At 43.1% G+C, this 70,525-nt stretch overlaps 9 protein-coding genes across 9 annotated transcripts in view; 2 read left to right on the top strand and 7 right to left on the bottom strand.

Moving 5' to 3' along the window:
- Positions 1-5,299, top strand: part of LOC114583101 (serine protease 27-like) — a 10,869-nt gene extending 5,570 nt beyond the window's left edge. Inside the window, exons 4-6 of the mRNA XM_077918206.1 lie at positions 314-591; positions 2,032-2,213; positions 3,847-5,299. Of these exons, the coding sequence (XP_077774332.1) occupies positions 314-591; positions 2,032-2,213; positions 3,847-4,131 (745 nt within the window). The 3' untranslated portion in view covers positions 4,132-5,299. The remainder of the gene's footprint in view (positions 1-313; positions 592-2,031; positions 2,214-3,846) is intronic.
- A 1,634-nt stretch (positions 5,300-6,933) lies between these two features.
- On the bottom strand, positions 6,934-7,899 carry LOC114583102 (olfactory receptor 10AG1-like). The gene has a single exon (XM_077918203.1). It carries the CDS (start codon positions 7,897-7,899, stop codon positions 6,934-6,936), a length of 966 nt encoding a protein of 321 aa, XP_077774329.1.
- A 5,112-nt stretch (positions 7,900-13,011) lies between these two features.
- On the bottom strand, positions 13,012-13,971 carry LOC114583103 (olfactory receptor 10AG1-like). Its single transcript, XM_028704450.2, has one exon. The coding sequence runs from the start codon at positions 13,969-13,971 to the stop codon at positions 13,012-13,014; it is 960 nt and encodes a 319-aa protein (XP_028560283.2).
- Positions 13,972-19,789: 5,818 nt separating this feature from the next.
- On the bottom strand, positions 19,790-20,749 carry LOC144325323 (olfactory receptor 10AG1-like). Its single transcript, XM_077918202.1, has one exon. It carries the CDS (start codon positions 20,747-20,749, stop codon positions 19,790-19,792), a length of 960 nt encoding a protein of 319 aa, XP_077774328.1.
- Positions 20,750-26,583: 5,834 nt separating this feature from the next.
- Positions 26,584-27,543, bottom strand: LOC144325322 (olfactory receptor 10AG1-like). Its single transcript, XM_077918201.1, has one exon. The coding sequence runs from the start codon at positions 27,541-27,543 to the stop codon at positions 26,584-26,586; it is 960 nt and encodes a 319-aa protein (XP_077774327.1).
- Positions 27,544-32,607: 5,064 nt separating this feature from the next.
- On the bottom strand, positions 32,608-33,567 carry LOC114583104 (olfactory receptor 10AG1-like). Its single transcript, XM_028704451.2, has one exon. It carries the CDS (start codon positions 33,565-33,567, stop codon positions 32,608-32,610), a length of 960 nt encoding a protein of 319 aa, XP_028560284.2.
- Positions 33,568-38,363: 4,796 nt separating this feature from the next.
- Positions 38,364-39,299, bottom strand: LOC114582344 (olfactory receptor 10A7-like). The gene has a single exon (XM_028703291.2). The coding sequence runs from the start codon at positions 39,297-39,299 to the stop codon at positions 38,364-38,366; it is 936 nt and encodes a 311-aa protein (XP_028559124.2).
- Positions 39,300-44,424: 5,125 nt separating this feature from the next.
- On the bottom strand, positions 44,425-53,183 carry LOC114583105 (vomeronasal type-2 receptor 26-like). The gene is made up of 4 exons (XM_077918200.1): positions 52,883-53,183; positions 51,845-51,954; positions 46,166-46,229; positions 44,425-45,323 (listed from the first exon to the last, which is right to left on the bottom strand). Exons 1-4 carry the CDS (start codon positions 53,181-53,183, stop codon positions 44,425-44,427), a joined length of 1,374 nt encoding a protein of 457 aa, XP_077774326.1.
- A 3,170-nt stretch (positions 53,184-56,353) lies between these two features.
- Positions 56,354-62,812, top strand: LOC114583106 (erythroblast NAD(P)(+)--arginine ADP-ribosyltransferase-like). The gene is made up of 4 exons (XM_077918328.1): positions 56,354-56,569; positions 58,206-58,914; positions 59,725-59,760; positions 62,419-62,812. Exons 1-4 carry the CDS (start codon positions 56,498-56,500, stop codon positions 62,430-62,432), a joined length of 831 nt encoding a protein of 276 aa, XP_077774454.1. The 5' UTR covers positions 56,354-56,497; the 3' UTR covers positions 62,433-62,812.
- Positions 62,813-70,525: the final 7,713 nt, after the last annotated feature.

Raw genomic sequence — 70,525 nt, 5'->3', positions numbered from 1 at the left:
GGGCGATATATAAATAAACAAATAAGCAATTGTTCCATTTTCACATTTATTTGCAAGTAAATCTCACTGAAACAACTGGGACTTAGTTCTGAGTCAACTTGACTGGGATCAAGCAGGCATAAATGTTTTCCAGCATATAAAGTGTTTTACTATTATTAATCCATCCTAGCCTCACAACCACATGTGAGATGGATTAGGACAAACAGTAGTGCCTTTCCAAAGGCTTAACTAAGTAACCTCTTAACTGAGGAAGGCATCAAGCTCAGGCCTTCTCCCTGCAGATGGCACTGATTTTTCTTGACTCCCACCACAGGTCGCTGAATCCATTTCGGTACCGAATTCACCTGGGAGAATATGAGCTCCCCAAACCAGCACACACCATGGTCCCAGCTGCTGTCAGCCAGATCATAGTGCACCCGTATTATGCTGGAGATGGGCTCAGCGCCGACATTGCACTGGTACGGCTGGAGGAGCCGGTGAATTTCTCTCGGACCATTTTGCCCATCTGCCTGCCCAATGCTTCAGACCCTGATGCTTTCCCTGTGGGGATGTCGTGCTGGGTCACTGGCTGGGGTGACCTCTACCCAGAAGGTAAGCATGAATCTGCTCATTCCGGGGTGTATTTATAGGAGATGGTGTTGCTTCAGGGGTTGGCTGGTGGTGGAGGATTATGGGATGGAACAGAGCGGGGAGTGCAGGATGTGTTAGGAACTAGTTTTGAAATAGGAAACTGGATGAACAAAATGTAATAGTCTCAATTGTAAAATCATAACCAAGAAGGTGGAACTAGGGGCCAGGACACCTATTCCTTTTGGCCCTTGGATATTGACAAATGGCTTTTTGTAAGGGGGAGGGACGATTTCACATATAGGGAATCTCAAGTACAGGTGACAAATGTTGTCCTCCAGGGTCAGATATGCACTCATGGTTTTTAATGTTAAGGAAGGGTTAAGGAATTGTTTTGATAACGTAGATGGACACATGACGTCCTACTTTTTACATTCATAATGCATTACAGTGGTACCTCAGGTTAAGTACTTAATTCGTTCCGGAGGTCTGTTCTTAACCTGAAACTGTTCTTAACCTGAAGCACCACTTTAGCTAATGGGGCCTCCCACTGCTGCCGTGCTGCCGGAGCACGCTTTCTGTTCTCATCCTGAAGCAAAGTTCTTAACCTGAAGCACTATTTCTGGGTTAGCGGAGTCTGTAACCTGAAGCGTATGTAACCTGAAGCGTATGTAACCTGAGGTACCATTGTATTGCCTCGTCTTTTTTATTGCTCACTCTTTAATCGTTTTATGCTGCTATATCAGAGGGTGGAGCAGAGCAACCAGCAGCAAGGAAAGAAGCAGTGTTTTAGAAAATAGTGTGGACGGGTATTACTTGCATTTGACCCCCCGAAAAGGGAAGAAACATTTTAATTAACAAGGATGCCCTAGAACAACAAATCTCATATCGTTCTAATAGGGGGGAATAACATTAAACAGGCCAGTGTAGATCCAGCCCAGGTATCTCTGCCTGGCTCTCAGGACCCTCCCCAGCCACATGCCCTCTGGAGCCACAGCCTTCACCTGCCCTGCATTGCACCTTCCTTGAGTGTTATTGCCTGGCTGGAATATGTTCTCAGACTTTGTGAATGCTTCTTACTTGCCTGAGTGGAGGATAGAGAGGGATGGGTCAGTTTGAAGAAGCTAGCCTGCCGTACAAAGGGAAAATTCAGCTTTGAACCCTCTGCCCACTTTTGCATGTGTTCCCACTCACCATCTTGGAGGTGGCCTCAGAGGGAATGTGGCCCTTGCGGGGAACAGTATTCCCCACCTTGGGGTTCAGGGAGTCCTTCTGGTCAAACTCTTATATGTACTGAATCATTTAAGAACTCCTTGGAGAAGTGATGTCTCACTTGGATTGTATCCAAGGGTGATCAGCTGGACAGAGCTGTGCTCCAAATCAGGTAAGGAAGGACGTCAGCAACACACCTAATCTGGAAGTACTGTTGAGTATATGCCCAACATCTCACTTTTCTCCTACCAGCCCCTTTCCTCACTCGGATTCTGCAGGAGCTGGAGGTGCCAATCCTAGACGTTGACAAGTGTGACCAAATGTACCACAATGACTCCAGTTCTGATACTGACACTGTGCCAAAGGGCTACAAGCTGATCTATGATGACATGATCTGCGCTGGGTACCCAGAAGGAAAGAAGGACTCCTGCCAGGTAAGATTTGTGGAACAGGCAATGGATCAAGGGCAGAAGATCCCATATTTGTGTATTTTGATGGTGGGTTTGTGTGTAAAAGAATGCTGTTAGTATGTGTTATGTTTGCTTTCAGATCACCCCTCATTAAGCCAGTCCTTATTTATTTAAAGAATTGAGACCTCATCCTTTAGCCAAGTAGTAGGACAGTCCCCGCTCTCAGGATTAGAACCCAAAAGACTTAACACACAAGGAAGAAGGGATGGGGAGGGTGGAGGGGAACTCTATCAGATCTGGGAAGAGAGCAGGAAGACAATGTTAAGGCCAAGAGGACAGGGCTGCCCAGTTCTTCTTTCAGACAGGCAACTTGATGGCAGTTGGAATACTCTTATTTCTGGCCAGGCTGAGCTGACATTGCATTTCTTTTTTCTTTTAAATCCCATTTATTACATGTGTAGCCAATCCCTTCTTCCAGAAAGTTCATGCAGGCCTTGCCTCCTTTGTCAGTTTCATCTGCACAAGACACCTGTCAGTTCAGGGGAGGGAGGAGAAGGAGGCAACTTGCCCAGGGTCAGCCAGGTAGCTGCAATGCTGAGCAGATCTTTGAACTTGAGTTGCCCTAGATAAATTCCAGCACACTAGCTCCACTGCAACACATTGGCTTTTATGCTTCAAATGACACCATTATTAATAATTTCCACCCCTCCTTTTCATTTTTTAGGATTAGTGTGCACTCACCCATCTTTGTTGTGGTAGGTTTTCATTACTAAGCTGCAAGACAGGCTGGAGCTGATCCCCTTACAGTAATTAAGAAGCAGTAGGTTTTCTGTGCTGCCCTTGCAGGCCCAAGCAATACAGTAAAGTAGGGAGGGGACAAGTAGCCAACAGCCCAAAGCCAGATGTTGAGATAAATGAATGCCACAACTTTTTATTGGTTACAGAGAAATAAGTTTGGCATAAACATGAGGTAAGGATCTGTTAACTGCGCAGCTCAAGTGCTGGTCAACGTGCCATCCATTTGACAGTGAGGGGTTGCCCTCAGGTGCTGTGGAGGATGATATCCTGTCACTAATGTTGAAGCAAGATTCAACTGCAAGTCCAGTTGGTTTCTGTAATGGAATGGGCACAAGGTGTCATCTTGTCCTTCACCTCAGGTTAAAAATGTAGTTAGAACTGTAGAGTCGGAAGAGACCTCAAGGGTCATCAAGTTCCACCTCCTGCAATGCAGAAGTCTCAATTGAAGCATCCATGACAGATGCCCGTCCAATCTCTACTTAGAAACCTCCAAGGAAGGAGTCCACAACCTCCCAGAGGGAGACCATTCCACTATCAAACAGCTCTTACTGTCAGAAAGTTCTTTTCCTGCTGTCTAATAGGAATTTCCATTCTTGTAACTTGAAGCTATTGGTTTGAGCCCCACCCTCCAGAGCAGGTGAAAACAAGCTTGCTCCCTCTTCCATGTGGCAGCCCTTTAGATATTTGAAAATGGCTATCATATCTTCTCTCGGTCTCCTCTTCCCCAGGCTAAACATACTCAGCTCCTTCAACCATTCCTCATAAGGCTCCTCATATGTGCAGCCCTGGCTTAGCATATTTGAATGCTCGATTTTCTTCACTTGAGTGTCCCCATTTCCTAATGTCTTTCTCCTTCCAGGGTGACTCTGGGGGCCCTCTGTCCTGCAAGCTGAATGACACTTGGTTCCTGGCTGGAGTGGTGAGCTTTGGGTTGGGTTGTTCGCAGCCCAACCGTCCTGGAGTCCATACCCGGGTCACCTCCTACATGGACTGGATTCAACGCACCATGGAAAAGAACACCCCCTCCAGTGGTGGTGCCCGTCTCTCAAGTGCCAACCCTGCTCTCCTCTTAACTCTCCTTCTCCTGGGCCCTTTTGCCCTGCTGAGGCACTGCTGTTCCGCTATCAGCTGGAGGTGCAATTAAAAATGGAGGTTCCACACGGCACTTAATATCATATTATATTCTCCCACTTAAACATTGCATTGCCTGGGCCCAAAGGCAAGCCCGTAAGGATGCTCACTCACCCCCATTCAGTATCTGTTCTTAAGAGGACACACTTAATATTGCAGCCTGGTATTGATTTATCTAAATAATTAAAACCATCTGCCCTACTCCTTTCCCATGCAAAACCCACTCTTTTAATGATAGATCAGAACAAATGGCAATTTGGGTTAAACATGAATTGCTGTTTGCTCCAATTAAGTACCAAAGAGTGGCTTTACCCAGGAGGAAACAGTGGGACAAAAGGAAGTGTTGATAAGCTCTGAGATGGGAAACATGTAAAAGCTACACAACACCTATTTTAGCATTATACTCAATGATATTTTTCTAGAAAAAGAGGTGCTGGAACTCACCATGAACACCTCTCTTGTTCTCTTATAATGGCGCCCACCTGAGAGGTGCCAAAACTGAGTTCTGTCTGGGGGAAAAAGAGCCCTGATTAAAACTGCCGGGAGAGTTCTACAGATCTAGACTGAAGGGCTGGATATAAATTTTATAATAAAATAAATCTACTCCATTTCCCCCTTGCCACTATAGTCATGAAAATAGGAAAAAAGGGAAGGGTTTGCACCCTAAAATAAGCTTTTGGGCAGCACAAATGAACACGAAGCTTTGGTGTCTGTTTGTATGGCAATACATTATGTATTATTATTATTAGTAGTAGTAGTAGTAGTAGTCGTCAATGATGATGATGATGATAGCAAGTGATACATTTCCACACAACAGACACCCCAGCATTGTGATTAATCCTATGCTTCTTCTCCAGCTCCTCCAATGATGTCCCTTATGTCAATCCATGCAGGCATAGCTATGAATGAATAAGAAGCAGGGAGATTTGAGCCCTTAAATGAGCTTTGAGCCACTAAACAGGTTTGCAAATTTGTAAGAGGACTGGAAAATACACTCGCCTACATGGGACCTGCAACGAAGCCAAAAAGGAATGAGGAGTGATGGAGCAGGGATGACTCTTCACTTCTTGTTACACAACAACAGCCGTGCCTGAGTCTATAAAAGGACTCCTGAAAGTGTCATCTTCCTTTTAGAAAAAATGTATGTTTATTAATTGTTGAAAATGCAACTGTAAAAAGCCAATGAGATGTACAAATAAAAGCCAATGATGATGATAATAGCAACTGATATGTTTCCACACAACAGACACCCCAGCATTGTGGTTAACCCTATGCTTCTTCTCCAGTTCCCCCAATTGTCCCTTATGCCAATTCATTCATATTTATATGAATGAATAAGAAGCGGGGAGATTTGAGCCCTGTTTATCCAGAAGGACCTGAGATGCAATGGGGGAGAGTGTGCAAGGCAACATTCTGCCCCAGACAGGTTCAGGATGCAACAGAACAAGGCAGGTTAGACTGTCTATGACATTAGTGCCTCACATCAAATAGAACTAATCTGCACAAAGGACTCTGTGAACAGAATGCAGAGGTGCTGTATGTACTTTTGGAACCCAAGGAAATCTTTAATAAAAACAATTAAACACAAAACAAGGCAGTTTAGGAATCTGGAGGGAATGAGGATACAGCCGGGTTCAATTTTTGCTCACGTGAGAAATAAAGGTGGTAGGTTTGAGAATGCAAAAGAGAGGAACTCAGCCAGGACCTTATCTTATGAAAGGATGTCCTTACTTGCAAGATAAGCTCCTTTCTCTTCTCTACGCTGAGCCAAGCTGAACTAATCGGAACAGAGTCTACAGTCATTTTCATTAATTCGGAGGAGACTCAAGGAATTCCACAATGCAGCCCAGTGCTCTCAGGAAGATCAGCTGATGATCAGAGAATGGCTTCTTAATCAGATAAACTGGTTTACAACGCCCCCTTGTGCTCAAAATGATTTTGGCACATTTTGAAAACTTGTTACTCTAGGACTTGTCCACACTTGCGTTATTTCAGCATCTAAGAGGTTTTCCGCTTGTCCCATGCTTTAATTTCTCCCACCACTGAGTTAGAAAAAGTGTTAGGGCTTAGCCACACTTACCTTTTGCTCCACTACGCAGATGGGGCCGCCTCTTCCCTCTCTGCAAGGCCCACTGAGGCGCTTTGGTGCATTCCTTTGAGATCACCAGGGTGCCTTCTTCTCAAAGGGACGCAACCCTTGGAGATCTGATGAGGGGCAATGGCTTTTGCTGGGTTGCAATATTAAAGCTTTCTGCCTCCACCCATTGTATGTGTAAATAAATCCACACCTTTATTGCTTTATTTAATTATTGCATCTACAGTCGTACCTTGGAAGTTGAACTGAATCCATTCCGGAAGTCTGTTTGACTTTCAAAATGTTCGGAAACCAAAGTGTGGCTTCTGACTGGCTGCAGGAAGCTCCTGCAGCCAATCAGAAGCCGCGGAAGCCCTGTTGGGTGTTCAGCTTCCAAAAGAACGCTCGAAAACCGGAACACTCACTTCCGAGTTTCACTCGTTCGGGAGCCAATTTGTTTGGGAGCCAAGGCGTTCAACTTCCAAGGTATATCTTATTTATACTTATTGGGGCAAGGCTGGGAAACCTGTTGCCCTGCAGATGCAGCTGTACTGAAAAAGTAAAAGAAGAAAGCTATAACTGAGAAGCTAAGATGAGTGGGAAATGTTGTAAAATTGCATTTAAGAGTTTTCGCACACCTCCTGGGTGTGAAAACTCCAAAGGGGTCATGACCAAAAAGATTATATAACAAATATAATATCTGCCAGTTTTAGATAGACTGCAAGATATTCAGCTGATTTCTCAGCCGATCTCCATGCCTACTTTGAACTGCCATTTGCTGTTAAAGATCCTTTGGAGGGCAGCCTGCACCTCCCTATTCCTCAGAGTGTAGATGAGAGGGTTGCAAAGGGGAATGATGACCGTGTAGAAAAGAGAGAGGAACTTGTCAATCTTCACAGAGTCAGGGGTCTTGGGGAGGAAGTACACAAGTGTTGCAGAGCCATAGAAGAGACAGACCACTGTTACGTGAGATGAACAGGTGGAAAAGGCCTTCTGGCGTCCTGTGGCTGATGGCATGCGCAGTATAGCCCTGGTGATGTACACATAGGAAGCCAGGATGACTACAAATGGTCCCACAACAAAGACCACATCCTCAATATAGCTCGTCAACTCATTGGCATAGAGATCCGCACATGCCAGACTGAGTACTGGTGGGATGTCGCAGAAGAAGTGGTCCATCTCATTGGAACCGCAGAAAGGCAGGGAAAAGATGAGTCCAATTTGCACCAGTTGCATTGGGAGACTGAGGGCAAATGAGCCAATCACCAGCCCCACCCGGACTTTATGGCTCATGATTGTCATGTAGCGGAGAGGCAGGCAAATGGCAAGATAGCGGTCATAGGCCATGGCCGCCAGTAGGAAGCACTCGGTCCCACCCAGAAAAAGCAGGAAAAACATCTGTGAGGCACAGGCTGGAATGGAAATGGAGCGCTGCCCAGTGGCCAGACTGGCCATCATCTTGGGAAGAGTGACAGAGGTGTAACACAACTCTAGCCCCGATAAGCTTCTCAGAAAAAAGTACATTGGAGTTTGAAGGGCAGGGTCCCATGTTGTCACTGCCATGATCAGACCGTTGCCTAGTAGGATAGTCAGATAGACAGTCAAGAAGGTGAAGAAGAGGAGGGCAGGGTACTTATGGTATCCCAGCAAGACAAACTCAGTCACAGCGCTCTGGTTCCCCCAGTGTCTGGCCAGGTCAACATCCATCTACAGAAGAACAGAGGCAAGAAATGTATGCTGGAAGGCTGCCGTATCCTGAAATGAGATGAAGATCTCACTCTGTCCAGGCTGTCTGTCATGCAAACACAGACAAACACATATGCTTGCCTAGAGTATGCCACTAGCTGAATCTGACATGCCCTGGTGTCCTTCAGAGTCTCTCTTTACCCTGATGTGTCAAAAACCAATATAAAATGGCTTTAGGATTGCCTGAGCCTTATCACTTGGATGCAAACCCTATCCTAAAATATACCAACAACTTATAGCTGCTACCACTTACTGAATTAATAGAGCAGTAGGATCTTAATATTTTTGATATTATAGGAAGACCATGGCCAAGTACTGAGACCTCACTCTGCCCAACCTGTCTTTCCTTTTTGAGGTGGTAAGAATATAGGAGGTTCAACCTTCCATAAACTCCAGTGTCCGCAATTTAATGGCCGGATGACACTTCTGGCTTCAGGATGTTTTCTAGTAGCAAGTGCTTGTATTTTAGAAAGAAGAAGAAGAAAGGCACATCTACTCACACCTGTGCCCTTCTTTGCTGACAGCTCAATTTAAATGAAAGAATTATGCCAGGGATGGGATGGAAAGAAACCACTCTCACATGATTAATTACTTCAACTGCTCTCAATTCTTCCCATTCCAATGCACTTGGTTTTCTCCCATAAGAATGAACGATTCACAGGACAGTTGCATTTCTCACTGGCAAAGATGACCTCTAGATTCAGGGACCTGGATCTAGCTCTAGGTGTTCTTAATTTGGGATGACTTATGATGGATTGTGGGAAGAATCCTAAGATGGGGTGACTATAATTCTAACAAGAAAGGGGGTGAGTGATGCTCATACCGAATGTTTCAGCTGGCAATGCAACACAACCAGCCCTTTAAAAAACTATCCTATTTTTTATTTATTGAAATCAGGAATGGGAACCCTGTGGCTAGAGATGGGTAAAACTGTCAAATTTTGTTTCTCACAGTTTCATTTTTCCAATCTTAAGTTCAGTTCTTATCTATCATATCTATCTATCTATCTATCTATCTATCTATCATCTATCTATCTATCTCATGAAAACTCATCAGCATTTCTTATGAAAACTCATCAGTTCTTATCTATCTGTCTGTCTGTCCGTCCGTCCGTCTGTCTATCTATCTATCTAATCTATCTATATCTATCTATCTATCTATCTATCTATCTATCTATCTATCTATCTCTATCTATCATCTATCTATCTATCTATCATCTATCTATCATCTATCTATCTATCTATCATCTATCTATCTATCTATCTATCTATCTATCTATCATCTATCTATCTATCTATATCATCTATCATCTATCTATCTATCATCTATCTATCATCTATCTATCATCTATATCTATCTATCTATCTATCTATCTATCTATCTATCTATCATCTATCTATCTATCTATCATCTATCTATCTATCTATCATCTATCTATCATCTATATCTATCTATCTATCTATCTATCTATCATCTATCTATCTATCTATCTATCTATCTATCTATCTATCTATCATCTATCTATCTATCTATCTATCTATCTATCTATCTATCATCTATCTATCTATCATCTATCTATCTATCTATCATCTATCTATCATCTATATCTATCTATCTATCTATCTATCTATCTATCTATCTATCTATCTATCTATCATCTATCTATCATCTATCTATCTATCTATCATCTATCTATCTATCTATCATCTATCTATCTATCATCTATCTATCTATCTATCTATCTATCTATCTATCTATCATCTATCTATCTATCTATCTATCTATCTATCTATCATCTATCATCTATCTATCTATCTATCTATCTATCTATCTATCTATCTATCATCATCTATCTATCTATCATCTATCTATCATCTATCTATCTATCTATCTATCTATCTATCTATCTATCATCTATCTATCTATCTATCTATCATCTATCTATCTATCTATCTATCTAATCATCTCATGAAAACTCATCAGCATTTAAGGGGAATTTTCACCAAACATGCACATTTTGTATTCAATTTTGCCTGATATACACTTCTTCAAAGCTATTAGGTGTAATGGAATATAATTTTGTATGCTGGTTTCACTAATATATGGATTATTATGTACACTTTACCCCAGTATATAGATTTTTGTATGTATTACTTTGGTAGAGGACCACCTTGCAAAATTTGGAGAAGTGTGAATTTTGAAGGATAACTGTTTTGGCTCATGTATTGTTTGAGAAAGTGAGAATCATGTAGGTTTGCCCATAAATACAAACTGAATTGAATTCTGTCTCCCACCTCCACCACCCACATCCCTTCCTGTGGCCCTTCAGATTTTGTTGGGCATCACATCAGCCCTAGCCAGCATGGGCAATGGTCAGAAATGTTGAGAGCTGGTGTCCAACAAGATATGGGGAGCCACGGGTTCCCCATCCCTAGGTTAGATGCCACAAGACAGGACTTCTCTGATAACATACAGAGTTGGTTCACCCAGTGAAAGTGATTGACAGTAGGTTCGCAAAGATAACAGGCAGCTTTTTTTCACTCAAAATTAACTGATCTTGCTGGCAAAGTTTTAACTGATGAAATTGAGTGACAGGCTGAAGTTGCCAGAATGCCTTGAATCCCACCCACAAAACAGTGAAAGTGTCCTAAATCCCCAAACTCCCTAGAAGTAATCACTTCAGCTTACCTCCTCACAATGCAAGGGTAATTCGGATCCTGAAAAGCTGAATACTTTCAAAAGTGATCATATGCCAATGAGCAACATAAATTGTTTCAGGTAATCATTCGTCAGTGATGTGACTGCTTCACCTTTTCTGCAAAGCTCTCCTCCGCATTTCAACTTGTAACTCAGCTAAAATTCAGGTCCACCATCTACTATCCTAGGCTACATTTTCTATATCCACATCCATTATTCTTACCAACCTGATTTGGGTTATCTTCCCTAGAGGTCTGTTCCCTAACTAACTCAACTGAATTGGCACAGGGAAGGAAGAACATTTACCTGCTTTGCAGCTGAGGTGCCGCTGTGCTAAGCACTGGGTTAATTTCTCCTGCAAGAACCAGGGCAGGAAGCCTCTACCTGTGTCCTTGCCTAGCAACCACACTTTCCCAAGGTATATATAGAGTTGCCATTCATGTGCAGGATGGAAGAGGAAGGTGGCTGTGGGGAGTCCCATAGGAGCAAATGTGCTAATCATGCTAAACATTGGAACTACAGTTTGTGTTGAGAACATGTAGGGATGTAAAAATCCTAGGTGTTTGGTCACATGGTCCACAGGCTCCTCTAGCAGAATCACTATTCTGCGCCAACTTAGCATGAATCATAGTGTGATCATAGGGCTGGCTCTGTTGTTATGGAGAGTGGATGTCCCACCCAGGCCTCAAACGTGATGTTAAGATATTGGAAATGTGAATATCCCCAGAGGATTCCTGGCAGAATTGTTATAAGACAGGGGTTGCATGTGCCCTGTACTGGTCCCAGGTATGGTGGAGGTAGGGATCAGGGAGAAATTCATTTGAATGTGCCCAGTTCACACTTCCTGAACCAATACATGAACTGCAGCACTGCTACCCTTCAAAATTCACACTTCTCTGAATTTTGCAATGCAGTTCTCCATCAACAACAAAATATTAAAAACAGCAACAAAAGATGCATTTTAGGGGAGTGTGTGCATATATAGTGCATATAATCTAGTGCATATAATTGTCAGCATTTCACTCTGTTGCTGGATATGTGGTGGTTACATCACATGTCTGTGTTTACTTTCCAGGCTTGGAAAGTGTGAGAAAGGAAGTCAGTCTTATCTCTTCCACTCTATTGTATTTTTGTCTTCTCTCTATCTCTCAGAGAAGAAAGGAGAGAGTTGCCATGATTGCTTTGTCCTGTATATATTGCTTAATAAATACTTAGAATGCACATACCAAAGCTCCACTTTGTTTCTGCTATACTCTGCTGAGTGAGCATGCACATAGTCTTCTGTTATGTGTCACTGGTGCGTGCCGGGGCTGAAGATTTATGGACGTCCCAGGCTGTGCTGTGTTAGGAAGATGCCCAAAGAGGTTTGTCTCATCCCGGGGGCTGCGTGTACCCCTCGGGCGTGTTCCGACATTCATATGCATATATGGTGCATATAATGCACAAAAATGCAGATTAGAGGAAATTGCTTGAAATATGTGTGAATTAGACAAAACCTCTTACAAAAATACATATATCAGAAATAAGCTGAAATATGTGTATGAATTTTCACTGGAATTTCTAAACAAAGAAATTGCCAACTGACGTTGAAATTGAAATTGATTGGAAAAAGAAGAAACTGAGAGAAACTGAAATTGACAGATTTATACATCCACAGTGTGTGTAAGCATTCTCGGCAATCCCTTATTCCTCACCTTTGATATGGGACCCCACAACAGTTTTCTAAACATGTAGTAGGCCAGATAGTTGGGTTCACACACTTATATTGGGAAGGGAGTTTCCCAGTGCCCTCTACCTTTTCCAAAGCCCCGTCCCCAAATGTGCTATAGCCATATAGGGTAGTTATATCAGCATGATGTAGGGAGGAACCTCTGAACATCCTAGTGCAAATCCAAAATTAGTTTAATCAAAAAATCATTTATTCAGGGGGGCAGAGCAGTAGACAAAAGGAGCCAGGCATGTAGGTAAGTAAGAGTTCCCTGAAAATTTAGTTTTGGTTTTCTTCTTATAAAGAACACCCTTTTTGGTTGTAATAATCGTTAGTCCTTCTCAGAGGAGACACAATGAAATTAATGGAAATCATAGAATCATAGAGTTGGAATAGACCACAAGGGCCATCGAGTCCAACCCCCTGCCAAGCAGGAAACACCATCAGAGCACTCCTGACATATGGTTGTCAAGCCTCTGCTTAAAGACCTCCAAAGAAGGAGACTCCACCACACTCCTTATGACTTGGGTCTACTGATCTCAATGAGTCTACTCGTAGTAGGACTTAGTTGGATACACCCAGGGAGACTTACAGGATCCCCTAAAAGGCAGTTTGAGTTTTGGGAGATAGGGATTATTTTAAAGGTTTAAGAAATGGATGAAAGTTGATTACCCTGTGCCCACCTCAAAAGCTCTTTTCCTACACAACAGTTTCGTGAGGGCAACCTTCACTTCCCTGTTCCTGAGAGTGTAGATGAGGGGATTGCAAAGGGGGATGATGACCGTGTAGAAAAGAGAGAGGAACTTGTCAACTTTCAGGGAGTCCTCTGTCTGTGGGTGCAAGTACACAAGCATCCCTGAGCCATAGAAGAGACTGACCACAATCAGGTGGGACGAGCAAGTGGAGAAGGCCTTCTGGCGCCCTATGCCTGATGGCATGCGCAGGATGGTTCTGGTGATGTGGGCATAGGAGGTCACTATGAGGAAAAAGGGGAGCACCACCACAAGGATGTTCTCTGCATACACAGCCAACTCGTTGGCATACAGGTCGGCACATGCCAGGCGAAGTATGGGTGGGATGTCGCAGAAGAAGTGGTCAATCTCATTGGGCCCACAAAAAGGCAAGGAGAAGACAAACCCAATTTGCAACAAGTGCACCACAAGGCTGATGGCAAAGGAACTGACCACCATCCCCAAACACACCTTATGGCTCATGATGGTCATGTAATGGAGAGGCTGGCAGATGGCAAGATAGCGGTCGTAGGCCATGGCCACTAGCAGCAGGCATTCTGTGACACCCAGGAAGAGCATAAAGAACATTTGTGCAGCGCAGGCTATCAGTGAGATAGAGAGGTCCCCTAAGATAAGATTGGCCATCATTTTAGGAAGGGTGACTGAAGTGTAGCAGATCTCCAACCCTGAGAGGCTGCGCAAGAAGAAGTACATGGGGGTATGGAGAGCAGGGTCCAGCGTTGTCACCACCACAATAAGGCCATTGCCCAATAATATGACCAGGTAGATGGCCAGGAAGGCAGAAAAAAGGAGGACAGGGTATCCTTGGTATCCCAGCAAGATGAATTCCTTCACTGTGCTTTGGTTCTTCCAGCGTCTGGCCTGCTCAGCATCCATCTGCAGAGGCAAGTGAGGCATTTGTGAGTCTCAGGTCCAGTTTCTGGATCAGGATGAGGAGGACAGTGGTGGGTGACAAAGGGTAAAAGTGCCTGTCTCCTCCCACTAGAGACTGGATAGAGATCATTTGTCCTTTGCAGGGACAATTTATTGAGGAGAGGAGAAATAATCCAACAACCAAGGGCAAAACAATCAATTTACCCAAGAGTAAATGGAAAAGTCGACCAGAGGCAGACTTTGGTAATATTTCACAGCATGGTGCCCTTTGCAAGGCCAAAATCTGGTGCCCCAAAATGGATCTTCTCAATTATGGATCTCAATTTTGAGCACTCTTAGTTCTGTTCCCTGTGTGTGTGTGTCTGTGTGTGTGTGTGTATGTGTGGTGGGGGAAACTGCCAAAATCACCATAAATCTGACGCTGTAGGTGTGATTGAACCCAATGGAGCTTACTCCTGAGTAGACATTTATGATTGCATTGTGAGTGTGCGGCAGGGGGAATAGAAGAAATACAAAAAAGGGGGAGAGAAGAACAAAAACAGAGAGGATGAGTGAAACAGAAAAAGAAGATGGATATATGTGATTGAAGAAAGATTAAAAGTAGCTCATGCAATTGTTGCGGATTAGGGTTCAAGGTGATCCAGAGAAGGGTGGTGAGGTGCAAAAGAGGACAGGGCTTCTGCCTCTGCATGTTTGACACTTATTTATTAATTATTTCAAATTCTAACTCATCCTTCCTCCCCAAAGAGAGCCCAGGGTAACTCACAAAAATAAAAATGTTGTGTAACAGAATTCAAAGCAGCATTATAATCTATGGTCAGCTTCATAAAATTATTAGTCACAAGCCTGGATAATTTAATTTTTTTCCTTACACGTTTCCTGAATGTAGGTTAAAAGGGGGAATGTCTGATTTCCCTGCATTCCCCCAGTGTCTGGCCAGGTCAACATCCATCTACAGAAGAACAGAGGCAAGATATGTATGCTGGGAGGCTGCCGTATCCTGAAATGAGACGAAGATCTCACTCTGTCCAGGCTGTCTGTCATGCAAACACAGACCAACACATATGCATGCCACTAGCTGAATCTGACATGCCCTGGTGTCCTTCAGAGTCTCTCTTTACCCTGATGTGTCAAAAACCAATATAAAATGGCTTTAGGATTGCCTGAGCCTTATCACTTGGATGCAAACCCTATCCTAAAATATACCAACAACTTATAGCTGCTACCACTTACTGAATTAATAGAGCAGTAGGATCTTAATATTTTTGATATTATAGGAAGACCATGGCCAAGTACTGAGACCTCACTCTGCCCAACCTGTCTTTCTTTTTGAGGTGGTAAGAATATAGGAGGTTCAACCTTCCATAAACTCCAGTGTCTGCAATTTAATGGCCGGATGACACTTTGGGCTTCAGGATGTTTTCTAGTAGCAAGTGCTTGTATTTTAGAAAGAAGAAGAAGAAAGGCACATCTACTCACACCTGTGCCCTTCTTTGCTGACAGCTCAATTTAAATGAAAGAATTATGCCAGGGATGGGATGGAAAGAAACCACTCTCACATGATTAATTACTTCAACTGCTCTCAATTCTTCCCATTCCAATGCACTTGGTTTTCTCCCATAAGAATGAACGATTCACAGGACAGTTGCATTTCTCACTGGCAAAGATGACCTCTAGATTCAGGGACCTGGATGTAGCTCTAGGTGTTCTTAATTTGGGATGACTGATGATGGATTGTGGGAAGAATCCTAAGATGGGGTGACTATAATTCTAACAAGAAAGGGGGTGAGTGATGCTCATACCGAATGTTTCAGCTGGCAATGCAACACAACCAGCCCTTTAAAAAACTATCCTATTTTTTTATTTATTGAAATCAGGAATGGGAACCCTGTGGCTAGAGATGGGTAAAACTGTCAAATTTTGTTTCTCACAGTTTCATTTTTCCAATCTTAAGTTCAGTTCTTATCTATCATATCTATCTATCTATCTATCTATCATCTATCTATCATCTATCTATCTCATGAAAACTCATCAGCATTTCTTATGAAAACTCATCAGTTCTTATCTATCTGTCTGTCTGTCCGTCCGTCCGTCTGTCTATCTATCTATCTAATCTATCTATATCTATCTATCTATCTATCTATCTATCTATCATCTATCTATCTATCTCTATCTATCATCTATCTATCTATCTATCATCTATCTATCTATCATCTATCTATCTATCTATCTATCATCTATCTATCTATCTATCTATCATCTATCTATCTATCTATCTATCATCTATCTATCTAATCTATCTATCTATCTATCTATCTATCTATCTATCTATCATCTATCTATCTATCTATCTATCTATCTATATCATCTATCATCTATCTATCTATCTATCATCTATCTATCTATCTATCTATCATCTATATCTATCTATCTATCTATCTATCTATCTATCTATCTATCTATCTATCTATCATCTATCTATCTATCTATCTATCTATCTATCTATCTATCTATATCATCTATCTATCTATCTATCATCTATCTATCATCTATATCTATCTATCTATCTATCTATCTATCTATCTATCTATCTATCTATCTATCTATCATCTATCTATCTATCTATCTATCATCTATCTATCTATCATCTATCTATCTATCTATCATCTATCTATCTATCTATCTATCTATCTATCTATCTATCTATCTATCTATCTATCATCTATCTATCATCTATCTATCATCTATCTATCTATCTCATGAAAACTCATCAGCATTTAAGGGGAATTTTCACCAAACATGCACATTTTGTATTCAATTTTGCCTGATATACACTTCTTCAAAGCTATTAGGTGTAGTGGAATATAATTTGGTATGCTGGTTTCACTAATATATGGATTATTATGTACACTTTACCCCAGTATATAGATTTTTGTATGTATTACTTTGGTAGAGGACCACCTTGCAAAATTTGGAGAAGTGTGAATTTTGAAGGATAACTGTTTTGGCTCATGTATTGTTTGAGAAAGTGAGAATCATGTAGGTTTGCCCATAAATACAAACTGAATTGAATTCTGTCTCCCACCTCCACCACCCACATCCCTTCCTGTGGCCCTTCAGATTTTGTTGGGCATCACATCAGCCCCAGCCAGCATGGGCAATGGTCAGAAATGTTGAGAACTGGTGTCCAACAAGATATGGAGAGCCGCAGGTTCCCCATCCCTAGGTTAGATGCCACAAGACAGGACTTCTCTGATAACATACAGAGTTGGTTCACCCAGTGAAAGTGATTGACAGTAGGTTTGTAAAGATAAGAGGCAGCTCTTCTTCACTCAAAATTAACTGATCTTGCTGGCAAAGTTTTAACTGATGAAATTGAGTGACAGGCTGAAATTGCCAGAATGCCTTGAATCCCACCCACAAAACAGTGAAAGTGTCCTAAATTCCCAAACTCCCTAGAAGTAATCATTTCACCTTACCTCCTCACAATGCAAGGGTAATTCGGATCCTGAAGAGCTGAATACATTCAAAAGTGATCATATGTCAATGAGCAACATAAATTGTTTCAGGTAATCATTCGTCAGTGATGTGGCTGCTTCACCTTTTCTGCAAAGCTCTCCTCCGCATTTCAACTTGTAACTCAACTAAAATTCAGGTCCACTATCTACTATCCTAGGCTACATTTTCTATTTCCACATCCATTATTCTTACCAACCTGGTTTGGGTTATCTTCCCTAGAGGTCTGTTCCCTAACTAACTCAACTGAATTGGCACAGGGAAGGAAGAACATTTACCTGCTTTGCAGCTGAGGTGCCGCTGTGCTAAGCACTGGGTTAGTTTCTCTTGCAAGAACCAGGGCAGGAAGCCTTTACCTGTGTCCTTGCCTAGCAACCACACTTTCCCAAGGTATATATAGAGTTGCCATTCATGTGCAGGATGGAAGAAGAAGGTGGCTGTGGGGAGTCCCATAGGAGCAAATGTGCTAATCATGCTAAACATTGGAAATACAGTTTGTGTTGAGAACATGTAGGGATGTAAAAATCCTAGGCGTTTGGTCCCATGGTCCACAGGCTCCTCTAGCAGAATCACTATTCTGCGCCAACTTAGCATGAATCATAGTGTGATCATAGGGCTGGCTCTGTTGTTAAGGAGAGTGGATGTCCCACCCAGGCCTCAAATGTGATGTTAAGATATTGGAAATGTGAATATCCCCAGAGTATTCCTGGCAGAATTGTTATAAGACAGGGGTTGCATGTGCCCTGAACTGGTCCCAGGTATGGTGGAGGTAGGGATCAGGGAGAAATTCATTTGAATGTGCCCAGTTCACACTTCCTGAACCAATACATGAACTGCAGCACTGCTACCCTTCAAAATTCACACTTCTCTGAATTTTGCAATGCAGTTCTCTAACAGCAACAAAAGATTAAAAAGTGCATTTTAGGGGAGTGTGTGCATATATAGTGCATATAATTGTAAGCATTTCACTCCTCTGTTGCTGGATATGTGATGGTTACATCACATGTCTGTGTTTACTTTCCAGGCTTGGAAAATGTGAGAACGGAAGTCAGTCCTATCTCTTCCGCTCTATTGTACTTGGAGAAGAAAGGAGAGAGTTGCCATGATTGCTTTGTCCTGTATATATTACTTAATAAATACTTAGAATGCACACACCAAAGTTCCACTTCGTTTCTGCTATACTCTGCTGAGTGAGCATGCACATAGTCTTCTGATATGTGTCACTGCTGTGTGCCGGGGCTGAAGATTTATGGACGTCCCAGGCTGTGCTGTGTTAGGAAGATGCCCAAAGAGGTTTGTCTCATCCCGGGGGCTGCGTGTACCCCTCGGGCGTGTTCTGACATTCATATGCATATATGGTGCATATAATGCACAAAAATGCAGATTAGAGGAAATTGCTTGAAATATGTGTGAATTAGACAAAACCTCTTACAAAAATACATATATCAGAAATAAGCTGAAATATGTGTATGAATTTTCACTGGAATTTCTAAACAAAGAAATTGCCAACTGACGTTGAAATTGAAATTGATTGGAAAAAGAAGAAACTGAGAGAAACTGAAATTGACAGATTTATACATCCACAGTGTGTGTAAGCATTCTCGGCAATCCCTTATTCCTCACCTTTGATATGGGACCCCACAACAGTTTTCTAAACATGTAGTAGGCCAGATAGTTGGGTTCACACACTTATATTGGGAAGGGAGTTTCCCAGTGCCCTCTACCTTTTCCAAAGCCCCGTCCCCAAATGTGCTATAGCCATATAGGGTAGTTATATCAGCATGATGTAGGGAGGAACCTCTGAACATCCTAGTGCAAATCCAAAATTAGTTTAATCAAAAAATCATTTATTCAGGGGAGCAGAGCAGTAGACAAAAGGAGCCAGGCATGTAGGTAAGTAAGAGTTCCCTGAAAATTTAGTTTTGGTTTTCTTCTTATAAAGAACACCCTTTTTGGTTGTAATAATCGTTAGTCCTTCTCAGAGGAGACACAATGAAATTAATGGAAATCATAGAATCATAGAGTTGGAATAGACCACAAGGGCCATCGAGTCCAACCCCCTGCCAAGCAGGAAACACCATCAGAGCACTCCTGACATATGGTTGTCAAGCCTCTGCTTAAAGACCTCCAAAGAAGGAGACTCCACCACACTCCTTATGACTTGGGTCTACTGATCTCAATGAGTCTACTCATAGTAGGACTTAGTTGGATACACCCAGGGAGACTTACAGGATCCCCTAAAAGGCAGTTTGAGTTTTGGGAGATAGGGATTATTTTAAAGGTTTAAGAAATGGATGAAAGTTGATTACCCTGTGCCCACCTCAAAAGCTCTTTTCCTACACAACAGTTTCGTGAGGGCAACCTTCACTTCCCTGTTCCTGAGAGTGTAGATGAGGGGATTGCAAAGGGGGATGATGACCGTGTAGAAAAGAGAGAGGAACTTGTCAACTTTCAGGGAGTCCTCTGTCTGTGGGTGCAAGTACACAAGCATCCCTGAGCCATAGAAGAGACTGACCACAATCAGGTGGGACGAGCAAGTGGAGAAGGCCTTCTGGCGCCCTATGCCTGATGGCATGCGCAGGATGGTTCTGGTGATGTGGGCATAGGAGGTCACTATGAGGAAAAAGGGGAGCACCACCACAAGGATGTTCTCTGCATACACAGCCAACTCGTTGGCATACAGGTCGGCACATGCCAGGCGAAGTATGGGTGGGATGTCGCAGAAGAAGTGGTCAATCTCATTGGGCCCACAAAAAGGCAAGGAGAAGACAAACCCAATTTGCAATAAGTGCACCACAAGGCTGATGGCAAAGGAACTGACCACCATCCCCAAACACACCTTATGGCTCATGATGGTCATGTAATGGAGAGGCTGGCAGATGGCAAGATAGCGGTCGTAGGCCATGGCCACTAGCAGCAGGCATTCTGTGACACCCAGGAAGAGCATAAAGAACATTTGTGCAGCGCAGGCTATCAGTGAGATAGAGAGGTCCCCTAAGATAAGATTGGCCATCATTTTAGGAAGGGTGACTGAAGTGTAGCAGATCTCCAACCCTGAGAGGCTGCGCAAGAAGAAGTACATGGGGGTATGGAGAGCAGGGTCCAGCGTTGTCACCACCACAATAAGGCCATTGCCCAATAATATGACCAGGTAGATGGCCAGGAAGGCAGAAAAAAGGAGGACAGGGTATCCTTGGTATCCCAGCAAGATGAATTCCTTCACTGTGCTTTGGTTCTTCCAGCGTCTGGCCTGCTCAGCATCCATCTGCAGAGGCAAGTGAGGCATTTGTGAGTCTCAGGTCCAGTTTCTGGATCAGGATGAGGAGGACAGTGGTGGGTGACAAAGGGTAAAAGTGCCTGTCTCCTCCCACTAGAGACTGGATAGAGATCATTTGTCCTTTGCAGGGACAATTTATTGAGGAGAGGAGAAATAATCCAACAACCAAGGGCAAAACAATCAATTTACCCAAGAGTAAATGGAAAAGTCGACCAGAGGCAGACTTTGGTAATATTTCACAGCATGGTGCCCTTTGCAAGGCCAAAATCTGGTGCCCCAAAATGGATCTTCTCAATTATGGATCTCAATTTTGAGCACTCTTAGTTCTGTTCCCTGTGTGTGTGTGTCTGTGTGTGTGTGTGTATGTGTGGTGGGGGAAACTGCCAAAATCACCATAAATCTGACGCTGTAGGTGTGATTGAACCCAATGGAGCTTACTCCTGAGTAGACATTTATGATTGCATTGTGAGTGTGCGGCAGGGGGAATAGAAGAAATACAAAAAAGGGGGAGAGAAGAACAAAAACAGAGAGGATGAGTGAAACAGAAAAAGAAGATGGATATATGTGATTGAAGAAAGATTAAAAGTAGCTCATGCAATTGTTGCGGATTAGGGTTCAAGGTGATCCAGAGAAGGGTGGTGAGGTGCAAAAGAGGACAGGGCTTCTGCCTCTGCATGTTTGACACTTATTTATTAATTATTTCAAATTCTAACTCATCCTTCCTCCCCAAAGAGAGCCCAGGGTAACTCACAAAAATAAAAATGTTGTGTAACAGAATTCAAAGCAGCATTATAATCTATGGTCAGCTTCATAAAATTATTAGTCACAAGCCTGGATAATTTAATTTTTTTCCTTACACGTTTCCTGAATGTAGGTTAAAAGGGGGAATGTCTGATTTCCCTGCATTCCCCCAGTGTCTGGCCAGGTCAACATCCATCTACAGAAGAACAGAGGCAAGATATGTATGCTGGGAGGCTGCCGTATCCTGAAATGAGACGAAGATCTCACTCTGTCCAGGCTGTCTGTCATGCAAACACAGACCAACACATATGCATGCCACTAGCTGAATCTGACATGCCCTGGTGTCCTTCAGAGTCTCTCTTTACCCTGATGTGTCAAAAACCAATATAAAATGGCTTTAGGATTGCCTGAGCCTTATCACTTGGATGCAAACCCTATCCTAAAATATACCAACAACTTATAGCTGCTACCACTTACTGAATTAATAGAGCAGTAGGATCTTAATATTTTTGATATTATAGGAAGACCATGGCCAAGTACTGAGACCTCACTCTGCCCAACCTGTCTTTCTTTTTGAGGTGGTAAGAATATAGGAGGTTCAACCTTCCATAAACTCCAGTGTCTGCAATTTAATGGCCGGATGACACTTTGGGCTTCAGGATGTTTTCTAGTAGCAAGTGCTTGTATTTTAGAAAGAAGAAGAAGAAAGGCACATCTACTCACACCTGTGCCCTTCTTTGCTGACAGCTCAATTTAAATGAAAGAATTATGCCAGGGATGGGATGGAAAGAAACCACTCTCACATGATTAATTACTTCAACTGCTCTCAATTCTTCCCATTCCAATGCACTTGGTTTTCTCCCATAAGAATGAACGATTCACAGGACAGTTGCATTTCTCACTGGCAAAGATGACCTCTAGATTCAGGGACCTGGATGTAGCTCTAGGTGTTCTTAATTTGGGATGACTGATGATGGATTGTGGGAAGAATCCTAAGATGGGGTGACTATAATTCTAACAAGAAAGGGGGTGAGTGATGCTCATACCGAATGTTTCAGCTGGCAATGCAACACAACCAGCCCTTTAAAAAACTATCCTATTTTTTTATTTATTGAAATCAGGAATGGGAACCCTGTGGCTAGAGATGGGTAAAACTGTCAAATTTTGTTTCTCACAGTTTCATTTTTCCAATCTTAAGTTCAGTTCTTATCTATCATATCTATCTATCTATCTATCTATCATCTATCTATCATCTATCTATCTCATGAAAACTCATCAGCATTTCTTATGAAAACTCATCAGTTCTTATCTATCTGTCTGTCTGTCCGTCCGTCCGTCTGTCTATCTATCTATCTAATCTATCTATATCTATCTATCTATCTATCTATCTATCTATCTATCTATCATCTATCTATCTATCTCTATCTATCATCTATCTATCTATCTATCATCTATCTATCTATCATCTATCTATCTATCTATCTATCATCTATCTATCTATCTATCTATCTATCATCTATCTATCTATCTATCTATCATCTATCTATCTAATCTATCTATCTATCTATCTATCTATCTATCTATCTATCATCTATCTATCTATCTATCTATCTATCTATCTATATCATCTATCATCTATCTATCTATCTATCATCTATCTATCTATCTATCTATCATCTATATCTATCTATCTATCTATCTATCTATCTATCTATCTATCTATCTATCTATCATCTATCTATCTATCTATCTATCTATCTATCTATCTATCTATCTATATCATCTATCTATCTATCTATCATCTATCTATCATCTATATCTATCTATCTATCTATCTATCTATCTATCTATCTATCTATCTATCTATCTATCTATCATCTATCTATCTATCTATCTATCTATCATCTATCTATCTATCATCTATCTATCTATCTATCATCTATCTATCTATCTATCTATCTATCTATCTATCTATCTATCATCTATCTATCATCTATCTATCATCTATCTATCTATCTCATGAAAACTCATCAGCATTTAAGGGGAATTTTCACCAAACATGCACATTTTGTATTCAATTTTGCCTGATATACACTTCTTCAAAGCTATTAGGTGTAGTGGAATATAATTTGGTATGCTGGTTTCACTAATATATGGATTATTATGTACACTTTACCCCAGTATATAGATTTTTGTATGTATTACTTTGGTAGAGGACCACCTTGCAAAATTTGGAGAAGTGTGAATTTTGAAGGATAACTGTTTTGGCTCATGTATTGTTTGAGAAAGTGAGAATCATGTAGGTTTGCCCATAAATACAAACTGAATTGAATTCTGTCTCCCACCTCCACCACCCACATCCCTTCCTGTGGCCCTTCAGATTTTGTTGGGCATCACATCAGCCCCAGCCAGCATGGGCAATGGTCAGAAATGTTGAGAACTGGTGTCCAACAAGATATGGAGAGCCGCAGGTTCCCCATCCCTAGGTTAGATGCCACAAGACAGGACTTCTCTGATAACATACAGAGTTGGTTCACCCAGTGAAAGTGATTGACAGTAGGTTTGTAAAGATAAGAGGCAGCTCTTCTTCACTCAAAATTAACTGATCTTGCTGGCAAAGTTTTAACTGATGAAATTGAGTGACAGGCTGAAATTGCCAGAATGCCTTGAATCCCACCCACAAAACAGTGAAAGTGTCCTAAATTCCCAAACTCCCTAGAAGTAATCATTTCACCTTACCTCCTCACAATGCAAGGGTAATTCGGATCCTGAAGAGCTGAATACATTCAAAAGTGATCATATGTCAATGAGCAACATAAATTGTTTCAGGTAATCATTCGTCAGTGATGTGGCTGCTTCACCTTTTCTGCAAAGCTCTCCTCCGCATTTCAACTTGTAACTCAACTAAAATTCAGGTCCACTATCTACTATCCTAGGCTACATTTTCTATTTCCACATCCATTATTCTTACCAACCTGGTTTGGGTTATCTTCCCTAGAGGTCTGTTCCCTAACTAACTCAACTGAATTGGCACAGGGAAGGAAGAACATTTACCTGCTTTGCAGCTGAGGTGCCGCTGTGCTAAGCACTGGGTTAGTTTCTCTTGCAAGAACCAGGGCAGGAAGCCTTTACCTGTGTCCTTGCCTAGCAACCACACTTTCCCAAGGTATATATAGAGTTGCCATTCATGTGCAGGATGGAAGAAGAAGGTGGCTGTGGGGAGTCCCATAGGAGCAAATGTGCTAATCATGCTAAACATTGGAAATACAGTTTGTGTTGAGAACATGTAGGGATGTAAAAATCCTAGGCGTTTGGTCCCATGGTCCACAGGCTCCTCTAGCAGAATCACTATTCTGCGCCAACTTAGCATGAATCATAGTGTGATCATAGGGCTGGCTCTGTTGTTAAGGAGAGTGGATGTCCCACCCAGGCCTCAAATGTGATGTTAAGATATTGGAAATGTGAATATCCCCAGAGTATTCCTGGCAGAATTGTTATAAGACAGGGGTTGCATGTGCCCTGAACTGGTCCCAGGTATGGTGGAGGTAGGGATCAGGGAGAAATTCATTTGAATGTGCCCAGTTCACACTTCCTGAACCAATACATGAACTGCAGCACTGCTACCCTTCAAAATTCACACTTCTCTGAATTTTGCAATGCAGTTCTCTAACAGCAACAAAAGATTAAAAAGTGCATTTTAGGGGAGTGTGTGCATATATAGTGCATATAATTGTAAGCATTTCACTCCTCTGTTGCTGGATATGTGATGGTTACATCACATGTCTGTGTTTACTTTCCAGGCTTGGAAAATGTGAGAACGGAAGTCAGTCCTATCTCTTCCGCTCTATTGTACTTGGAGAAGAAAGGAGAGAGTTGCCATGATTGCTTTGTCCTGTATATATTACTTAATAAATACTTAGAATGCACACACCAAAGTTCCACTTCGTTTCTGCTATACTCTGCTGAGTGAGCATGCACATAGTCTTCTGATATGTGTCACTGCTGTGTGCCGGGGCTGAAGATTTATGGACGTCCCAGGCTGTGCTGTGTTAGGAAGATGCCCAAAGAGGTTTGTCTCATCCCGGGGGCTGCGTGTACCCCTCGGGCGTGTTCTGACATTCATATGCATATATGGTGCATATAATGCACAAAAATGCAGATTAGAGGAAATTGCTTGAAATATGTGTGAATTAGACAAAACCTCTTACAAAAATACATATATCAGAAATAAGCTGAAATATGTGTATGAATTTTCACTGGAATTTCTAAACAAAGAAATTGCCAACTGACGTTGAAATTGAAATTGATTGGAAAAAGAAGAAACTGAGAGAAACTGAAATTGACAGATTTATACATCCACAGTGTGTGTAAGCATTCTCGGCAATCCCTTATTCCTCACCTTTGATATGGGACCCCACAACAGTTTTCTAAACATGTAGTAGGCCAGATAGTTGGGTTCACACACTTATATTGGGAAGGGAGTTTCCCAGTGCCCTCTACCTTTTCCAAAGCCCCGTCCCCAAATGTGCTATAGCCATATAGGGTAGTTATATCAGCATGATGTAGGGAGGAACCTCTGAACATCCTAGTGCAAATCCAAAATTAGTTTAATCAAAAAATCATTTATTCAGGGGAGCAGAGCAGTAGACAAAAGGAGCCAGGCATGTAGGTAAGTAAGAGTTCCCTGAAAATTTAGTTTTGGTTTTCTTCTTATAAAGAACACCCTTTTTGGTTGTAATAATCGTTAGTCCTTCTCAGAGGAGACACAATGAAATTAATGGAAATCATAGAATCATAGAGTTGGAATAGACCACAAGGGCCATCGAGTCCAACCCCCTGCCAAGCAGGAAACACCATCAGAGCACTCCTGACATATGGTTGTCAAGCCTCTGCTTAAAGACCTCCAAAGAAGGAGACTCCACCACACTCCTTATGACTTGGGTCTACTGATCTCAATGAGTCTACTCATAGTAGGACTTAGTTGGATACACCCAGGGAGACTTACAGGATCCCCTAAAAGGCAGTTTGAGTTTTGGGAGATAGGGATTATTTTAAAGGTTTAAGAAATGGATGAAAGTTGATTACCCTGTGCCCACCTCAAAAGCTCTTTTCCTACACAACAGTTTCGTGAGGGCAACCTTCACTTCCCTGTTCCTGAGAGTGTAGATGAGGGGATTGCAAAGGGGGATGATGACCGTGTAGAAAAGAGAGAGGAACTTGTCAACTTTCAGGGAGTCCTCTGTCTGTGGGTGCAAGTACACAAGCATCCCTGAGCCATAGAAGAGACTGACCACAATCAGGTGGGACGAGCAAGTGGAGAAGGCCTTCTGGCGCCCTATGCCTGATGGCATGCGCAGGATGGTTCTGGTGATGTGGGCATAGGAGGTCACTATGAGGAAAAAGGGGAGCACCACCACAAGGATGTTCTCTGCATACACAGCCAACTCGTTGGCATACAGGTCGGCACATGCCAGGCGAAGTATGGGTGGGATGTCGCAGAAGAAGTGGTCAATCTCATTGGGCCCACAAAAAGGCAAGGAGAAGACAAACCCAATTTGCAATAAGTGCACCACAAGGCTGATGGCAAAGGAACTGACCACCATCCCCAAACACACCTTATGGCTCATGATGGTCATGTAATGGAGAGGCTGGCAGATGGCAAGATAGCGGTCGTAGGCCATGGCCACTAGCAGCAGGCATTCTGTGACACCCAGGAAGAGCATAAAGAACATTTGTGCAGCGCAGGCTATCAGTGAGATAGAGAGGTCCCCTAAGATAAGATTGGCCATCATTTTAGGAAGGGTGACTGAAGTGTAGCAGATCTCCAACCCTGAGAGGCTGCGCAAGAAGAAGTACATGGGGGTATGGAGAGCAGGGTCCAGCGTTGTCACCACCACAATAAGGCCATTGCCCAATAATATGACCAGGTAGATGGCCAGGAAGGCAGAAAAAAGGAGGACAGGGTATCCTTGGTATCCCAGCAAGATGAATTCCTTCACTGTGCTTTGGTTCTTCCAGCGTCTGGCCTGCTCAGCATCCATCTGCAGAGGCAAGTGAGGCATTTGTGAGTCTCAGGTCCAGTTTCTGGATCAGGATGAGGAGGACAGTGGTGGGTGACAAAGGGTAAAAGTGCCTGTCTCCTCCCACTAGAGACTGGATAGAGATCATTTGTCCTTTGCAGGGACAATTTATTGAGGAGAGGAGAAATAATCCAACAACCAAGGGCAAAACAATCAATTTACCCAAGAGTAAATGGAAAAGTCGACCAGAGGCAGACTTTGGTAATATTTCACAGCATGGTGCCCTTTGCAAGGCCAAAATCTGGTGCCCCAAAATGGATCTTCTCAATTATGGATCTCAATTTTGAGCACTCTTAGTTCTGTTCCCTGTGTGTGTGTGTCTGTGTGTGTGTGTGTGTATGTGTGGTGGGGGAAACTGCCAAAATCACCATAAATCTGACGCTGTAGGTGTGATTGAACCCAATGGAGCTTACTCCTGAGTAGACATTTATGATTGCATTGTGAGTGTGCGGCAGGGGGAATAGAAGAAATACAAAAAAGGGGGAGAGAAGAACAAAAACAGAGAGGATGAGTGAAACAGAAAAAGAAGATGGATATATGTGATTGAAGAAAGATTAAAAGTAGCTCATGCAATTGTTGCGGATTAGGGTTCAAGGTGATCCAGAGAAGGGTGGTGAGGTGCAAAAGAGGACAGGGCTTCTGCCTCTGCATGTTTGACACTTATTTATTAATTATTTCAAATTCTAACTCATCCTTCCTCCCCAAAGAGAGCCCAGGGTAACTCACAAAAATAAAAATGTTGTGTAACAGAATTCAAAGCAGCATTATAATCTATGGTCAGCTTCATAAAATTATTAGTCACAAGCCTGGATAATTTAATTTTTTTCCTTACACGTTTCCTGAATGTAGGTTAAAAGGGGGAATGTCTGATTTCCCTGCATTCCCCCAGTGTCTGGCCAGGTCAACATCCATCTACAGAAGAACAGAGGCAAGATATGTATGCTGGGAGGCTGCCGTATCCTGAAATGAGATGAAGATCTCACTCTGTCCAGGCTGTCTGTCATGCAAACACAGACCAACACATATGCATGCCACTAGCTGAATCTGACATGCCCTGGTGTCCTTCAGAGTCTCTCTTTACCCTGATGTGTCAAAAACCAATATAAAATGGCTTTAGGATTGCCTGAGCCTTATCACTTGGATGCAAACCCTATCCTAAAATATACCAACAACTTATAGCTGCTACCACTTACTGAATTAATAGAGCAGTAGGATCTTAATATTTTTGATATTATAGGAAGACCATGGCCAAGTACTGAGACCTCACTCTGCCCAACCTGTCTTTCTTTTTGAGGTGGTAAGAATATAGGAGGTTCAACCTTCCATAAACTCCAGTGTCCACAATTTAATGGCCGGATGACACTTTTGGCTTCAGGATGTTTTCTAGTAGCAAGTGCTTGTATTTTAGAAAGAAGAAGAAGAAAGGCACATCTACTCACACCTGTGCCCTTCTTTGCTGACAGCTCAATTTAAATGAAATAATTATGTCAGGGATGGGATGGAAAGAAACCACTCTCACATGATTAATTACTTCAACTGATCTCAATTCTTCCCATTCCAATGCACTTGGTTTTCTCCCATAAGAATGAACGATTCACAGGACAGTTGCATTTCTCACTGGCAAAGATGACCTCTAGATTCAGGGACCTGGATCTAGCTCTAGGTGTTCTTAATTTGGGATGACTTATGATGGATTGTGGGAAGAATCCTAAGATGGGGTGACTATAATTCTAACAAGAAAGGGGGTGAGTGATGCTCATACCGAATGTTTCAGCTGGCAATGCAACACAACCAGCCCTTTAAAAAACTATCCTATTTTTTTATTTATTGAAATCAGGAATGGGAACCCTGTGGCTAGAGATGGGTAAAACTGTCAAATTTTGTTTCTCACAGTTTCATTTTTCCAATCTTAAGTTCAGTTCTTATCTATCTATCATCTATCTATCTATCTATCTATCATCTATCTATCTATCTATCTATCATCTATCTATCTATCTATCTATCTATCTATCTATCTATCTATCTATCATCTATATCTATCTATCATCTATCTATCATCTATCTATCTATCTATCTATCTATCTATCTATCATCTATCTATCATCTATCTATCTATCTCATGAAAACTCATCAGCATTTAAGGGGAATTTTCACCAAACATGCACATTTTGTATTCAATTTTGCCTGATATACACTTCTTCAAAGCTATTAGGTGTAGTGGAATATAATTTGGTATGCTGGTTTCACTAATATATGGATTATTATGTACACTTTACCCCAGTATATAGATTTTTGTATGTATTACTTTGGTAGAGGACCACCTTGCAAAATTTGGAGAAGTGTGAATTTTGAAGGATAACTGTTTTGGCTCATGTATTGTTTGAGAAAGTGAGAATCATGTAGGTTTGCCCATAAATACAAACTGAATTGAATTCTGTCTCCCACCTCCACCACCCACATCCCTTCCTGTGGCCCTTCAGATTTTGTTGGGCATCACATCAGCCCCAGCCAGCATGGGCAATGGTCAGAAATGTTGAGAACTGGTGTCCAACAAGATATGGAGAGCCGCAGGTTCCCCATCCCTAGGTTAGATGCCACAAGACAGGACTTCTCTGATAACATACAGAGTTGGTTCACCCAGTGAAAGTGATTGACAGTAGGTTTGTAAAGATAAGAGGCAGCTCTTCTTCACTCAAAATTAACTGATCTTGCTGGCAAAGTTTTAACTGATGAAATTGAGTGACAGGCTGAAATTGCCAGAATGCCTTGAATCCCACCCACAAAACAGTGAAAGTGTCCTAAATTCCCAAACTCCCTAGAAGTAATCATTTCACCTTACCTCCTCACAATGCAAGGGTAATTCGGATCCTGAAGAGCTGAATACATTCAAAAGTGATCATATGTCAATGAGCAACATAAATTGTTTCAGGTAATCATTCGTCAGTGATGTGGCTGCTTCACCTTTTCTGCAAAGCTCTCCTCCGCATTTCAACTTGTAACTCAACTAAAATTCAGGTCCACTATCTACTATCCTAGGCTACATTTTCTATTTCCACATCCATTATTCTTACCAACCTGGTTTGGGTTATCTTCCCTAGAGGTCTGTTCCCTAACTAACCCAACTGAATTGGCACAGGGAAGGAAGAACATTTACCTGCTTTGCAGCTGAGGTGCCGCTGTGCTAAGCACTGGGTTAGTTTCTCTTGCAAGAACCAGGGCAGGAAGCCTTTACCTGTGTCCTTGCCTAGCAACCACACTTTCCCAAGGTATATATAGAGTTGCCATTCATGTGCAGGATGGAAGAAGAAGGTGGCTGTGGGGAGTCCCATAGGAGCAAATGTGCTAATCATGCTAAACATTGGAAATACAGTTTGTGTTGAGAACATGTAGGGATGTAAAAATCCTAGGCGTTTGGTCCCATGGTCCACAGGCTCCTCTAGCAGAATCACTATTCTGCACCAACTTAGCATGAATCATAGTGTGATCATAGGGCTGGCTCTGTTGTTAAGGAGTGTGGATGTCCCACCCAGGCCTCAAACGTGATGTTAAGATATTGGAAATGTGAATATCCCCAGAGGATTCCTGGCAGAATTGTTATAAGACAGGGGTTGCATGTGTCCTGTACTGGTCCCAGGTATGGTGGAGGTAGGGATCAGGCAGAAATTCATTTGAATGTGCCCAGTTCACACTTCCTGAACCAATACATGAACTGCAGCACTGCTACCCTTCAAAATCCGCACTTCTCTGAATTTTGCAATGCAGTTCTCCATCAACAACAAAATATTAAAAAGTGCATTTTAGGGGAGTGTGTGCATATATAGTGCATATAATTGTAAGCATTTCACTCCTCTGTAGCTGGATATGTGATGGTTACATCACATGTCTGTGTTTACTTTCCAGGCTTGGAAAGTGTGAGAACGGAAGTCAGTCTTATCTCTTCCGCTCTATTGTACTTGGAGAAGAAAGGAGAGAGTTGCCATGATTGCTTTGTCCTGTATATATTACTTAATGCATTCTTAGAAGGCACACACCAAAGCTTCACTTCGTTTCTGCTATACTCTGCTGAGTGAGCATGCACATAGTCTTCTGATATGTGTCACTGCTGTGTGCCGGGGCTGAAGATTTATGGATGTCCCAGGCTGCGCTGCATTAGGAAGATGCCCGGAGAGGTTTGTCTCATCCCGGGGGCTGTGTGTACCCCCCGGGCGTGTTCCGACATTAATATGCATATATGGTGCGTATAATCCACAAAAATGCAGATTAGAGGAAATTGCTTGAAATATGTGTGAATTAGACAAAACCTCTTACAAAAATACATATATCAGAAATAAGCTGAAATATGTGTATGAATTTTCACTGGAATTTCTAAACAAAGAAATTGCCAACTGACGTTGAAATTGAAATTGATTGGAAAAAGAGGAAACTGAGAGAAACTGAAATTGACAGATTTATACATCCACAGTGTGTGTGAGCATTTTCAGCAAGCCCTTATTCTTCGCCTTTGATATGGGACCCCACAACAGTTTTCTAAACATGTAGTAGGCCAGATAGTTGGGTTCACACACTTATATTGGGATGGGAGTTTCCCAGTGCCCTCTACCTTTTTCAAAGCCCCATCCCCAAATGTGCTATAGCCATATAGGGTAGTTATATCAGCATGATGTAGGGAGGAACCTCTGAACATCCTTGTGCAAATCCAAAATTAGTTTAATCAAAAAATCATTTATTCAGGGGAGCAGAGCAGAAGACAAAAGGAGCCAGCCATGTAGGTAAATAAGAGTTCCCTGAAACTTTAGTTATACGTTCTGGTTTTCTTATAAAGAACAACACCCTTTTTTGTTGTCATAATTGTTAGTCCTTCTCAGAGGAGACACAATGAAATTAATGGAAATGACTTGGGTCTACTGATCTCAATGAGTGTACTCGTAGTAGGACTTAGTTGGATACACCCAGGGAGACTTGCAGGATCCCCTAAAATGGGAGATAGGGATTATTTTAAAGGTTTAAGAAATGGATGAAAGTTGATTACCCTGTGCCCACCTCAAAAGCTCTTTTCTTACACAACAGTTTCGTGAGGGCAACCTTCACTTCCCTGTTCCTGAGAGTGTAGATGAGGGGATTGCAAAGGGGGACGATGACCGTGTAGAAAAGAGAGAGGAACTTGTCAACTTTGAGGGAGTCCTCTGTCTGTGGGTGCAAGTACACAAGCATCCCTGACCCATAGAAGAGACTGACCACAATCAGGTGGGACGAGCAAGTGGAGAAGGCCTTCTGGCGTCCTGTGCCTGATGGCATGCGCAGGATGTTTCTGGTGATGTGGGCATAGGAGGCCACTATGAGGGAAAAGGGGAGCACCACCATGAGGATGTTCTCTGCATACACAGCCAACTCGTTGGCATACAGGTCGGCACATGCCAGGCGAAGTATGGGTGGGATGTCGCAGAAGAAGTGGTCAATCTCATTGGGCCCACAAAAAGGCAAGGAGAAGACAAACCCAATTTGCAACAAGTGCACCACGAGGCTGATGGCAAAGGAACTGACCACCATCCCCACCCGCACCTTATGGCTCATGATGGTCATGTAATGGAGAGGCTGGCAGATGGCAAGATAGCGGTCGTAGGCCATGGCCACTAGCAGGAGGCATTCTGTGGCACCCAGGAAGAGCATAAAGAACATTTGTGCAGCACAGGCTATCAGTGAGATAGAGAGGTCCCCTAAGATAAGATTGGCCATCATTTTAGGAAGGGTGACTGAAGTGTAGCAGATCTCCAACCCTGAGAGGCTGCGCAAGAAGAAGTACATGGGGGTATGGAGAGCAGGGTCCAGCGTTGTCACCACCACAATAAGGCCATTGCCCAGTAATATGGCCAGGTAGATGGCCAGGAAGGCAGAAAAAAGGAGGACAGGGTGTCCTTGGTATCCAAGCAAGATGAATTCCTTCACTGTGCTTTGGTTCTTCCAGTGTCTGGCCTGCTCAGCATCCATCTGCAGAGGCAAGTGAGGCATTTGTGAGTCTCAGGTCCAGTTTCTGGATCAGGATGAGGAGGACAGTGGTGGGTGACAAAGGGTAAAAGTGCCTGTCTCCTCCCACTAGAGACTGGATAGAGATCATCTGTCCTTTGCAGTGACAATTTATTGAGGAGAGGAGATATAATCCAACAACCAAGGGCAAAACAATCCATTTACCCAAGAGTAAATGGTAAAGTCGACCAAAGGCAGACTTTCGTCATCTTTCACAACATGGTGCCCTTTGCAAGGCCAAAATCTGGTGCCCCAAAATGGATCTTCTCAATTATGGATCTTCTCAATTTTGAGCCCTCTTAGTTCTGTGCCCTGTGTGTGTGTGTGTGTGTGTGTGGTGGTGGGGAAACTGCCAAAATCACCCTAAATCTGACGCTGTAGGTGTGATTGAACCCAATGGAGCTTACTCCTGAGTAGACATGTACGATTGCACTGTGAGTGTGTGGCAGGGGGAATAGAAGAAATACAAAAAAGGGGGAGAGAAGAACAAAAACAGAGAGGAAGAGTGAAACAGAAAAAGATGGATATATGTGATTGAAGAAAGATTAAAGGTAGCTCATGCAATTGTTGCGGATTAGGGTTCAAGGTGATCCAGAGAAGGGTGGTCAGGTGCAAAAGAGGACAGGGCTTCTGCATCTGCATGTTTGACACTTATTTATTAATTGTTTCAAATTCTAACTCACCCTTCCTCCCCAAAGAGAGCCCAGGGTAACTCACAACAATAAAAATGTTGTGTAATAGAATTCAAAGCAGCACTATAATCTATGATCAGCTTCATAAAATTATTAGTCACAAGCCTGGATAATTTTTAAATTTTTTTTTACATGTTTCCTGAATGTCGGTTAAAAGGGGGAATGTCTGATTTCCCTGCGTTCTTTTTGTATCTCACCTTTCATTCAAAATTCATGCACATGAAATATGCGTTGATGCAATTGTGTGAATTTTAGGCTCCTGACTTAATGGCCCAGGCTTGTTGTGAGAATAAACTACAATAAAAATAAAATGAGAATTTCTGCAGAGGGAACTATGTACCTTAAAGCTTGCCTCCCCCAATAAATCATGAGTTCTATGATCAGTGGAGGAGGCCCTTTGATTACTTCATAATTTATCCCACCTTACTTTGTTGGGGGGCAGGCAGCCCCTCCTCATTCTGTTGGGTGCCTTGGCAGAAAGGCAATACATAAATACAGCAAGTAAGTAAATTAATAAAATAAAATAAACATTGCCAACCAAGTCTTGCCCTGAAAGCACTACTGAGGATGTTTGCATTTTAGTACAACAACAAACCTGTGAGGTAAACCCTACTTTGAGCAATAAGGACTGGTCCAAAGTCACCCAAGAAACTTTATGGATAGAAGGGAATTTCAACCCATGTCTCTTTCCTACCAACTCAGCACTGTAGTCCTTATATTACACTGGCTTCATAAATCTGCTTTTCCCTCCTGCATGAACAAGGAAGTACTAGTTCTGTGGTATGAGGATTTCCATTGCTCTGCAAGCTTCTGTCAGGCAGTCTGTGGTGCGCCCACATTAAAAATCCACATTGATTTATCATTGTATTTTATTCTAATACTGTGTTTATTGGATTACAAAGAAAAGAGATAAAACGAATAACAAAAGTACAATTAAAGATCACACAAAGCATCTAGCACAAAGCATCACAAATGCTATAAGGGGCAGGGGAAAAAAATTAAATGGCCCACCAAGACCCTCAGCAATTTTCAAGTGGTGCGTGGGGGGGGAGTTCGGGAACCACAGAAACAGGACAAGCAAGAAAAATGAAAAGTAGCTGAATTTTTTGGTGACAAGAGGCTGAAAGATAGAGAGCAAACAGACAGAGATACTATAGGTAAGTCAGATACCCAAGCGAACATTTCTACAACTGAATGATGTCCCTCCCCTAATTTATCATTATGGAGAAATTATAGAATTATGGTACTCTTAAGCTATCTTAAGTGTTACCTTCTTTGCAGCTACGTTTCTGCTGTCCACAGCTCTTGCCAGGCTGCTGTATTTCCCTTGCCAGGGTCAGAGTAGGGGACTCTTAACACCCTTTAGCTTTAGCAGGGGAAGCAGTGCTCTCCCAAATGCCTATTGCTGATGTGGGGAGTGTCAGAGAGCAGTTGGCTGCTAACTAACTTTGCCACCAAAGGTCGTTGTTAACCAACCCAAGATCAGCATCAACTGTAGCAGTGGTAGGATTCCAGTGGGAATAATATGATCATTCCATTGGGTAAACAGCAGAGAAAGAAGTACATTTTAAATCAAGAGCATCAGAAGAGCCCCACTGGATCAGTCCTAAGTCCCATCCAGCCCAGTCCAGTAGGATTTGAGGGCAATAATGGTTTCTCCCTCCAGCAACTGGTTCACAGTGACTAGGTAAAGATAAGGTAAGGGACCCCTGGACGATTAAGTCCATTCAAAGGGTTGCAGCGCTCATCTCGCTTTCAGGCCGAGGGAGCCAGCATTTGTCCACAGACAGCTTTCCGGGTCATGTGGCCAGCAGGACTAAACCACTTCTGGTGCATCAGAACACCGAGATGGAAACAAGAGTGCATGGAAACACCGTTTACCATCCCGCCCCAGTGGTACCTATTTATCTACTTGCACTGGCATGCTTTTGAACTGCTAGGTTGACAGGAGCTGGGACAGAGCAACAGGAGCTCAAGCCGCCAATCTTCTGATCTGCAAGCCCTGGAGGCTCAGTGGTTTAAACCAGGCATAGGCAAACTCGGCCCTCCAGATGTTTTGAGACTACAATTCCCATTATCCCTGACCACTGGTCCTGTTAGCTAGGGATAATGGGAGTTGTAGTCCCAAAACATATGAAGGGCCGAGTTCGCCTATGCCTGGTTTAGATCACAGCGTTACAGTGTTATATCCATATATTCAATAGCCACTTAAACTATTACCATCCATGAACTGATATAACTGCTTATTAAAGCCAGATAAGCTAATAGCCACCTCAGTATCATGTGGTAGGGAGTTCCATAGATACTTTATGCAATGTGTGAAGGAGTGCTTTCTTTTGTCTGCCTTGTACCTGCTGTTTGAGACAATTTCATTCTCAAGCAATTTCATTGCTTTCCCTAACAATCCCTCATAAGCAATTTGCCATTCTTGTCTCTCACGAAACCCTGAATTGATGTTTCAATCCACCATGCCCTCTTTCTTGGTTAGTCACCACTAGTTCAGACCCCATTGCTGAATACGTAAAGTTGAATGATCTGCCTCAAATGTGCATTATTTTATACTTATTTCATTGTGCATTTGTTCAGTTTGCAGGGATGGTTTTGGATAGGGCTATGTACCAGATTTGACTGCAACCGAAACCGAATCAAGCCAATTTGGGGGGTTCTGGACTTTAGCCATGTTAGGTTGAGATGACCATCACCCCTGTTGGCCATGCTTCCTGAGGCTGATGGAAAATAGAGTTCAGCAGCATCAGAGGGCCACAAATTAGGTATCCCTGGTTTCCAGGATCATCAATATCCATAAGCTTGGCAACAATCACACCCCCCCAAGAGCAGGGCCCACTCTGAACCATGTCAGGCAGGTGCAAAGCTCAGGATGCCCTAAAGCCCCTTCTGCTTCCTCCCTGGGGGTGGGGAGAGACCAACAGTACCTTCTATTCACTAAGAGACCACTGTAGAGTCGGCGTGGAGGAGGCAGATCTACTCTCCAAAGAGCACAGCACAGCTGTTGTTGCCATGGTGGCTGCTGTGGCAGCAGCAGGCAATGCATTCCCTGGAGGCTGGATCTGCTGCCCCTGTAGATCCTGCTGCTTGAGGCAGTCACCTAACCTTGCCTCATGGGTGGGCCGGCCCTGTGTGTGTGTTGCATTGTGCAACTGACATATGTGATTGTTCCTAGCTTTCTCTTTTATGTGTGGGTGTTCTCTAGGTTTCCAGCAGTCTATATTTTTAGCCTTCCAAAGTCCAAGTGACCAGCAGTCTATATTTTCAGCCTTCCAAAGACCAAATGACCAATAACCCGCCTCTTAGTTTTACAGTTCTGAAGGCAAATTTTCCATTTTTACAGTAAAAATACACTGAACAATAAGGAAGCAGACATTACAAATTCGTATTTTTTAAATCATAGATTTCTTTATTTCAGTTTCCATTTCAGGAGCAGACAGGCAATTACAAATCTCTTTTCAGTTCACAGAGGTCAAGGCTTATTACACACCTGCATTGTTCATTTCTTAAAACCAATATAAAAAAAAACCAAATGAAAGAAACCCTTTTAAAAATTAAATAAATATTTGTCCATGAATATATATCTAAAATTGTTCTGCTGAAAATTCACAATGCTACCTCATCTAAATCTCATAATCTGTAGTAATTTATTCAAATTAACTTGCTTACAAAAACACGAACTTTCAAAATACGAACAAAACAAAAAAATGGGTTTATCAGGATAAATTCACACTAACATGCTGATGAATTTTCACAAGGATTCCTTAATTGGGGGGGGGGGGCGGCAAATTGCTGCAGAAATTTAAGATAGGAAAAATGAGAACCTGAGAGAACTGAAATCAACAGATGTATCAACCCCAATCTATGAACTTACCATTTGTCTCTCTCTCTCTCAGCTTCTACCCCTCCAACCCAATCTTTTATAAGGGGAAAATAATACTCAATTCCTTTGTAGGGTTGTTGTAGACTAATGCATATGAAATCCTTTGAACAAGCAAGGAAATGCCAAATATTAGTATGGGTGAGATTTTGATGGTGGATTCAGTGGACGCCTGTGCCAACCTATTTCCTTCCTAATAGCTTCCTAATGGCTGCCTTCACTTCCCTGTTCCTCAGGGTGTAAATAAGAGGGTTGCAGAGGGGAATGATGACTGTGTAGAGCAGGGAAAGCAACTTGTCCACTTTCACAGAGTCGGGTGTCTTGGGCCTCAGGTACACGACCGTTGCAGAGCCATAAAAGAGAATGACCACAGTAAGGTGGGATGAGCAAGTGGAGAAGGCCTTTTGGCGTCCTGTGGCTGATGGCAAGTTCAGGATGGTTCTGGTGATGTGTATATAGGAGGCCAAAATGAGGAAAAAGGGGATTATAACAAAGAGAAAGTTATTGGTATACACAGTCAACTCGCTGGCATACAGGTCAGCACATGCCAGGCTGAGTATTGGTGGTATGTCGCAGAAGAAGTGGTCAATCTCATTGGGCCCACAAAAAGGCAAGGAGAAGATGAACCCAATTTGCAACATCTGCGCAGGGAGGCTGATGGCAAAGGAGCCGACCAGCATCCCCACCCGCATCTTCTGGCTCATGATGGTCATGTAGCGGAGAGGCAGGCAGATGGCAAGATAGCGGTCATAGGCCATGGCTGCCAGTAGGAAGCACTCGGTCCCACCCAGAAAAAGCAGGAAAAACATCTGTGAGGCACAGGCTAGTAGAGAGATGGAGAGGTTCCCTGAGATTAGATTGGCCATCATTTTAGGAAGGGTGACTGAGGTGTAGCACATCTCCAGTCCTGAGAGACTGCGCAGGAAGAAGTACATGGGGGTACGTAAGGCAGGGTCCAGTGTTGTAACCATCACAATAAGACCGTTGCCCAGTAATATTGCCATGTATATGGCCAGGAAGGCAATAAAGAGGACAGCAGGATACTCTTGGTATCCCAACAAGATGAACTCATTCACTGTGCTCTGGTTCTCCCAGTGCTTGTCCTGTCCAGCTTCCATCTGTGGAGAAACAGAGGTACAGGGATGAATCATGGAACTATAGATACTGATTTGGCAGCCACAGGATAAGGTGAATGTTTAATTCCTCCAAATGTTGGTCTCAATAATAAACTAAATGTAATGAAAACTTCCTGCCTCCACCTAATATCAAGCACATCATAATTTATACACCTTTTCTAAATCAGGTTGTTAATATTTCCTTGATTTGGGACTTAAATTAAACAGCACTTTCTGCAAATGTGCTTTTTGTCAGCATGTCTATGTATATGATGCATTTTATTACTATTATTTGTGCACTAATTTGAGTTGTGTTTTTTTTAAATAAAGCAATATGAACACACACACACACACACACACACACACACACACACACACACACTATATATATATAGCACTGTGAAGGAAAATTGCCATCCATAAAGTGTCTGAAGTGCCTCTTAAGGGCCAACAATTGACGCAACATTATTCCTCATTGATTAACATGTGCATGTATGCTTTTGAGCGTGCCCACCTGGGTGAAACATAGTGCATTCCAAGATGGAGTTCAAAATCTGACCTGACCACTAGGACATTATATGGGAGAGATACAGCTAACCCCTAACTGGGGTGCTTGCAAATTTCTCCTTCGATTTAAGGTCACAGTAGTAACACTGTGGGTGAATAAGTTGCTATAATTTCATTTGCGCCTTTCTCCTCTTGCCACTATTACCAACAGATATAATATTTTTAAAAAGCCATCTTGACCCGCTTACATGCTTGATAGTATCAAGAATCATTTTGTACTGTTTTGCATGTGTGCACTGATAAAACCCCTAACAAAGACTAAACCAAGATAATATTTTGTACTGGGCTTTAGTAATGTGCAGGGCCACATCTGCGTGTGTCAGCAGAACAGTGCACAAAGTAGCTCACAAAAAGAAAACAGAACATTAAAAAAAAATCCCTAATGTGTAGTAAAAGAGCACACAGAAATAATCTTGATACAAGTTTTAAAAAAGAATCTTGAAACGTTCACATCAAGTTTGGTTTTTTTTGCTGTATTTTATCAATTGCTGTATGTACATTGAAAAAAGAGAGAGAGAGTTGCACATGAACTGAAGGAACTGAAATCAAACTGTACATGCTGTTAAGAATTGGGAGAAACCTGTTATACTAGCACACAAACTTCCCTTTGTATTGAGGTTTGCCTTGCCCCCGAATTTTGATAATTTGCAATCACAGGATGATACTAGCCTGAAGAAATCTCTAGGTATCGGACTATATGGAACATACTGCTACAATAGGGACACATCTCCCATTAAGGCCAGCTTTAGAAATAATAATTCAGTATGAAGCTTTGGATCTACTTCCTCAGAACTCAAGAGGACAACAAATATGGACCCTTGGCTGCCCAAGAATGCCAGCTGCTGACTTGGGATGGGAGTGGAATTGGTTCCTTTTGACATTTCAGTGCTAAAACTTCTTACTTTGGTGATGCCAAGGATCTTTTGCGTGTAAAACGTATTCTCTGCCAATCAAATATGATCTTTCTCCTAAATAAAAATCTTACTCATTCTTACTCAAAACCCCTGATGAATTCTACCCAGGTAGAACTGAGCCATTTGTTATCCTTTTTCCTTCCTGTATACAGGTTAATTTAGGTTGCTGGGGAAATCAAGAGTCGTGTCCTTCCTTACAGGCAGACAATCAATTTATTGAGAAATGGAGCATTTTTATAATGTACTGGAATAAATATGTCGCTCATCTACATATCTTGCTGTGCGGTTCCATAAGGTAAAGGTAAAGGAACCCCTTACAATTAGGTCCAGTCGTGACCGACTCTGGGGTTGCGGCGCTCATCTAGCTTTATTGGCCGAGGGAGCGGGTGTACAGCTTCTGGGTCATCTGGCCAGCATGACTAAGCCGCTTCTGGCGAACCAGAGCAGCGCACAGAAACGCCGTTTACCTTCCCGCCAGAGCAGTACCTATTTATCTACTTGCACTTTGATGTGCTTTCGAACTGCTAGGTTGGCAGGAGCAGGGACCGAGCAACGGGAGCTCACCCCGTCGCGGGGATTCGAACTGCCGACCTTCTGATCGGCAAGTCCTAGACTCGGTGGTTTAACCCACAGTGCCACCCTGTGTCCCTGTGAGGTTCCATAGGAGAATACTAAATCTATAAAGCCCCTTAGCAGATACAGTGGTACCTCTATAGTTGCAGACTTAATCAGTTTCGGGGTGCCGTTCGTATCCCAAAAAGTCTGCAACTAGAGCGCCTCTTCAGCACATGTGCGCAGCATGACTGAGCGCTTTTGTGCGTGCACAGACGGCGAACCTGGAAGTAAACACTTCCGGGCTTGCCGCATTCGTAAGCTGAAAGTCCATAAGAAGAGCAAAAAGCAATACGAGATATGACTGTATAGCAATACTAAGCTGTTTTGATTTATTCTTGAAAATAGTATAATAGTGTTGATGGTACATGCATTCAGAGTTTCTGTGCCTTTAGGATGCTAATCTGAAATTTTAAAATTCGAACCCAAATAGAATGTGATTTCTCGCCTGCCAGATGGGGTCCCCTCCAAAGAAAACCAAACTAACATGGAGATAAAGAGGGGGGAAAGCTGAATCAGCTCTCAATGGAGATTTGAACATGGCTCTCTTAGGTCCTAGTCCAACACCCTAACCACTACATTACCCTGGCTTTCTGAACCTGCAGATACATGCAGTTCTTGTTTTTTAAAAAGCCCCCTAGCCTGGACCTGACTCCCATCGTTCCTGAACTTTGGCCATGCTGGCTGGGGTTGATGGGAGTTGGAGCCCAACAACATTTGGAGGAGGAGACCAGATTATGGAAGACTGCCCTAGCAGAATGCCATAGCAATGGAAGCCTTCTACCTTCTTTTCAGCTGAACTGCTCCTTATCACAACTCCATATGCGATGCTTCTGTGGCCAATGTTACAGTGGGAAATGCTACCATCTATCCCAGCAAGAGCTGTTTTCCAAGCCCTCAGTGTAATATTTACCATAATTTATCAGCATGGAGAAGACAGCTTTCTAACATCTCCAAAGGGCATTGTTAGCCAGCTCAACATTTCCCAGTCAGCACCAGTTTTGTTCCCAGTGGAGAAAATTCACTCACTGAATCTTTTTGGTTAATTAAGAAAGTTCAGGGAATTAGTTTTCAGGGGAGTAGTGGGGTGAGTTGTCAACTCTTTTGCATTCTCTGTTAACAGTTTGAATGCCAGAGCACATGAAATCCAGGAAAAGTTACATATGAATTAATTGCTCACATGACTGAACACTCCTACATACACTAACCATTTTCCCACCCTCAGAGTGAGTTTGAGGTTGGAGGTTAGTGTTCTAGCCTGCTTTTCCACCTAGACACCTAGTTTTCCATGTGCAGGAAATGTTTTATACCTGGGTTTTTTTAAAAAGTAGGTTTTCCAACTGCACAAAATCCCCAGCACACTAAAAAAGGGGGAAGACCCCCAAATGAGCATAAAGTTTGCTTTGCTCCTTGCTCTGTATCTTTGCTCTCTTACACTATTGGTTAGTGATTTAAGAGATACAAATCCCCCTCTTGCCCCCTCCCCCTGCAAAAGAGGAACAATACCGTACCATTTAACCACAGAAGGACTGAGCTCGCTGTGTAAAAGGGCTTCAGGGGTGCTGCAGTTCGTTTGTTTACTTGTGCAAATGGTACCACAATGGAAAGCGTCTGGTTCTCTCTTCAGCACATCAAAACACTTCCTGAGGAGTAGGGTTGAAAGGCAAGGTCTGAAGCTGAACTGTAGCTTCAGGGTTGGGGGGAGGGTGTCCAGTAGACAATTCAACTTCAAGCAGAAACAATAGCCACTGAATGGACATGGGCAGTATGGCGTGCTCACACCCACTTTGCTAAGATATTTGGCCATGTGTACTAAAGAAAAACACTGTTATCATGGTGGGGGGGGGGAAGGATGGTGGACACATGCACTTGTGTGGTCAGTTAGGAGCAGTGGGGAAGCACCACAATGCCACTCTCAGCTCTCCCACCTCCACCCACGCCGCCAGTAACCCATGGATGGCGGCACTGGTGTTGGAAAGTTAGGACTGCAGCTCTGCAAACTGGCAAGCAGTTTGGGCTATGTGGTCAGGTGAATCTATATGATGCCTAGTTCACAAACAGTGTTCGGTGTCTAAAATGATATGTAGAAAGGCAGAATTGAAGCAGCTGGCCACAGCAGGAAACTGACTACAAACCCATGAACAACAAATTGTTATACAGTCAAACCTCTTCTTAAATCCGCCTCTGCTAGCATCCATTTCGCCCAACGTTCATGGCAAACCCGGAAGTAACTGGTGGGTTTGCCGCCGTTCGCGCATGCGCAGGAGTGGCAATTGCCGTTTGCACATGCGCAAAAGTAGGCAATCGTTGCCCGCACCCGCACACAACAGCGCCTCTCCCAGTGACCCATTTCGACTTCCGGATGGGCCTACGGAACGGATTGCGGTTGTGAGTAAAGGTTCCACTGATAATTATTGTGTTTTCACATGCAGGGAAAGGTCCTTGCTGGGTTTCTATCAGAGGTGTCAAAAAACCTTGGTCAGCCTTGGGTACTGTGCATCCTGACCTTGTGGGGGTGTGTGGGGGGGTATCATTTTCTGTTCTACGTCGAGCAACAAAATGTGTTGGGGTGGCCCTGACTACAGCACAAGTCAGTTTCACGCTCATATACTTTCTCAAATGCATGGAGTGTTTGTTCTTGATGGATTTTCTCACTTTAGGGTTGCCATATTTCCGGATTTTCCCAAACATATCCGAAATATGGCAGTCGGCAGCAGTGTGTGGTCGGAAACCAGGAAAATGTCTGGGGAAATTCGGACGTATGGCAACCCATGTTGGCAGTGTCGTTTTTCCATAAAAATAGCTCAAAACCAGCAATTTTGTAAGCGATTTCCCCCCAAAAGCTCAAAAATATTGCCAAAAAAGATCAACAACTTTTCACTGTTTCAAATACGGCAACCCTATCTTATAGTACTTCTTATCACTTCTTTGACCATGAAGGTTTTCCACAATGAACCACAGGATCTGCAGTCTTTAGAAATTGTTTCCCCAAACTATAAACAAATGGAGAAGAGAGGTGCATACATATTTGTTGATTATTTTCTTCTTATTAGCTGCTCTCTGTTGTTAAGCTCTGGCCTCAGCACAATGATGTAGCATTTTGGGGTAAAAATGCAACCCAGTAAACCAGCACTGGAGCATAAGATGGAGAAGATCTCCACAGCCACCATGTATTTTCCTTTGGTGCTCAGGTAGGTTGGAACAAAGGACAACCAAACACTGCAAAACACCAACATGCTGAAAGTGATGAACTTAGCTTCATTGAAGCTGTCAGGTAACTTCCTGGCTAGGAAAGCCACAGTGAGGCTGACAACTGCAAGGAAGCCCATATAGCCCAGGACACAGTAAAACATGGAAGCTGATCCCTCATTACATTCTGCTAAGATTGTCCCACTCAGTGAATGCATGTCTGTATCTGGAAATGGTGGAGAAGTACTTAACCAAATCATACAAATGCCAGCTTGAATAAAAGAGCCAGAAAAGACAACTGAGTTTGTCAGCCTTTTCCCGACCCATTTCCTCATCCTGGCTCCTGGTTTGGTTGCCATGAATGCCAGAACCACAGTGATGGTTTTTGCCAACACTGAGGAAAGGGCCATAGAAAAGATTATGCCAAAAGCCATTTGCCGGAGAAGGCAGGTCACGTGTCCAGGTTGTCCAATGAAGAGAAAGGAGCAGAGGAAGCAAAGGAGGAGGGAGATAAGGAGGATGTAGGTGAGGGTTCGGTTGTTGGCTTTGACTATGGAAGTGTCCCTGTGCTTAATAAAAGTCGCAAGCACTAAAGATGTGACCAAAGACAAAGAAGCAGCCAAGATAGCTAAGACGATCCCTAATGTTTCTTCATAAGACAGGTAGCTTAGAACTTTGGGAATGCATTGATTTTGGTCAACATTCGGATGCTGATCTTCTGGACAATTTTCACAGACATCTACATCTGAAAACAGGAAGAGAAATATTTCAAGACTTTGTTTAACATCATCAAAATGAATAACCAATACAAACTAGATGTAAATGTAGATTGTATGTATTTGACAGAGCTGCTGCCTTCGAAATGTTGTGTTACTGTTTTTTTTAAAAATAATAATATTTACAGAAAAAAATACATTATAAAAATGAACGTTATAATTTGAAGCATCTTTCATTAGCATTCTGATTTATTTAGCATAGATGATCTGCCTGGCTCTTTACAGAGCCCTGAGAGAAGGAAGGGTTTCTGCATTGACAAGTTTCCAGTATAAAATTCAAGATGGGGGAGTGGAATGTGGATGGCAGAGAGGGTAGGCATGAAAAAAACGTATAGTCAGCTGATAACACACATTTGGGGTTATTTTCACATATAGTGTCAAAGGCACCAGATCCTGAAATAGATCACTCTCAGGATCCCAGGTGTTTCATGTACCCTTATGTTCTAGATGCTGGTCCAGGACAAGGGTCTACGTTTTCATTTTGATGCTATCTTCATTATCCTATTATGCAGCGAATTAGTGGATTTCACTTATGATTGGTTCTGCATCCACCATGAGTGCAAATTTCAGGTATAAGAGTCTGATCCAGATCAGGAAAGCAGCAGGAAGCAAAAGGTTAAAGTCCCAACAACCCCACACCAGGGTTGCAATTTGTACTCCATCCCCAGACACACACCAGCAATTTGTGGAACAAAAAACTTGCACTCAAAGACAAGTTGTCTAATTAATAATAGCCTTGAGACCACTCTAACAACCAGAATATGAGGTTAGGCCATTTTTGTTTTTAGCCAGTGTGCATTATTTTTCCTACCCCTCTGGCCAGAAATCATCCCTTCTGGACATGGAGCACAATCATAGCAGCAAAATTTCTCTCCCTCCTTCTCTTTCCTTCTGTAACCAGGATAGCAGTTGTCATTGCACACAGAAAGTGGCAGTACCTGTCCATAAACAAAATGGTAATTAGCATCAAGAAAACAAAGGAGGTGTTTGTTTCATTGTGATCTAAGAACCTCACTGCTTTAATTAGTCCAATGCCAACATTATTGAGTTAACGCATCTCACTTTTTTTTACTTCTTTTACAAACAAGTGAAGGAGCTATGGTTTCACAACTGATACTCAGCAGAAATCAAGCCTCAAGAAGACGACGGAATTGGCCAAAACTGAACTTTCTGCAATTATTCGGTAGATTCAAAACATTTGCAGCTGTGTCTTACGTGATCAAAGTTCCTATGCCAGACAATCTGGTCATCATTAATGATTAGTTCTTTGCCTGCAGGAGCTTGAGGTTCCAGTTGCCCAACTTTTACTCTAACAAAAGAGCTATTTGGGAAAGTCACCCAGTTTGTAACATCAAAACCAGCAACTAATTCTCTATTTTCATCAAACTGTATAGTGTCTCCAGCACTGTTGTTGAACAAAATGCTTCTCAAAAAGTGATTAATCTAGGATGAACAAGAAAATAAAGGAAGAACTTGTTGAAATCTTTACAGTGAAGTTTATATAAAGTCCTGGCTTAGCTAAACCTAAATTATTTTATTTTGCTAGAACACTGGCTTGAGATGAAAGTATGAACAACAGCATATATATATATATATATATATATATATATATATATATATGCAAATCATCTTTATTGGTTTCTTTTAATTTACATTCATAGAATTACATTATAACATGTCAGTTCTCCTATGGCTAAACATGTATTTCTAAATAATAATAAAGAAAACAAAAACAAAAACTTGTGCTTAATTGTTTGATTCATTCATATTCCTTTTATACTTGACTTTCCTCCCCTTCTTACTTGGGTCCTCAGTTTTCCTTATTTGAATGCCTCTCTTAACACGTCTGTGAGTTTGTTTTCCTGTTTTTCCACTATATTTTAGTATTTTTTCTTACAGAAGTTACTCTAAACCAGTGAAAATTTCAATTTTCCCATGATAATCTTTCAAATATTGTTTGAATATGTTCCAATCTTTTTAAAATTTTTGTTTTGTCTGATCTCTTATCTGCCCAGTCAACTTGCCTATCTCCGCGTATTCCATTAATTTGGCCAACCAATCTTTTTTGGTCGGTAAACATTCCCTTTTCCAGTTCTGTGCAATCACAACTCTTGCTGCAGTGGTAGTGTACATGAATACTTTCTTTAAATCTTTTGGGATCTAATTTCCCACAATCCCCAATAGGAATGCTTCTGGTTGTTTTTTTTTTTGGGGGGGGGGATGAGATTTTAAACATCCTTTTTAATTTGTTATAAATTAGATCCCAAAACTCCCTCATCTTTCTGCATGTCCACCAAACGTGGTATGTTGTACCCACCGCTTAACTGCATTTCCAACATTTATCTGAGGTTTTTTTAATACATTAAGGCAAATCTGCTTGGTGTTAGATACCATCTATAGAAAACCTTCATATAGTTTTCCTTAATTGTATTACAAGAACAACAGCAATTTGATCATTAAACTGACATTAGTTAAACACATTAACTTGGAAAATTTGTTAGCATGATTTTGGAGGATTTATTTTGTGCAGAGTTTGAGATCAGAGTTCCGTCCTTGTCTAGATAATATTCTACCCTACTTCTTTTTAAAGTAGAAATGTGTGTTCAGTTACCTCCCATGGCTGTACCTTCTGAAACATCAACCTCTGTCCTTTTTTTAAGTTCCCGTTTTTGGATCTGGATACATACATGGCATGCAATGCATGTGCCACAGCATAGACAGAATTGTAGACATTGTAGCTATGGCCAATCATGTTCATTTCAAACAAAACTGCAGGGATGCTCTCCAGCTTCTCTTCCTCAGTGCAGGCTTGACTGTACTCATCAGAATGTTTCAACCTACAGCCAAATGCTTGCTTCCAGAAATCATGGATGAACCCATCTTCTTTAGACCAGGAAGGTCTTACAATTTGAAGAAATGTTTGGAATCCTGGTGGCTCATTGGAGTGAACTGTGAAGGATAAAGCACCATGGAAGGGGGTTGTATCCCAAATCCTTTGAGCGGATAAAGAAGCAAATTCCCACTGAGATGTAACAACCCATACTTTACCCAGAGGTGGCAAGTCAGACATTTCTGCTGTAAACAACAGCATTCTCAAAACTTGCATAGCTGGAGGTTCTCCATATACGAGACAGACATTGACTTTCCTGTCTGAGAGGACTGGATATTGATCTAGCAGAGTTACCAATAACTCTAACATTTCTTGCATGTAAGTTCGCTTTGGAGTTCTTAATATGAAAGCATAGCAGATGCCGTTCTGGGAAAGCATGGGCATCACTGTCTGCAAAAAGTTTTCTCCATTGTCATCATCCACAGCAACGAGTCCAATCCAGGTCCATGCAAAATGCTTAAGTAAGCGGGCAATCCCTCTGTACTGGTAGGCTTCATTTGGGACCATCTGGTTCAAGAAAGGGAATAGTGTTTTGTCACCTTGGACTGGAGAAAATGATCCATAAGTTAGCTGAAAGAAATAGGTTAGAATCTTTCAGTTGCGTTCCAAGAACATGTTTCCTTATTCGTTTTCAATCATCTATGCTCTGCTCTGCTACATAAAAGATAAAAACTGGCTTCTTTTTTAAAATGAAGGCTTGTTTATTTAAAGTACTTTCAGGGAAAAGCCCTCCCAACACATTTTATAAAAGATAAAACTGCAAAAATCCAGTTTGTATCAGGAGCCGTAAATCACATGAAAGAAGTGAACTCTTTATTATGAGAAAAAATAGGATCTGCATAGCAGTGTCAGGCCTCATGAGCACAGCTACTCTTCTTTGGTAGGTCTTGCCCCTGTGAGACCTTCAGTCATGGAGAATGAAGGTCCCCGCCTTCCCAACACAGCTGCCTTTGCTTTTTATGTGCCTTGAAGAATACAAAATTCAGCCATTCAGGTCAGAATCTACAACTACAGATTGATCATTTTCTACTCCTTGAAGATCAACCTTGCATTTTGAGGGTTACATTCCCTTTAACCACCAGCTAGGACCTCTGCTTTGGGAAGCCATTCCAGAGCTTTGATGCCATAAGAGAAAAGGAGCTTTGACTCAGGTCCATCTGCCGCTCATCCTGCAACGAGGAGGCCTGAAACAAAGGCTCCAGTGTTGAATGCATTGTTCAAACAGGTTCATGGAAGAAGATGGTCCTTAAGGCTTCATGTAAATTTGTAAAATCCCGGGAGACAAAACTGATCCTTGTAAGACCCATAGGTTCATGGCCACAGGGTGGAAGAGTGGTTTCCCAGCACCACCTTCTGTGACTGCTGCACCAGAAAAAAACTGAGAGATCCAGGAGATCAGATAAGGTCTCATTCCCCTCTGTTGTAATTCTGGTGTAGATCATCTACCAGAGTGACCAGGGTCATTTCAGTCACAATTCCAGGGAAATGAATAAACACCTTAATAATTAATTTTATCATTGGATGACTGGATTATGTGCCACAGATGAGAAATATCCATAGCCTTTGCATATGGCCTACCTGTGGAGTCTTATAGGTGGTATAGATGGTGGCCATATTGGCAGTGGTTTCAGAAACAAGCCCTCCAATGGCAGCAATTAAATGGCTCTGCGTATCACACTTGAAGTTGGGAACAAACCTATGTGGTGTGGAAAGCAGGCCGAGGGTGGCTTTAAAAGTTGTCTTTGCAACGTAGTAGCTGTTGAGGACATGGAAGCCCAAAGTGACATTTGGTAGGAGGCTGGGATTCTCATTGATCTCTTTTATGGCAAATGCCAAGGCCAAGATGTGCTGGTATTTCTTTGGCACTGAACTGCAATGAGAATTACTAGCAGTTTAGCCAAACAATGTTTAAAAATGTGCTTGAAGGCTTTTGCAGAACAGTAGAGTTGCGAACTTTTGATGTGTCTGCTTTAACTGTGCTTTTAATAGCTTTTTTGTCCTGTGGCAGCTGGCAGCTAACAATGCCATGGAAATAGTTACTTACTGTTTTCTATCTGTTTGAGGGCACTAAACTTACTACAATAGCATGCTACACACCCACACACCCACACCCACCACGTAATTTCACAACTCCTTTTTTAATGTTCTGAAATTAATGAATAAATGGAGGAGACAGAGTTAGAGGAAGGAGTTGAGAGACCCTGCAAATAATTTAACTCAGCCTACTGCCCACTGCACATAAGATATTTGATTACAGTATCAGACAGCCTTTATCGTTAGGAGGTTTCGACTAGTATTCAGCCAAAAGTTTACTTCTCTACAAATTTGAGCCTGCCCTTTGAGCTACAGGGAATGAAAGCCTTTCAGATACTTGAAGTCAGCTGTCATGCTTCCCTATAATCTTCTCTTCTTCTGGCCAGAGGTGCCAACTTCAATAAGATATGAGCGGGGTGGGGTGGGGAGACAGGTAATTGATCACATGATACAGTGCATGCAAACCATTTGAATTTTTTCAATTATTTTCCCCCCAATTATTTTTGTGTTTGTTCCTATGCTTCAGGCTAAAAATACCCAGCTCTTTCAAGTGTTCCCAGCAAAACGGATGCTGGTTAGGAAAGGTCAGGGAGCCCTGTGTGGCTCAGAGCGGAGAGGAGGTGAGGCAAGAGAGAGGGATGGGGGGGGGGGCAGTGTTCCAGGGAATGTGTGGAGAGGCAGGTCTCTAGTGGTGATACAGTGTTTTGTTTTACTATAAGGCTATGCTGTTTGCCCTCCTCTGGACACACTCCATTTCGTCAGTGTTCTTAAAGTGCAAGAATGGTGCATCAAAGAGTAATTAAAGACAGGCTTTTCTGCCCCTTAAAAATCAGCCCCTTAAAAGTGCACAGGGTCTGTAAGAGAAATTCTTCATAAAATGTGCCAGATGGTACAGGAAAAAAGCAGGACAAATAAAATAAAATGACAGAACAAACTAAATGTCCCCTGGAACACTACTTTTCACCCTGAAGACTAGACCAAGTGTTTATCAAGTACCATAGTGCTTAAATGATTTTCTGCTCTCAGATATCATGAGCGGAACATTTTTACAGAAGGAAAATGAAGGGAAAAAGTATTTCCTTACACCGGTTTGTCAATCATAATCTGTCCTGGCTGTTCCTTGAAAGAGGGAGTCTCATAAAAGAAGAAGATGTGAGCAGCAATGTCACCGATTACAAGGTCTCCTGGGTGATAAAATTCATGAGGAATAGGGATTGGGTCGGTGTATATGCTGCAATTAATAGAATGTGCATTGTATATACTATGGCACAAAAGAAAAAGCAGCAACACGAGTGGCAGCGCCCTCTGGAAGGCAAAACATCCCCTCCATATGTGAAGCCCCATGTTTCCATCTAGGAAATATTATCTGTCCTGCATCAGTTTTGTCAGGTTATAGAAGGAAAGACTGGCCAGTTAAGAGTCTCTTCTGCCTGCTGTAGTGCCTTTGTTTCCATTTTGTTACCTCTTGTCAGTCAATGCCTCAACACAGCAAATTCTCTTCACCTTTTCACATTTTCCACTCAGGATGACTGGATGTTTAGGCCCAGTGCAGGTGCCTTCTGAAACAATTCTCACTGATAGCTTTGCACCTACAGATGTAATCAAATGTGCTTGAGTCACAGGTATGTATTTCTGTGTTATAGACCACGGGGGTATCAACTTGAAAAAAATCAAGCCTAAAATATAAAGGGGAAAGGACCACACAAAATGCTGTCTACTCCTGGGTTTGGTTCTAAACAACAGGCTTTTTTTTTTTTAATAGCATCCTTTAGGTGTGGATAATGTTGGCCTTGCAAATAATTTACTGACATCAGGTGGTCAACACGAGAACAGTAATTTTGACAATGATAGGGTACATAATCAAATCTCCAGAGTTCTGGCCTTTGCTGTAGGATTCCTTTTCCACCTTCTGAAATTTTCTTCATTCAAATAGCATTTGGCTTGTCAGGTACAGGCTGCCACTGGTCAATTCAAGGGACAATATTGACCAGAGGAAGACTGTACCTGACAGGCCAAATGCTATTTGGGCAGCCCAGGTTGACTGGGGCTGATGGGAATTGCAGTCACCTGGAGGGCCACAGGTAGGAGAGCCAACTTGGGCCCCAGGTTATGGGTGGCCAGTGGGTGTGACATCACATTACAACATGACGTCATGACGTCACGCCTGCCCCCTGGCCTTGGAACCTGACTTCTGGTGCCACTGGAAGTCAGGTTCTGAGACCTTGCAAGACCTTGGAAGTTGGGGGGGGGGGCTGCAGTGTGGGTGCTGAGCATCCACAACAAAAAAATTGTGGGTGAAGTCCCTATAGTTGGCGCCCCTGGCCACAGGATTCCCCACCTCTGCTTTAGAGCAACACTGGGAAATATAAAATTCTCAATAAACACAAACAACTTGCTGCCTGGACTGAGGGAAGATGACTAAAGCATCCCAAAGCAGTGGCAAGGTAAGGTGGTTGAAGAATGAGTGGAAAAGGTGGAGTCAGTGTCATTCCCCTTCCTTAGGTGCCCCCTTTGATAGATTTCCTCAAATCCCCTGTTATACTCAAATGGGCCAGCAATTCTTTAATAAACAAGTGCACGCAGGCCCAGTCCCCTGGCACTGACACTTGTTCCGGTATCTGAGTTTGCAAGCCACCATTTCAATGTCACACAATGTTCCTGACACAGTGTCACTGCAGGTATTTGTGAGCACTTGGCTGACGGTCCCCTCAAAGCTGGAACTGGCCTTGTATGCACATTTTGTTTGATCCCCTCCATTTTCTCCACACCATTCAGCTCTGCCCTGATTGTTTCTATGGCTGCCGTCTGTTAGCAGCTGTGATGCTTGCCAGTGGATGTTATTAAACAAAAGTGTGTGAGAGGCAGCAGTTGTGCCAAGGAGTTGCTGGACTACCACTCTCTTCATTCCTGAACATGTTGGCTGGGGCTAATGCAAGTCATAGTCCAGCAACATCTGGTCAGCCACAGTTTAGCTACTTCCACTGTAAGTTTCTAGGGGGGAAATTTAGATCTCTACCTTGCCCTCCAATCCCCCCCCCCATGATAGAAATCAACAAAGGAAACAGAAGGAGGAGGAATGGGTAAGCATAATGGCTTAAGTGATAGTGGCAATCTGTCCATCTCAGTGACCGTTTTAAAATCACTACCCTCTATGCACCCCATGAGATGATGCACTGATATGTTAACAGATTTGGAGGTGTTACCAGAGGCATGAGTGTGTGTGTGTGTGTTAGAGAGAGAGAGAGAGAGAGAGCATTCAATACATGCAAACATAGCAATCCTGTGTTGTGTTGTGTTGTGGGATAAGGTAGACCCCGGAAAATCAGTGTTAAAATCGCCACTCAAGAGAAATAACAAAGTCATGGACCAATAAATGACAAGAATAAATTTGTGATAAGGTACATGTAAAATGGGACGCGGGTGGCGCTGCGGGTAAAAGCCTCAGCACCTAGGGCTTGCCGATCGAAAGGTCGGCGGTTCGAATCCCCGCGGCGGGGTGCGCTCCCATCGTTTGGTCCCAGCGCCTGCCAACCTAGCAGTTCGAAAGCACTCCCGGGTGCAAGTAGATAAATAGGGATCGCTTACTAGCGGGAAGATAAACGGCGTTTCCGTGTGCGGCTCTGGCTCGCCGGATGCAGCTTTGTCATGCTGGCCACGTGACCCGGAAGTGTCTTCGGACAGCGCTGGCCCCCGGCCTCTTAAGTGAGATGGGCGCACAACCCTAGAGTCTGTCAAGACTGGCCCGTATGGGCAGGGGTACCTTTACCTTTACCTACATGTAAAATGGAGGACTTAATATAATGCAGGCATCCCCAACCTTTGGCCCTCAGATGTTTTGGACTACAATTCCCATCATCCCTGACCACTGGTCCTGTTAGCTAGGGATCATGGGAGTTGTAGCCCAAAACATCTGGAGGGCCAAAGGTTGGGGATGCCTGATCTAATGCAATACAATTATATATGCCAACCAATGCATGATTTGTTTGTTTTTAAAAGTTCACTGACTGAGAAAGAAAACATGCAGGCAAGATTCTACATCAAAGTGTGACACAGCCTAAGGAGTTTAACTTGACCCGGTGGAGAAATGATTAAGAATTACAAGTATCAGAAATATATCCCATGAGCATGCACAGAGTGCACCTGCCTCCCCTAAGTTTGTATTTAACAAGGTGATTCCACAACAGTAACTTCCGCCTGAAATGTAAATTTTTTATCGCCAGTGAACCACATGATACATGGAAACACTGCAATTCTTTTACCAAAATGCCAAAGGAGAAAACCTTTTAATTACTATTAAGGGTACCACATTGCGTTCCCTTCGCTTCTACAAAAAACGGGGTATTTAGTGTGTCTGCAGTGCACCTAGATTGTGGCAGTCTTTGCCTATTAATGTTAAGCAGGCACCATCAGTAGTTTGTTTCAAAAGCCTGTTTAAGACAATTCTGTTTATATAGCTCAACCACCAGTTGTGTGTCAAGGTCCCCAGGGCCACCCCCAATAACTCACACATCACACAGAATTTTTTGTTTAAGGTTTTTGGTGTAATTTTGACCACAACTTTATTAAAATACAAATATGTGAGTGGTTGCTTAGGCATTGGTTGCGACTATCTGCCCCCACCATGGGGGACAGACTGACATTCCGCACGATGCGAAAGTCAGAAAAGGGGAATACACTTGGGGGGTAGCGATGGAGAAGGGAAACTGCCCTCAGCCCTTCCCAAATGCAACCAGGAGCTCATTGCAATGGCCCGAGCCCCCTTGACAGAGAGGACAAGCATTAGTTAGCCCCCGATTCCTTTAACGGAATCCCTCGCAGGAGCAGCATTAGAGGGGCAGGCACAGCCAATCCATGCCCCTCAACCTACCAAACCATAAACCAATGCCTACCCGCAACCTTACAAGTTGTGACAATTTGCTATGCAGTAGGCAAAAACCAAATGGCCCCAGCCAATCAGCCAGATGGACAAAATTCCTACTGGGCCCCTGCCCCAAGAGCAGATGACCCCATGACAGGCATAGCAAGGTCAAAGCGAACAACCCTAATTCTAGGGAGGGGGGGATGGGCAATCCGATGCATGGGAGAAAAGAGGAAGCCCTAGCCTCGTGCAAAGAGTTTTAGCATTTCTGGCTGTCAATCAACAAATGGCAACATGAACTTCTTCCCAACAACAAGGGAAGCCCCAATCGCATCAGTGGCCAACGATCAATTAGCCCACCCCCAACTTTGGAGTGTCCTTGCGGCCCCCACCACAACACGTGCTCTCCATGAAGGAGAACACGCTTTATTGTGTATCAGTGTCAAGATGTTTACTAAGCATTCTGATGCTGCTTTATGGCTGTGATTCTTACCACTGAGATACTTTGTTCCTTGTGCAGTGTATAAGCCTATATAAATAAATAAATCAGGAGATTTTTGAATATTCCATTTCCAAATTGATTGTGCCCCAATAAAGGTGGGAGTTCATGAGTTTATACACTACGTTTTATTCCAATGTGACATGTCATATAACTTACCCTCTTCTGACTAGTTTGCCAGGGTGTCTGGATGAAAGACTGACAATGCATTGTTTATCAGGTCCAACAGATCACCAAACAGGTGACTTAACCTTTCTTAACTGGCATGCCCATATGAAGCTGACTATCTTAGTTAAATTGGAGAAATTGCATATTTTGTATACAGCTATCTGCTTTATGTATTTTGACCTGAATTTTGACCTATTATGGTCTTATGACCATAATAAAGGTATTGATTGATGGACTGGCTAATTGAAAGAAATGATTCGCTGCCTCACTACCATTTTGCTTGCATTACCTTGGAGTAGGCCTCAGCCATGATGGTGCAAAGGAGCCATTTTAGGGAGCTGCATCAAGTACTTCTGAAAAAACGGACAAGCACATAGTCAGAGACCACTGAGATAATATACAATGTCCCCATGTCATGAGGAAGTGGCTTTATCAGCACACATGCTCTACCTATCTTGTAATCTTCCTAACGGCTCTAACTTGTGTCATATGAGCTGTACTGTGGCTTTATAGCACCATGAAGCTACATTTGGAAGGCAAAGAGGGAAGATCCTCATTTGTCACAATACTGTCCCTTCAGTTTGGGTCAGGATTTCCAGATAGGTGAAAGCCTCAAAGATATCCACTGTTCCAGTCAACTTACATTATCTGACACAGTTCTTGTACAATTGTGGACATACTGTGGGGCATCAGGATGGAGAACCCACAGCATGTTACATTTCTGCTAGTTGCTTTCATTGTGTCATCTGCTCAAGGGACTGCCGAGGTAAGTCCTATGTCCTTCCCTGCTTTGTGTGGCTATCGATGAACAAAGAATGACTAATTAGAGGAGGTGCAGAGAACCTTTGGCCCCTCATATGTTGCTGAACTACAACTCCCATCATTCCTGGCTACAGGCCATATTTGCTTGGACTGATGGGAGTTGTAGTTCAGCAGCATCTGGAGGGCCAAAGATCCCCCACTCCTGAATTAGAGAAAGCTAGGCTTTCTCTAACCCAAGGGTTGCCCCAGGTTTGGAAGGAATCTACTGTGGTAAATCTTGGTAGTGCTAAGGAGATGGCTATGGGCACTTAGGCCTTGCAAGAAGGTCCATGGGTTCAGCAAAAGTTCCCTATATCTTGCCATTGGATTAATATGTGATCAAATGCTTGCTCTTCCAGAGTCTTATTCTGTTATACTCACAACTGGTTCTTAAAGATGGTGAAATTGAGAGACAAACAGAATTTAGAAAGAGAATGGAGTATGCAGTTGTGAGCTGTCTCAGGTTATATGTCCCATGCCTCTTTTTTTTTTTTTTGCATTATATGACTACTGACCAAACTAAGACAATAACCTTTGTTTTGTTTTTTTGAAGCTGTCTGGGTGGTGTTGTTAGGAAAGAGCAGGCTGTCTAACGGGACTTTTTTTCAAGTCAAATACTCACCACCTATGCTGCTGTCATGCCCCCACTTTTCTCAGAGAAGGGAGATATAGGAGTTGATAGTGGAGGGTGGATGAGAAGATGAGAAGTCTAACCTCAGCTGTACCTGGTGCATCACACATCATTTCCTAATGGAATGCACATCACAGTGCTGGATTACAAGTCCCTGATTCTTGGCAGGAAATTACATGCAGGGCACATAATTTGGAAAAACAGAGCAGCAGCAAGGTATCTCCTTGACTGCACATTCTTTATTTGCTTAAAGCATTTGTATTGCTCCTTTAATCTGAAGATCTCCGGATGAAGTACACAACTTCAGTAAATTAATCAAAACACATCTATAGAACCCATAAAAATATATGGCCAAAGTATATCACAGGTGATCCTCAACAGCAATCACAAAAAACCATGCTCCAAGCTGGTGTTTAACGGAAGACAATGTAGACATCAGCTGGATTTCAAGGGGCAGGGAGTTCCAAAGCTGAGGCAACACCACAGAGACCCGCCAATGTGTCTCCAAATATAATCTACAGTTCCTAAACATGATATGCATGCAAGACCTCTCCTTGGCTATGTGTGATGTGCGATGTGCATTATTACCTTCCAGGGATCATGGGGCTTTTACTAATGCTCCATCCCGTTAAGTAATGATGTACAGAGCATGTAAATTACAAATAAGGAGAGGCTCAGTCTCCTGCTCTCCTCTGCATATTACCCTTTCCAAAGCCCATTTTGGGTTGGACCAGTCTCCTGCTCCTGATTCAAATGAGGCCAGCCTGTTTGAACATTTTAAGCTCATCCATTCTCTGCTTGAGGTGAGGCCATGTGGTGGAGGTGATTCACCATTCAGCCAACAATGCATAGGGCGCAGCCTCTTGTCTTTACAATGGATTGGGAGCCTTGTATTGTGAACAGCAAACTGTCATACATGTTTTCTGACAGGCCATATGACTCACATGATGCAATTATCAATTTGCTCCAGGCTGGCTCCAGTGAAATGTCAACAAATAGATCCCAACCGATATTGAACATGGCACATTACTCCCTCGATGACAAGTATGAAGGCTGCCTGGAGAGCATGCAGAGCATCCTGACGTCTCTCATTCTAAGTGAGCTGAATATGTCTGAGATCTATAAGGAAGCATGGGAGGAAGGACTGTTTAATTGGCAGGAGAACCAGTCCAAGTTATACCCCAAGAATATGGAAGAGCTCTCTGAAGTGGCTATCTGGGCATACACTGGGCCTTCACTCTACATGGAGTTCAATGCTGCCACCCGCACAGCAGGAAAAGGGCCTGAAGAATATGAGGCCTACCCTTTCAAGTCCCTGCATTTCCTCTTAACCCAGGCAACCCTGTCATTCAAACGAAAGGACCACAAATGTGTTAAGGTCTACAGGGGCACTGGTGTGAAGTTTTCCATCAATGACCTCTTCAGGTTTGGGCAGTTCACTTCCACATCAGAGAACTCGATTGTGGCCGAAGTGTTTCACACTGTAACCTTTTTCGAATTGTTCACCTGCGAGGGGATTGATATAAGTGAGATGTCACTTTTGAAAGAAGAGGAGGTGTTGGTCCCCCCCTATGAGATTTTCAAGGTCACGTCAGTTGAAGACACCCCAGATGGCCAGACCGTAGATGCCAAGTCAGTGGGGAATTGCAGCTACCACAACTGTGCTTTTGAGGGGAAAGGTAACCAAATGGAAGTTACTGGGCTTTTCATTTTGTGGGGCACCAGTTCTAATTCCTCATCCCTCCCTGTCTGGGTTGGGTTTGGCGTAGTTGGGTGGGTGGGCAGAAGTAAATTTCATGAAGAAATTGGATGTGTGAATTTTTTCTTCATCCAATACCATCCTAAATGGATGAGGGAAAAACATGTTTTCTTTTCTGTACAGGGTATATAATCAGTTCTAAAATCCTCCTCCCACTATGAACTAGACCAGAGGTTCCCACTTTTTTGGCCTACTACCCCCTTTTCAGAAATTGTTTTACTAGTGGCCTCTGGAAATCTACCTTCTTTAAGCATTTAAAAGCCCATGGGGTGGCACTGGTGTCACAGACCACCTGCCATTGGCCCAATAGGCAGGCAAGCCATGATCTACATCCTGGGCCTGGATAAGGCCAAAAAGGGTTCACCCAAACCTCTCACCTCCAGCACAACCGCCAGATTCAGGGGAGGTGTTGACCTGGTGGTTGGCATCAGGTAGGCAACAGATGAAACATGTATGAACAGTTTTTCAAAATTTTCTTATCTTCTTTCTTTATCCTTCCACAGCTCCCTTATTTTTATTCACCAACCTGAGGCTACTAGCACCCCCATCGGATTGTTCTAGCACCCCTCAAGGGGCAGTATCACCCACTTTGGGAAACACTGAACTAGACAAATTGGAGAGACAGAAATACAGAATTTTGCCCCTTCTAAGGTTCTCAGACTATAAGATGGGAATTGGGAGAATGGTTGTTTAAATGGGGGGAAAATGCTTCTCTCTCTCTATTCTATAGGTTGGGATAACAACCAAGCCTGTCCTGGACATCAAGGTACGTGACAGCCTGAGATGGAATTAAATCTTGGTGTTGGTGGTGGAGGGGATGACTAAAATGGATCTATATGGAGTGGTTTTTGGAATCCCTAGATTCCTTAGCACAGGAAAGGTTAGCCTGAAAAAGAAGATAGTTAGAGGTGGGGGCCATGGGGCCACATTCCTCCTGGGAAACCTTCTAGAGGCCGCATGCCAGTGATGGGAGGGTTCAAGAACATAAGTGGGCCGTGCTGCAATGGATGAGACTCTTACTTTTGTTCACATGGCTCCATTCCAACCATGCAAAAACCCTGAGGTTTCTACACCCATAACCACACTTCTCGATCCTCCATCAGGCAAGCAAGAGGTATCAGCAGCACAGTTCAAGTACACATTGCAGGAAGGCAAAAGCACTCATGAGCAGGGCTGGTGAGGAATATGGCCCAGGGATGTCTGGATGAAGAGATCCACAGAGACACATTTGGCACGAGGGCCTCAGCTACAGTTCCTGGCATTCCCTGGGAAGAGAGATTAAACCTCTCTGGGAATTGTAGCTCTGGGTAGGGGATGGAAGTGTCCTGACAACTATCATCACCCCTAACAAACTACGCTTCACAAATCCTTTGGGGGAAGCCACAACTGTTCAAAATGGTATCACGGTGCTTAAGAATGTATGGTGTGAATGTGGCTTGTATCTCAACCCATGTTGTTCTTTTGTTAGAGGGATATGTCACGTTTCTCAAGAGCAGATTGCATTCTTCTTGTGTACTTGTGGAAATGCATCTCCACACTTTGCAATTCTAGAATCACAGAATTGTAGAGTTGGCTCCAAGGGCCATCTAGTCCAACTCCCTGCAATGCAGGGATCTCAACTAAAGCATCCATGGCAGATGACCATGCAACCTCTGCTTAGAAACCTCCAAGGAAGGAGGGCCTGCAAACTCCCATCTTTTACTGTTCGACTCCTCTGAATCTTATGTTTATGACAAACACCACATTTCACAGTAGCTAGAGTTTTTTATTTGTTTTTCAAGGAAGGGTAAAGAATAACAGCAATAGTCTCCATTGCGTGTTGAGTCACAGTAGCCCCCCCAATAATTCACACTTCACACATCAATTTTTTGTTTAAGGTTTTTGGCATAATTTTTGGCCACAACTTTATTCAATACAAAAAATGTGAGTGGTTGCTTAGGCATTGGTTATGACTATCTGTCCTTGCCCTCAGGGACAGAGCTGGCCCTTCCGGACACCAGCGGAAGCCAGCGTGGGAAACAAGTATTGGGTGAGAAATGAGGCGGGGCATCAGACCATCACTTCTCACCCTCATGTTCCTGTGGGGCTTGCACGGCCCAAGTCCGACTCCGGGGACAAGGACGAAAGAATGGCAAGCCCCTGGATTTCCTTTAACGGAATTCCCATTCGCATCATGTGGAGGGGTAGGCACTTACCCCTCCAAGCACCAATTTAACCAATGCCTAACCGCCAACCTTACAAGTTGTGACGATTTGCTACGTAGTAGGCAAAAACCAAATGGCACCAGCCAATCAGCCAGATGGCAAAATTCCTACTAGGCCCCCGCACCAAGGCGGACGACCCCATGACAGGCAATAGCAAGGTCAAGCGAGCAAAACAAAAACCACCCTATAAAAGGGCGGGAGGGCGGGTGATCCGATGCAAAACGGCCAAGAGGCCGTGCCAACGTCTGGCCCCTGTATATATAGACTCTGACCCCTCCTCCGAATTGGCAACAATCAAAACACCCCAGCAACCCAGTTTAACCATTTAAATGGTCGGGATTCAACTAAATTTGCCTAGTCACCGGAGGGTGGCCTGTTCCCAACCGCAACACGTGCTCTCTGCTAGGGAGAACACGCTTTATCAAACTCACCATAAAAAACTCATGAAGCCATTGTTTCAGGCAGCAGTCTCCAATCTTCCTCCTCGCTGCAGACTCTCTGCCATCAGATAGAGAGGGAGGAGGAGAGAAATAGTTTATAATAGTCCACACTTCATTGCTGAAGTCACTTACAGGCAAGTTAACAGCATATTCCTGTGCATTTTGCCCATTGTTTCCCTCAGGGCATTCCTCCATCATCAGGTTTTCTAATGCTCAATAAAAAGGTAAAGGGACCCCTGACCATTAGGTCCAGTCGTGACCGACTCTGGGGTTGCAGCGCTCATCTCGCTTTATCAGCCGAGGGAGACGGAGTACAGCTTCTGGGTCATGTGGCCAGCATGACTAAGCCGCTTCTGGCGAACCAAAGCAGTGCATGGAAACGCTGTTTACCTTCCCGCCGGAGCGGTACCTATTTATTTACTTGCACTTTGACATGCTTTCGAACTGCTAGGTTGGCAGGAGCAGGGACCGAGCAACGGTAGCTCACCCCGTCATGGGGTTTCGAACCGCTGACCTTCTGATCGGCAAGTCCTAGGCTCTGTGGTTTAACCCACAGCGCCACCTGCATCCCTGCTCAATAAGTGCACCTTTATTTTCCACATTTGTTGCACACAATTCCCCCCTTTCTAAACATGTCATGGAGCAAGAGATACATTATTTTAGTTTGTAGGTGGACAAGCCACATTCTCTGCTAACCCTAAAGCTTTGCAATGAGACTGAAACCACATCAGGGTGTGCCCTACTAACTTCTGAATGCATCTTCTGTCTTTTCCTCCACAGTGCTGTATTTGTGAGACCTCATCATCCCAGTGATGTCAGGTTGTGGCCTGCCAAGAATTACGCTTTGCAAGAATCTCTGTGGTTTTTCCACATTGTCTATGTCTATATTTGTAGATGCAGGGTCAAGAATTTGAAGGAATGCTGGCCCCAAATGTTCCACAGCAATTTTATTTTCCCTTTTACAGGTAGCAAAATGGGGGGGGGGGATATATATTTCATCACTATTTGAGAATTGCAAAAAGAGGGCAAAGGGAGTGGGGGATGTAGGCCTTATTTGTGGCCAGTGCTCCCCCCCCCCCCGCCCTAGAAAAATAGGTGCCAGTACTCACCATGAAGTTGTTGCAGTAAGTGTTACACTTTTTAACAAAAACAAAAAAAGAGAGGTAGCGGTACTGCGTACGAGTACCCCCTGAAAAATGCACTGCTTGTTGCAATGCCCCTCTGTATGGCTGCCAGCCACAATTTATCCCTCCCCCCCCAACATTCTCTGGGAAGGAAAATACATGACAATGACTTATGTTTTCCCCTTGGGCCATGTGGCAAGTGGTGGAAATGTTCTCTCCCCCCCGACCCCAGTTTCAACCCAGATAATTTTTGGCTGAGCCTTAATCTAAAGACGTGCATAAATATTGAAGACCACCTTAAGCAGATTAACAGCACAATCCTATATATACACACCCTCTCTCTATATAGTATATCTGTTCCCATTGAGTTAAATGGGGCTAAGCGGGTATAGAATTGTACACTGATTTTCTTCTTCTTTTCTTTTGCTTTGCATAATAATCTCCTGCACAGCTTGACTTTGGGGCTTCGATTTGTAAAACCACTTAATCTGACGTGTATGAAATAATTTTCTGAATTATCTGTCAGGGTTTTGATATAACAACATAATAAAAAGCACTTTTAAAGACAACTTAAACTGGTGTGATTTTTGGTCTCTGCACTTTGAAAATGCCTGTTGCTGCTATGCCTCTTAAAGGAGTAAAAAGTGTGAGGAGGGTTTTCCTTTGGAGGGTTTGGGGGGCATGATTCATAATCCCTAATGTTATCTCACTGGGATTTTCAGGAGGTAGATGTTTGCCTATGTTACAATTGTGAAAAAAAATACCCGGGCAACAAATAAAATAGAGCATTCAAAACTCTACAGTCAGAGGTATTTAACTCCATTTGGTGGTGGAGAAGAAAACAAGCCTTTTGCCAGTACTGAGGGAACAGACAGGTATACAGGGTAGGAAGGGAGAATTTTCCTCAATGAGATGTAGTAACTTGAGCTATCTCTCTGTTTGGAATTTTGCTTACTAAAAAGACCTACCTGGGTATACACAACCTGTCCCCTCTCTGCTTTTTTGGGGTTTTTGTTTTTTTAACCACAAACAGTATCGAGAGGCTTCAGAAGAAAGAATATTAGATTGCATGTGGTTGAAACAGGGCTTCTTTTGGAATTGCCCCGAGGTTATAGTTGGCCTTTCCAGGGGAAATGCAATGTAAGACCTTTATTTTTTTTAAAGTGTATTGTTACGCTCAGTGCTATTTTCTGAGTGTTGAGAAATTCCAGGGGCATGATGCTTACATTTGGTTCCTTTAGCAAAGGAGTATTGGAGGCTTATTTGCATTTTGTAATTCTTATGTTAATTTACAAATATAACAGCTGAGCAACTCCAACAGCCAAATTCTAATACTACCTCCCATATCAGACAGCCTCCCAAAGTATGTTAGCTTAAAGGTAAAGGGACTCCTGACCATTAGGTCCAGTCATGGACGACTCTGGGGTTGTGGCATTCATCTCGCTTTATTGGCCGAGGGAACCGGTGTACAGCTTCCAGGTCATGTGGCCAGCATGACTAAGCAGCTTGTGGTGAACCAGAGCAGCGCATGGAAACACTGTTTACCTTCTCCTCACTGGAGCGGTACCTATTGATCTGCTTGCACTTTTACATGCTTTCGAACTGCTAGGTTGGCCAGAGAAGGGACCGAGCAAGGGGAGCTCATGCCATCGCGGGGATTCGAACCTCCAATATTCTGATCGACAAGCCCTAGGCTCTGTGGTTTAACCCACAGCACCACCCATGTTAGCTTACAGTACCCTAATTCAGTTCTCCTTAGCCATTGTGTCAAAACTGCAGTCTCCCTTCACATAGACATCTCACCATTCTTAGGTATTTCAGGTATTTATTGGCCAGTCAAAAAAAAAAAGGGGGGGGGGGAAGGAAAATGCTCTAACAATCCATTCCTATGGAAACACAATGCCACACTTAGAAGGAATAGATATTTTTATTGTGCCACACCAGCACCTGTATTTTGGACCCACCTGCTTATTGACACTAGGCTTTTGCTGTATTCTTTTCAGCGCCTGCTTAAAACAGGTTTGTTTAGGCAAGCCTATCCACACATGTAGAAGTCACATGCAAACTGGAACACCTAAGTAATTGTACACCAGTACAAATGACAAGTATATTGTAACTATGTGCAATAAATGTAGAATGTTTATCAAGGCAAGCACATCTCTTTTGTCCCGGGGCCTAACTGCCCTCACACAGAAGTAAAAAGAAAGAAAGAAAGGGATAATTCTTATGTATTGAGCTCCATGGGTGAAGAAGGGTGGAACACTAATATATTAATATAATAAATAGATACATGGCGAGACTGAGTCAAGATATTATTAATAAACTATATGGTGAAAGAGGATTGCTGATGTATTATAGATGGGAGGGAAGTTTGGAGGCTGTGAGAATGAAGCAATATATATATTTATTTAGAAAACTATTTAAATATCACCAGTTGATAAATACAGTGGTACCTCGGGTTAAGTACTTAATTCGTTCCAGAGGTCTGTTCTTAACCTGAAACTGTTCTTAATCTGAGGTACCACTTTAGCTAATGGGGCCTCCCGCTGCCGCCATCGTGCGATTTCTGATCTCATCCTGAAGCAAAGTTCTTAACCGGAGGTACTATTTCTGGGTTAGTGGAGTCTGTAATCTGAAGCATCTGTAACCTGAAGCATCTGTAACCCGAGGTACCATTGTATATCATGGTAGTGGGCAACAATATATACAATAAAATGGGAAACATCATAAAATGGTAAAAAGACCATTAAAATGAGTAGCATATTGTCACATATATATGTGTAAAGGTAAAGGTACCCCTGCCCGTACGGGCCAGTCTTGCCAGACTCTAGGGTTGTGCGCCCATCTCACTCAAGAGGCCGGGAGCCAGTGCTGTCCGCAGACACTTCCGGGTCACCTGGCCAGCGTGACAAAGCTGCATCTGGCGAGCCAGCGCAGCACACGGAACGCCGTTTACCTTCCTGCTGGTAAGTGGTCCCTATTTATCTACTTGCACCCGGGGGTGCTTTTGAACTGCTAGGTTGGCAGGTGCTGGGACCGAACAACGGGAGCGCACCCCGCCGCGGGGATTCAAACCGCCAACCTTTCGATCGGCAAGCCCTAGGCGCTGAGGCTTTTACCCACAGCACCACCTGCGTCCATATATATATATATATATATATATATATATATATATATATATCACGTTAACAGTTACATAAACCTGTCTATATTAAAAGGTCTTGGAGAGATGCCTGAGAATGAAAAGCAAGGGTGGTTGCTGAATCTCCACAGCACAGGACTGGTGACATTCAATGCCCCACTTCTAGTGGAGATCTGTTCGGTCTCTGTAACGTGGGAACAGCAAGTGGCACTGAAAAGTAGGCTAGGTTGCGAGAAAGACAGAGAGGGAGCAAGAGAGAGCAAGAGAGTGCATATGATTTCATAGGAAATGTAGTATATTTGACAATTATGACCATAACTAGCTGTATGCAGTCTGCTGTGCTGTTGTATTAAGCAGAGGCGGGGGTGGGAAATCTTATGATATACAGTGGTACCTCGGGTTAAGAACTCAATTCGTTCTGGAGGTCTGTTCTTAACCTGAAACTGTTCTTAACCTGAAGCACCACTTTAGCTAATGGGGCCTCCTCCTCCTGCTGCGCCACTGCTGCACGATTTCTGTTCTCATCCTGAAGCAAAGTTCTTAACATGGTAATATTTCTGGGTTAGCGGAAACTGTAACCTGAAGCGTATGTAACCCGAGGTACCACTGTAGTTCTAGACACAGTTCAATAGAGCTTACTCCCAGGTAAGTGTGTATAGGATGGCAGATTTAGTATAATGGTGATGCCAAATCTGTAGCAACCTTCACAGCAGCAACAGCTCATAGCAGGCGGGCAGCACTAGTGTCCTCTTTGTGGCGGCGGTGCTTTGCTCCTTAGGCCCCAAAGGGATGTAGCAGTGGTGAGGCTGGGAGAGCTTCAGGTTGGTGGCAGCAGTCCCACAGAGCCCTGCCACCAACTTGGAGCCGCTGCACTGACCTTGCTGCCACCTCACCTCACCCCACCCCTATCCTGACAAGTATAGCACTACCACTCAGAGGATGCTACCGCTGCTATTTCACAGTGCAGTCCTCTAAATTCCAGCCGAGGTCAATCCTGGCCCTTGTACGCATTCAATTGGACATTTGCTAGCCCTCTAGCTATAGCACAGAGCTTTCCAGACTGTGTGTCATGACATGTTAGTGTGTCAGCTGCAGTGTGCAGGTGAGTCGCGAAACACTCCCTGCACTACTCCTGGAGCTGGAAAGGGGTTAGTTAAACTCCGGTTTGCTAGTAAACCTGAATTACTGTGTTGCGAAATGATGCATGTCTAAAAAGTGTGTCACCAACAAGAAAAGACGGGAAAGCTCTGCTATAGCAAGTCACAAGTGAGGGGTTTTATGTGTGTGTGGATTAGGCTTAAAGCACTTGCTGTTTCAACTGATTTGTAATGCCAAACAGGCCCAAACATTCATTCACACTATGAAGGCCTTTATTTAGTTTTGCTTTCTACAATTGCATCAGGTTAATGTCTAGCAATATTTTTTTGCCTGCGTTTCTGAGTACAGAGTATACCATGAGAAATCACACACACTAGAAAAAGTTTGAAACTCCCCCCTCCTCTGCCCTGAACGCTTCTGTGTTTCCCTTCTGACACCAGCTGTGTCATTTGCTTGTTGGTATTATTAAACGGAGATGGCTGAGAGGCAGCAGCTGTGTCTAAGGGACTGGAGAGTTGCCGTACCAGATAATCAGCTATTTGGCAAAGTTCATTCCAAACTTAGTTTGTGCACCTGACAACACCTTTTAATTGAGCCTGTCGCCAGTGCTGCCTCTGACAATTAAGCCTAATTGCAGGATCTTGGCTTGGTTTCCGCTTTGGGGAGGAGCCCCTTTGGGAACTGACACTAAATGGCAAGAACGGCATTCAGGTAAACACAAGTTACAGTAAATGCCACTCACAAAGTTAGACCAGAGTTTGGGGCTGTTTCTCAATACAGATTAGAAAGTTTTAATCAAAGCGTTTGAGCTTGGGTGGTTTACTCATTTTTCTTTATGTGAGGCCACTCACATAGTGAGGGCAATGGATACTTTGTGCTCTCTGACTCCATGTGTTAAAAGCAATCTGAATTCTGTGGGTTGAATAAAGAAGGCAAATTCACACATCACTGCTTCTGTCCCATCTAATCCCCTCTCCCCACAAATAACCATTTTGGTTGTCCCTTTTTCTACCTGACTATTATGAGCGTATGTGTGAAAGGGAAACAGTTTGATCATGGCAGTAAATATGATATGGCCACACATGGAGGTCACTGTAACTTGTTTTCTACATGCCAGCATTGACCACTGTAACCACATTCAAACATTACTTTGTTAACTCCAACACGTGAGAGGGGGCAGTGGGGACCAAACACATTAGATTTGCCCCTCGCCATTGGTGTTTCTGTCACTTTTCAAGACATGGAAGGCAGCAATCTGAAGCTGTGAGACTTCAGAATCTGCATGGTGGGATTCTGTAGGAGAGAAGGAACTGCCAGAAATAGTCGAATTGGTTCTCTTTGTTAAATTAATTGCCTGAGCCAAGTCTGTTAAGCATCTCCTTGCATTACTGAAAAGAGCTGGCCAAGCACAGGTGTGTTGTCATAGAAACTATGAGCTCAAGATGCTTCCCAAAGATGGGGGCAGGCCACTGCCTAATCCCCGGCTGGAGGTGATGTCATCCTGAGTGGAAGGAGAACAGCAGGCCAGGGTCCAGTCTGGTCTTATCTGGGGCTGGGAAGATATGGCAGCTTGACTTGCTCTTTGTGCAAAGAGTCCAAGGCTTTGTGTTTGCCCCCTGCCTCAGAACCTAATGAGGGAGAGAGAGAGCTGTTTGGGTGTTAATGCTGCAAGCTCATCAAATGTATCCTCAGTCTGGAAAGCAGGCAGCCTTATTATTATTAAACTTTGTATACAGCTCTTCATCCCAAAATCACAACACAAAAATACAAAATGAGAACACAATGATCTATAATAAAACAAAAGCAAGAATAAAAACAAACCAATAATCCCACTCTCACAAACATATTTTAAAGGCCATAGAATGTCAATCAGCCAAATGCCTGGCTGAAGAGAAATGTCAATAATCTGCCTACCTCAACCTTAAATTTCATTTTCTTTTTTAAAAAACAAAATCAACTATTCAAAACAATGTTTGGCTGTTCGGGATTAGAACTCGTTTTGAATGTTACACACTACCTCCAGACAGGAACTTTTTGTGGAATCAGTGCTGCTCATACAGGCAAGTTTTCCCCAGCACCCAGACAGCACTGTCAAGACAATGCCAGACAGTGCTAGCCTGCATTTTAATCTGGACTGCCCCTACACACACACACACACACACACACACACACGAAATAAAATGAAAATATTAGGAGGCATTTGCTCTAAAATGCTGGTGAATTTTATTCCACAAGCTGATGTGGAAATTTTGGGGACTGAGTTTCAGATTAGAACAATGGGAAACCTACGAGACATAGAGCTGTACTTCCCACCCTTTTCAAATGCTGCAAATGCAGCTCAGTTCTGCTAGTCTCCTTCCTTTCTCTGCCCATCCAAACCTTCCTCTGCTCAGGATGGGCTTTGTGGATTTTAGTTTTTGTGATGAGCTGCTGGTTTGCCAGGAGAGGGAGCAATTTTCCAGATGACATTGGAACATTGCCACAGTCATTACTCTGGAAAGCAGACTGTGACTGAACTATACGCGTGCATTTGGCAGGCATTCCCAGACGGGGGTGGGGATGACGGACTGGCTGCAGTGCTGATGCTAATGGCATCACAGGAAAAAAGGAAGCACTGTAGCATCAAAGAGTGTGCAACATCCCTGGATTCTGGTTGCAGGGAGAGCTTTGGAGCCTCAGGTGCCTATATCCTCTGCCTCGCTGTGAGTATAACCATTCCCCTGCATGGAGTCCCTTTGAATTCTGAGTCCTTCCCATTAATGCTGCACTAAACAATCTTCGTGGCAGTCTAGAGTCTAGACCATCTCATCCTCTGCATATGTAGCTCCACTGCCCCATTCTCTTCATCATGCAAAGCTTCTTCTCTTGAGAAACTCAACCCCTGACCTCCTTGGTCTCCAAAACTACTGCATTCTGAGTTTCTCTGGAAGGGACTTAGAAATGTGCCTTGCCCTCCATTGCAGCAAGACCCTTCATCCTGTTACTGCTTTCTTGTTCCAATGCGGGAACCTGCCTTATAAACTGAGTGAGGCCACTGATCCATTTAGCTCTGTATTGTCTACACTGTCTGGCAGTAGCTCTCCAGAGTTTCTGGCTAGGCGTCTTCTCCAGCCCTACATACAGAAGCTGGGGATTAAATCTGGGTCCTTCTGTGTACAAAGCAGATGCTCCACCACTGAGGCAAAGCCCTTCCCCAGCCATTATTATAGGACTGATGGAAAGAATCAGAAATCCTTACCTCCTCCTATTGCCCGGGCATCCCTTAGAAATTCCTGAATGTTTAGTAAGAATCCCTTGAGCCATGAAGAGCGGTGCTCAGTCAGACCATTTTAACTCTTCCTGTCACTGAGCTGCTCTCTCCCTCTTCCTCCTCTCTGATAAGACTGGTGATTAAATGTGCAAAAGTATATGGCTCTACTTATGCATTTAAAACAATACATTGAGGGTTTGATTTGAGGAGGGGGAGAGGGCATGCTAGTCTCACCCTCGCACATTGCTGCACATTGTAGACCCTCTACTCCTG

Source organism: Podarcis muralis, chromosome 13 (assembly GCF_964188315.1).
Source record: "Podarcis muralis chromosome 13, rPodMur119.hap1.1, whole genome shotgun sequence".
NCBI classification, from domain to species: Eukaryota; Metazoa; Chordata; class Lepidosauria; order Squamata; family Lacertidae; genus Podarcis; species Podarcis muralis.
This window is presented reverse-complemented; position numbering and strand designations above follow the sequence as displayed.

Excerpts from the sequence above, each read along its gene's own strand:
- LOC114583102 (XM_077918203.1), bottom strand. The coding sequence starts at position 7,899 with ATGGATGTTGACCTGGCCAGACACTGGGGGAACCAGAGCGCTGTGACT.
- LOC114583103 (XM_028704450.2), bottom strand. The coding sequence starts at position 13,971 with ATGGATGCTGAGCAGGCCAGACGCTGGAAGAACCAAAGCACAGTGAAG.
- LOC144325323 (XM_077918202.1), bottom strand. The coding sequence starts at position 20,749 with ATGGATGCTGAGCAGGCCAGACGCTGGAAGAACCAAAGCACAGTGAAG.
- LOC144325322 (XM_077918201.1), bottom strand. The coding sequence starts at position 27,543 with ATGGATGCTGAGCAGGCCAGACGCTGGAAGAACCAAAGCACAGTGAAG.
- LOC114583104 (XM_028704451.2), bottom strand. The coding sequence starts at position 33,567 with ATGGATGCTGAGCAGGCCAGACACTGGAAGAACCAAAGCACAGTGAAG.
- LOC114582344 (XM_028703291.2), bottom strand. The coding sequence starts at position 39,299 with ATGGAAGCTGGACAGGACAAGCACTGGGAGAACCAGAGCACAGTGAAT.
- LOC114583105 (XM_077918200.1), bottom strand. The coding sequence starts at position 53,183 with ATGAAGAGAGTGGTAGTCCAGCAACTCCTTGGCACAACTGCTGCCTCT. Across the intron at positions 46,230-51,844 it reads CAAAGCTATCAGTGAGAATT|GGAGAGAAATTTTGCTGCTA; the intron begins GTTTCAGAAGGC and ends AAAGAGAAGGAG. Across the intron at positions 45,324-46,165 it reads GATGATTTCTGGCCAGAGGG|ATGTAGATGTCTGTGAAAAT; the intron begins GTAGGAAAAATA and ends TCCTGTTTTCAG.
- LOC114583106 (XM_077918328.1), top strand. The coding sequence starts at position 56,498 with ATGGAGAACCCACAGCATGTTACATTTCTGCTAGTTGCTTTCATTGTG. Across the intron at positions 56,570-58,205 it reads CTGCTCAAGGGACTGCCGAG|GCTGGCTCCAGTGAAATGTC; the intron begins GTAAGTCCTATG and ends AATTTGCTCCAG. Across the intron at positions 58,915-59,724 it reads CTGTGCTTTTGAGGGGAAAG|GTTGGGATAACAACCAAGCC; the intron begins GTAACCAAATGG and ends TCTATTCTATAG.